Source organism: Microchirus variegatus (genome assembly GCF_963457635.1).
Source record: "Microchirus variegatus genome assembly, chromosome: 17".
Taxonomy (NCBI): Eukaryota; Metazoa; Chordata; class Actinopteri; order Pleuronectiformes; family Soleidae; genus Microchirus; species Microchirus variegatus.
The window spans coordinates 3,823,715-3,895,803 of NC_139818.1; the positions used below are offsets into that span (position 1 = coordinate 3,823,715).

Below are 72,089 nucleotides of genomic sequence, written 5' to 3' on the forward strand. Positions count from 1 at the left end.
GCTATAAGACACAATAGGAATATTTAAAAACTCTGCGCTACAGCCTCAGTCCAACACATGAGCACAGAGGAGAAAAAACACTCCTAATGCTCCAGTACTCCAGCAGCTAAAGTGTTAGCAGTTAGAGTTTATGATGTTTCCATTCAAAAAGAGTTGAAGTGGCTCATGTTATGTGCATTAGTAACTATAGCCATGAAATACAAACACAAACACTTCTCTGTGTTCTAGTTACAGATATAAAACTACACAGAACATATAGATAAGTATGTGAAATTACCTGTTCAGCAGAAAAGACGTCACGTCGGCGTCAAGCCTTCAGTATACTCGCCGTAGTGCGGGTTATACCCGCCGTAGCGCCCAGGGCGTGCGCCCAAAATGACGTCATATCCTGTGTTGCACCGGGTGCGTGACCTCAAAAAGATGTCGCGGCGCAAGGGCGCACGCCTCTGAATTTTTCTAACTTTGTCGGCTACGGCGCGCGCCAACTCTTCATTTTCAATGGAAGGCCAGTCGAGCAGGTCCGCTTGTACTCACATTTGTATGACTCTTCTGTCCGAGAGCACCAAGACAGTCACATGACCTTATTCATGGAAGGAGATTGTTACAACGTTACAAAAAGACGATGGTTTTTGCCGGACGTGAAAAAAAAGAGGGGGATCACTTTGTGAAGGGCAAAAGAGGAGCCTAGAAAAAGTGGTGACCCAGGGGGAAAAGCCCTCCCGGTGATTCTGGTGGATTACGGGATTTGTCCAAATACGTGAAACACAGAGAGACGGACAGTCATTTTGCGACAGAAGACGCCAGAAAACACGAGTGAACATCGATATTGCATTTCCCTAGTGGAGATCACTGATGAGGGACAGAGGATTACACACTGAAGCCTTGAGTATACTTGTGCGTGAGGTGTGGCTCCGCAGACAGAGTGCGACCATAGAAGTATGTATGGTGGCATTTATAGGGGGCGCGTCCAGCGCATTGGTTGTTGCAGTATTCGCCGTAATCCCACAGTTAATGGGCCTTAACTGCTGCTCCGGTCTGCAGCTTTTTTTCTCTACTTCTTCCGCCGCTCTTCGTTATCGCCACTGCTGGCCACACTTACATTACACACTTACATTAAACCAGGGGTTGGCAATTAAGTTTGGCCTCGGGCCAGATATTTTCCAAGCCATTACATGGCGGGCCACAAACAAAACAATGGCTAATTTAATGAATTAATAGGGGAGGAGGGGTGATAATGAAAAGGATAGGCGCTCTTGAAATGACAGAGCAGACGCATTGAGACATTCAAGCAGGCTGATGTAGGTTAAATATGTGGACTAATCATTGGGTGCGCTATTAATTATATTCCTGTTAAAAAACAAAAAAACATTTCCACTTGTTGCTGTTAGCTGTCAAAAAATGGCGGCATTAAAAAATCTCAAGAGAAAAGTTAACAGCGAAAACAGGATCTTTCATGATGAATATTATTAATGCAAAGCCCACATGCCCGATCTGTAACGAGGGTGTCTCTGCATGCAAAGAGTACAATATTAGACGGCACCATGAAACAAAGCATGCTAATTTCAAGGTTGCGTTCCCTCAGAAGACAGAGGCACGAAAGCGCAAAATCGAAGCCCTGAAAGGTGCTTATGCACACGGCAACAGGATCCTGATGCGAGGCCTTACATCCCAACAGAAGGTAACTAGTGCATCTCTAAAAGCGTCCTGGGTGCTCGCAAAGCACAACAAGCCATTCACTGACGCAGAGGTCTTGGTGACAGTTTTGGAGGAACTTGAAACCAACAAGTCGATGGATGATGTGATCGGGTCAGTGAAACAGATGTCCCTCTCTGCGAGGTCCGCTGCCCGCCGCATAAAAGCGCTGTCTGATGCGGTGCAGGGTGAAATTATTGACGGTGTCAGTCAAGCAAACTACTTTTTCTTAGCCATTTATGTGAGATATTTTGATGAGAAGGATTTCAAGGAAGAGCTGCTGTCTCTAATTCCATTAGAAGGGCACACCACTGGAGATGCTATATTTGCGAAACTGGAAAAGTTGTTTCAGTTCCAATCATTATCTTTTGAGAGGGTTAACCTAATCGTGACAGACGGGGCTCCTGCTATGGTGGGAAAGCACAGAGGTCTGGTTAGCAGGCTGAAAGAACTCGCCCCCCAAATGCACAGGCTGCACTGCCTTATCCACCAAAGTGTCCTCTGTGCCAGACTGAATGGCAGGCTAAAGAATGTTATGGAAAAAGTGATGAAAGTCATTAATTTTGTCAGAGGTACATCAAGCACCCAGCATAGGCTTTTCAGGCTACTTGTGGCTGAGTCAGCAGATGCCGCCCACGATGACTTGCTATCCTGCTGGAAGATGAAAAGTTCATGTCCAATGTAGCGTTTTTATCTGACATATTTGGCCACCTAAACCTGCTTAACCTTCAGCTACAAGGGAGAGACAAAACCATCGTGGACATGGGTGAAAAACTGGAGTCATTCACGAGGAAGCTTGAGGTGCTTGAGGCATAACTACCAGCAGGCTCCTACATTTCAGCACACTGAAGACAGCGGGAGAAGTGATGGAGCTGATGGTTGACTTCATCAAGAGGCTACGAGCCAACTTCACTTCTCGGTTTGATGAATACTCCATCCCAAAAGACATCATTGACTTTATATTTGACCCTGCAGTAAAACCAGCCGACAACTTCTCCTCCCTGGCGAAAGAAATGATCTCCTCTTTAGATCAGGCTGCACTGGAAATGGAAATGACTGACTTCCAAATAGAGTTTAGATTCTCTGCCTGAGCCCGACCAATATTTCCCACCACTATCCTCAGGCCAAGCCAGGTCGGGCCCTTGTTTTTTCTCCTTAGTCGTGTTCTCGTGGTATGTTATAGCACATTGTATTGTGGGAAGGTGTAAAAACCTGTGGCCGGAACGCATCATTTAAAAACCAGGAAGCGTATTGTCATTAGCAACATATGTGTTCATGGAAGCGGACCTCAGCTGCTCTGTTATTGTTGTAAACAGACTGTGGCAGCAGGTACAACAAGCTCCCGCTGGGAGGAGGACGAAAAAAATATGTCGGGTTTAAATCGGGCTCGGGCTCGTAATTACAGTTAAGTGTCGGGCCGGGTTGGGCTGGATTTTTTGGGCCCGATCCAAGCTCTACTTCCAAACCACCTCAGACGTGCGGAGTCTGTGAGGTCGAGTGGATTCAGGGTTTTTGCTGCGTACTTTTTTTGCTCTTATTTGCTCCGATTTGACAGTTCAATGCATTGTTATCAGTTTACATTTTTGGTGCCACCACAGTCATATACAGGCCTAAATAACACACACACTATGTTTGAAACACGTTTTACTTTTCACAGTTCTATGTACGTAAATGCCTATGTTTGATGTCTGGCCTGTTTGAAAGAAGTCGTGTTTTAATTTTCACAATAATATGAAGCCTATGTCCGCTGTTTGAATGACAACTTGTGTTTTAGGGACTAGTTTGGAATTTCAGCACCAGGCGCTGTCCACCGACTTCATTTGTTTTAGCATGTTCAGCGCTCACGCCGCACCTCACTGATGCGATTATTCACTCTCGTATCCAGATAAAACAAATAAGCATTAAGATGAAGGACACTTTTCTGTTGTGGAAAATGAAGTTTCCAAATAAAGAGCATTTTTGAGACTGGCAGTCCGATTTTTAAAAAGTGTATTTTATATTTGTATTTTCATTCTCTAGTTCAAACAATCTCCGCCTATTGCCGACCTATGCATTAAACTTTGATATCAAGTGGGGGCCACAAATGATCGCCCCCGGGCTGCGTGTCTGAGACTACTGCTGTACAGGAATCAGCGCCACTAGTGAGGCAGAAGTAGTAGACTCGAATAGAGCACACTCCTTTAACCAATCATGCTGTCTGACTGAGGTTAGGACCTCCTACCTCATTAACATATGGACACAGAATAAAATAAATAAATGTAGGTGAACAGAAATAAATACATAGATACATAAATAAATGCATAAAGAAAGGAATAAATAAATGCTTTACAGGTATTTATTTCTGTATAACAGAAAACAGAACAGAAACAGAAAATCCTCCATAATGAGGAGCAGAGCAGCACAAAGACTGATGGAGCCACAGATATCATGCTGTGTGTGTGTGTGTGTGTATGTGTGCAGGTGTGTACATAGCATTATTCCATCATGTGTACACAGAAGCTCAGTGTTATATGGAGGCCGACTGTGTTGTTGGCTATAGGACAAAAGAGAGGACACACACACACACACCCACACACCCACCCACACACACACACACACAGGGCAGTAAAAATTATGGTACAAAGGAAAAACACAGGCAGTGATGGAGGAGGAGAGAAGTTGCTCAGTGATTTGAATTCAGAGGGTGTGAGCAGCTCACTCGGCTGCAGTGATAAGCAGACATCACACACATGCACACGAATGCAAATATAGGACTCATCTGTCAATGTAAATACATCGCTGTGCATTCGTTTAATAACAAACACATGATGTAGACTGACCTTTTTCCTCTTCTTCTTGTGTTTTTAATCCAGCTCCAGTCTCAGCATCTGAGCCTGTGAAATCGCGCTAACGTTGGTTTCAGGTTGGAGTAAAAAACAACAACAACAGCAGCAGCGGCTTCAGACGCGATCACTCAGTTATTATCAGTTATTCATCCTCATGTTCATCATCTCCATCACATGCAGCGGGTGTGCAGGCGTGAAGCGAGTCCACAAACCGCACAACACCTTTGTTGATATGAGCGCGAGAGAGAGATGGAGGCGCAGTCAGCAGAGGAGGACGGCCAGCGTGTGTGTGTGTGTGTGTGTGTGAAATGAACCAGACTACATAGTGAGGAGGGGTGAATGTGCGCGCGCGTGTGTGTGTGTTTTTGTTCTGTGGGATAAAATCGAAACTAAAACATAAAAGAGGTCAAATAAATACACGATTCATCATTTTAACACAACAAAGCTAAATGGAACGCAGTCACAGAGTTACCTCTGTTTGTCTGTCTGTAATATGCACGTTTAGCATCATCTTAATTTGTTTCATTAATTTGTGTTATTTTGCCCGGCATCCGTTACATTGTCAGTACTGTACTACTGCTAATTCTACTACTGGTAATACGAATACTATCACTACTACTAGTACTAGTATTATTATTGTTATTATTATTATCCTTACTGTCTTTACTATTGTCATTTTTAATATTGTAATAATAATAATAATCATAATCATAATACTAATAACAATAACAGGGTCTCTGCAGGTTTCAACAAGTCAAATTTAAGACTATTTAAGACCATAATGAATTCAATTTAAGACCCATTTCAAATCCATACTGGCAAAAAAGTACAAAAGAAATGAAGGAAAATTGGAGCCACAACTCCTCAAGGCGCAAATCACAAAACTTGCAATTTGGCTTCACTGTGGGCTTTCATTAAGTTTTCTCTGCTGCGATGCTAAGCTAAACAAACACAACGCGGCGCGCGCACCATAGACATAGTAGACGCCGCATCGACCGCTACTGCCTATTGGCGCTGACGAGCCGTGGGGCCGCCATCTTGGACCGGTCGCCCGCTCCACTCTGTCTATCTGTTTGGCAGCTCAATGCGCACTTTATCAATCGTAACTCTGAATTTTTTTTTGCTGCAAACGTCATACATGTAGCTATGATACAGAACACATGGTTCGGCGTATTTTAATAGTCATAGTGGGATTAACAGTAATAGAAAATTCAGATGATATATGATGAAATATGTGATATGTAGGTATTTTGCATACACTATAAATATAAACACAGCAATAGAAATCATGGAGTAATCATATATAAATGTGTATATATATACACACACATATGTATATATACATACACACACACACATATATATATATATATACATACATATATATATACATACACACACGGTATATATCAGAGAAAATGAAAATATATAATTCATATACAGAGAGAGATACCAAATACCAGGCTCTGAGAAATGAACACTTTCCCAAAATAATACAAATACACCCTGAATTTGAACACACTACAGACACAAAGAAACTCTCATATTTACTTGGGGAGATCACAGTGTTTATAGTTTTTTCCACTATTATCTTGATTTTACAAATGATATCTTTCCCTTCCTTTTAAATTTTATGGAATCTCAATATTACTTAACAGGACAGATGCCTCTGGAGGCTGAATCGTTAACTGCAGCCCACACCAGAGACACTGGCTGGAACAGTAATAAACAACTGACAAAATCAGTTTTAGGTTCAATTAATCCTGTTCTGGGTAATGTTCAATCCTACTTGTGAAAAGTAATCCCTCGAGCCCTGTTTTCAAACGTCCGTCTATTAATGCAGGAATATGCTGCACAATGTTCTGGCATCGTATTGCTTCTGCTGCTCAACTAATAGTAGAACGACCTGTCCAAGATGGCTGCCGCATTTCTCACACCCCAGCAGCCAATGCGGCGTCTACTGTTATATGTCTATGGCGCGCACAGCACACTAGCTAGTGGTGCTCGATAAATTCTCACCAGGCAGCACAGGTGGTCTACTCTAGTTCCATGTTGTAGTTACGTTGTCACATCCTCAAAAATAAAAATATTTCAAAGAAAAGTTTTTTGCCTGTTTTAAATAACAGTAACGTTCATAGATTTTTAAGACCTTTCAAAATTGTATTTAAGACCTTTGGTGAGACATTTTAAGGCCTTAGACTTTTTTAGACTCTTTAAAACCCCGTGGATACCCTGAATAATTGTTCTTGCAAATAAAAGATGTTACATTTAGGGATGCACCGAAAATTCAGCGGCTAATAGACTTATCACAAACGATGTTGTGATGACGCATGCAAAAACTGAGGACAGCACGCGCCCGTCTTTAGCCGCTTAGTCTGTCCAAGATCAGTTTGGAACACCAATAAAACCATTTCAACAAGATGCGAGTACACTGTGGAACAGCACCTATTAAATGCTGTAAAGTCTCTTTGCGCAAAAGCGAAAATTGGCTGCATATACGGTGCAGATTATGAACTCCTCGCGACATTCACACCACTCATTCAGGAGGAGTACATACAGTCCCAGTCATAAAAATAAAATCAGATTTTTTAAAAAAAAGCAAGATGACGTGAGACATAGTATAAGAAAACTTGTGCAGCGGCAGCCTGGGCAGCTCGGCAGGTGCTCCTTGGATTCTCCAGTTCTCCTGCTGCTGCCAGGCTCCAGGGACCCCAACTGTATAGTTTTTGGCCTTTTCAGCCATTTGCAAATGCCCATTGAAAATGAATGAATGAAAATTTAGCTGGTAGTTTGCACTTGAAAATCTAAAACAACATTACATAGGACAATAAATAAATAAACCGCCCCTCCCTCCCTCCCCCTTTCCATAAAATATCTGAAAATGTAGAAAAATGTTGAACCTGGAAATAATGTTCTGAAATGTCTTGCTTGGTCCACAAACCTAAATTATTCAGTTGTAATGATTCTCTTGTTATATAGAACAAAGACCAGACAAAAATATAACTTCACTATAAGATAAAAAAGCTCATGATGGCCCAAAACTTCAGAGAAGTACTGTGAAATTACGTTATACAGAAAATGAAGCTACTTTCACTGACAAATGAATGCACTGAATGTGTCCGTCTTCCAGTTTGACCAGATTACACACATACTGAAAACTGACCTCGTCTTGACCCAGCAGGGAATATGGAAAAGTGATTCTAATTTTATATGTATGTTATACATTTGTAGAGATTTCACTTTAATAGGTTTAGCCATTTTGTTTCTTCAGCAGCACAACCATAGTATAACTGAATCCAACATCTGCAAGTACTTGAAAAAAAATAAAAATTGCAGACATCCTGTGATAATTTCGAACAATAAATTATTTGGAATTGTATAAATAAGGTTTAACAATTTCACACCTTTTAAGACTCAAAGTATCTTTCCAGACTAAATTAGTACATATCCTACAGTTTTACTTCAGTGCTGACTCAGAGGTCATCAACATAAAGTAAATACAGACATTCTGTGACGTGACAAGTGTAACGTTTATTAAAAGCAATGGAGCGCTATCCACTGGAACATAGCAGTAAGCACAAACATTAAAAAAAAAAAAAAAAAAAGCCTCATAGATAAAACATTATATAGACATCAAGTTAAAGTCATAAAATAAAAATGTAAAAAAATCATTTTCCCATCACACTCAGGATGTTTGCCTGAAAAGAAAAGAGGAAAATACTATAAGCAAAGTGATCAAGCAGGAGCATAACAGAGTAAGCAGCCATTTTAACAGATTTTTCAAGGCCTTTTCAGGACCAATTTCCTCAAATTCAAGGACTGAATGTGTTGACAGAGCTTAAGATGAGAGGGCAACTTGTAAGAACCACTTAACCCATGGTGTTACTTTTATTCTGCATCTGGACTAGTGATTGTCTTTGGGATTCTTGGTCAATGTCAGTCTTTGTAATTTTCTAATTGAAAGATTTTATTTTTATTATTATTATTTTATTCACCTGCACTCCTTTCAGTTTGTTAGCATCAGGTATAGTATAAGTTCAATTCAGACTTCAAGCCATTTATTAAAACTATACTTACCTTTCTTGCATTTTTACACTTTTCCTTTTGTAATTTTAAATTGCTCATACTAAGCGTGTGGCTCTCTAAAACGTGAGATAAACCCATCAGGTTTTGAAACTCATCATTATTTAATTCTCATATTATTATGATAAAAGTATGACCATTTAAATTAATCGGATTTCGGTACGTTTCAGTCTGTCAAAATGTACTGAAATACACAATGATGCGTGATTAGATCCACTCAGGAGCAGAGACATGAGCACTGCTCTGCTCATGTCTCTGCTCATGCCGCCTTCAGCGTCAATCAGCGCACTTCAGAACGAGACTGAAAAAAGGAAGTTTGAAGCAGCACTGTCTTCGTTTAAGTCCGCTGTGTGAGATCATTTAGGATTCAGCGTGGACTACAATGAGAATGAGAAAATGAATGTCAACAAACAAACCACTGTGTGCAAGCATCTGTTATGCAGCGCAGTGAAGTTGGATATTGGACAGACACTCTACAGCGCCACCTAGAGCAAGCCTCTCTTCGTCATCACACGTCTCTTTCACTTGGAGCAGCATGGTGTATTTGTAGTTTCTGTGAGTGGGTTAAAATGTTTAATTTTATTGGATAGCACTTAACTTGATTTATTTTTAATTTGTGTGGTTTCATGTTTGCCGTTTCATTTGATCTGATAGTGCACTATAAAGTTTGTGGTGTGATTATATCCGTGCTTTTAATTATTTTTACAATGTAATATTGCCTTTGCTAGTCTGAGCAGTTTTATATTAAGATATCGAAACCGTACCGATACCGTGGCCCAAAAATTTATTTTAGGTAGGGTTCAGTAACTCATTCTATCTTCCCGTACATTGGTTCGCTCAGAATAACTTCCGGAACCTCAGTTACGCTCGTCATTTTTGTATTCCTGGATAATTAAGAGATAATAGAGGTGTTTATTTTGGTCTAAAGAGAAGTTTTATACTAGTAGTGTTCATGTTCTTGATATTGCAATGCAACAATCGTTTAATAAATTCAAGACATTTTTTCTGGAAGTTTTCCAAAAGGTTTTTCAGTATGTTTTTAAAAACTGGTTTCAAACTGAACCGTGACTCAAAAATCGAAGCTTGAACCGAATTGTGGGTTTGGTGAACTCTTACACCCCTAATTTTAGGACAGGTTTTAGCTGGATGAACAATCATTTGTTTTCATGTTAACAAAACTGCTACAGACCAGGTGAAGTCAATATGTTTAGTAACATTTTCAGCCATTAAGTCATAAATCAAAAGATTTTTGTAACTAATGATGGATGAAAGAGTAGATGAAAAGTTGGGCCACCATTTGAGATATTACAGTTGCTTCTGTGGGTATCTGAACGACATATTACTTTTGCACCAGTCCAAAGAAACATTTAGGGCTCCACTTACCTTCATAAAGGTGGAAAACCGCTTCTCTGACATACCCTCTACTCTTACCAGATCTTCCAACTGCAAAACAACAAACCTCGAAGTCAGAAATATGACTAAGAGACGAGGTGTTATTGAGAGAGGTGAGTAACAAACATGATTCAGACCTTTGTGAAGTCACCATGGATCTCTCTCCAGCCCAGGATGAGCTTTGCTTTCTTGTCACCAATCTGCTGCAGACTTTTCAGCTCTTTGAGGGAGCCACTGTTGAGGAGCTGAAGGATCTTTTTTCTGGACTGTTCCAACACAGACATGTCCAGCTGAGACTCCCAGCTGCTCTCCATTATATTCTCCTTACCATCTGGACACTGAGAGACAAACAAAGCAGATAAATGTAAAAAGAAAACTATTTACATGCACTGGCCTAAAAAGGAGGTACATTTTGTAGCATTGGTTGAGTCAAACAAATTGAAAATAATGCGGCGTGTCAGACTGGATGTGATGCTTGCAGTACTGTGGTCACGTCTCAGTATACTGACCTCAATACGGTCTGAAAGCTTCTTTTTCTTGACACAGACTGACTGTTTCTTGACCACAGCAAGCTGCTGAAGAGGTTGAAGCTGGGACACTGATGGGGAAGGATATCACCAGTTAATAATCAATTAAAAATAAAAGAAAAATGTGCGTAAAAAGTGCATACATTTTCTTTTAGATTTAGTTTTAGCAAACAAATAAACATGTCGCATACAAAGAAAAATTATCCTGCTCACACTCCTATCTGCCAAGGTCAGTAAAAATTATTTATACTCATTTGATACATTTCTGGCTCATATACTGAAAACTGAGCTCTTGTATCACATTGCATCTTACCTCATGTGACTCAACATTAGAGAAATAAATGACACTTTGGAAAAAAGAGTCTCATCGTAACTGATATTACAGCATAAAATTGGTGAGTCATCTTATATAATCAGGATCAGGAATAATCAGGTTTCATGAATATTTGTACGCAAACTGATGCATTTTGAGTTATATCTGGCAGGCTTTTAGCCAGCAGAGCATCCGGGCGTTCTGGGGACTGAAAATAATAAGAAATTAGACACCCTACACTTTAGGGTAACCACCGAAACGATGTTGTGATGATGCGTGGGTGTACACATGCGCGTGCTGGCCATAGTTTTTGCGGCCAGCACACGCCTGTCTATACCCGCTTAGAGTCCGTCCAAGATCAGTTTGGAACACCAATAAAATGATTCCAACAAGATGTGAGGACATGGTGGAACAGCACCTATTAAATGCTGGAAAGTCTCTTTGCGCAAAAACGAAACTTGGCTCCAGCGCAGGCTATGAACTCCCCGCGACAGAACCCTCTAAAAAAATCCTAGCTAAAAGCCTGATATCTGATGTGTTTTCTAACTGACCTTGAAGAGGTTGGACCACAGCCTGCTGTTTGTTGGGTTTTGAAGCATTGGACTGTTTTCTTTGCAGAGGTGCCATGTTATTTTTGAAGTCAGGCTCTTGTTTTGTGCTGAACTTTTCTCCAGCCAGGCGACTCAGTAGAAGAGCTTTGTTCTCAAACTCCCTCTGCTTCTCTTTGAGCTCCTGCAAACACAAGAGTAATTCAAAGCAGCTGTCCGTGATGTCTTTGGTGCCAACTTCCCGTCTGTTGGTGCTGTTAGCATTCCGCCTTCGATCCTGTTGTCTTATAGATGTTTAGTTAGAGGTGGTATTTATTTTCAGAAGATGGCAATAATAAAGTATTGTGAATGCAAGCTGTCGTTTAACTCCATAGAAGAAGAGTACTAGTTTCTGATTGGATATAGTGAATATTAAAGCTTACCCCATTTTCTGTCAGACATGTGATTAATCAATACAGTAAAAACTTTCAGCATCAAGTTCAGATCTGAATCCATCTTCAGATCCCATCACAAAAACCACACTCAAAGTTGGTCTCTCTCTGGGAAACGTGTCTACATTATTTTACAAGACAAATCTTGAACACAAATCTGTCCTGGACACATTTAAGAACAAATCCTCAGCTGACATAATCTGACCTCCTGCAGTTCCAAAGTTGTTTTTTTAACTTCTCACACAACCATACATTGATTTGTAACCACTGCCACAATGTTAACACATGATTTCTTTTCAAGTCAAAGACACAGTAAGACAGCTTAAAAATAGACTTGACATCCATATGTATTAATTGTATGTATGCCTGCCACAAAAAGTGGTCACAGGAGACACTTTCTAAGGCCTTATACACAGAAACAGAACTTGTCAGTCATGGTTAACCAGCAGAATTGCTCATTGCAGCGTCTCTGCTTCTATCTGCAGGAAAATTAGTCACAGATGTCCAGTTCAACCACTAGACTCATTCTCAATATCCATTTTATTTAAGAAGAAAGTTAAATATTAATTCTCCATTTCAATCGGCATGGCTGTCTCAGCCAGTATTTTTCCTATTTTTATGTAGCTTAAATAGACGAAAACATACAAAGCTCAACATTATTACAATACTTAACTTAATTCTGTATTAAACTCTTTACTCAAAAATATGCATTCTTACTACGTTATCTTATTTCTCTGCTATTTATGCAAGAATAAATAAATCATCAAATTACTTAATTATGGATCATCAGCTTCCCCTAGGTTTATAGTTTTGGGGGGGATGGATGGACTGCAGACAGACACCGACAAGGGATGTAGCTCCGTGTGCGTGAGCTTTAGGGATGTGCTGCATGTGCCTGCTTGAGGGATGTATCTCTCAGGACAGATATAAATAACAGGTCTGAGTGACAAGCGTCAATGAGCAAACACTATATCAGTGAGAACGACAATGACCCTAAATTAATCAGCATTTGGTGAATAACAGCAACACATTCTCACAAAAAACACAAACAGCTTTAGAACCTGGTGTACTAACCACATTGAGTGGATGCCTGTGTGGCGACACTAGATTTATAAAGGAGGGAATGCGTTTTCACCTGGATCTCCTTACGAGACTGAGCCACATCTTTTAACATGCCGCTTCTGTCTTTATCTTGGCAGCTCATCATTAGCTTCTCCAGAGCCAATAGTCTGTCCATCACTGATGGTTCTGACAGACTGGAGGACACAGAAAGACAGAGATGCAATCAGAAATCACAAGACCAAACGGGCTAAAGGTACATGAGGAGACTTCACTCTTATACAATTAATAACTTGTCAAGAAACCGTACACGCCCACCTCCTGGAGCAGAGGCCATCAAGTAATGCGTTAGTTCCGTCTATTTTTAATATTTATAGATTGATTTTACCCCCATCAATGTTTGTGTCATCAATTTAATATCACTCCATACCAAATCAAAACGTTTATGTGGACATTCTGTGAAATATGGTCACAAATGCCATTATTTTGAGAATCATGATGGAATATAGTGATATAATTTTAATCACATATTGCCCACCCCTACAGAACAGTTGTCTTTCCCCCAGAATGTCTGACTATTTTCAATTGACCAAGCCCTCCTTACAAGACTAGATGCTCATAGGCTCCCCAGATCATCAGAGTTTGAGACCCCTGCTCTGTAGACTCCAGACACAGTTTTGACACATATTAAAAGTGCCGTTATATGGACACAGAGGCAATTGACATTGTTAATTTGGGCAATGTATTATCAGCTCCTACAGCTGATTATCAAAACCAAAACTAAAAATCAATTGGTCTGTCTGAGCTTTAACCTGTTCAAATGTGCAGGGGGTGAGGAATCACTAATTTCATTTCTTTTCTCCTTCTTCTTTTTCTTGTGTGGCTCACTGTCGGACACTCCTGCCTCATGATCGTCTCTGGCCCGCTTCACTGAAGGTCAGGGGAGAAAGGAAATTAATGGTTTAGTATTCAATGCAGTCAGGCAACAGAGTTTGTGAGCTTCTCAAGAGTGTAGAGCATATAGATGATGGTATGTCAAAGTCAGTGCTGTACTGCAGAGCAGTGAGTTAATGCCAAGTTAAAAACATCAGGAGAGTTTTTTGGAAAACATATTTACAGAAATGCAAGAGATTCAAATTTTTTAATTAATCTTGCCGAGAGGCAGCTGCTGGATTATTCAGTCTTCATCTCCTGGGCAGTGACACCAGTGGGATGCACGATTGGACTTTGTATTAAATTAATGCTATATTTAATAAATATGTTCCACTTTCCTTTGTTGAATCATTGTCACATCCTGATAGTCATCGGTAATTAATTAATCAATTAAACGGTTGAGATTTTTCTGACTTGTTGCAAAATTGCATACAATGTTTGTTTGTTTTTTTAAGTCAAGAACAACAGTTAAATATGCAGCATGACTACTTAAGATGCCATTACAGCATCACCTAACAATGAGGATTTAAAGACATGAATCAGTATTTAACATTTATATATTGGACTTTGTTGTTGAGCATAGTGAAATGTGACTATAATATTACATGTGCATGTGAATGACTGAATTAAAAACCTGTAGTGTAAAGATCAGACTATGCAGTTATGCACACCATTAACCATGTACTCTGAGACCATCTTCCTCACTCACCTGGCAGCACAGGCACAGCAACAGTTTCTCTGGTGAAAGGTTTGTTCACAATGAGCTTGGATTTTGCTGCAAAGTTGAGGGCAGTGAAAGTGTCAAAGTAAAATTTGTATTCTGGTGCGATGTTGGTGATCATGACGGAGTGTGCAGAGCCACCCAACGAGTCCTGCAATAGCCGTGTCAGTTTACTGTCTCTGTATGGAACACGGATGGCAGTGCCAGAGTTCAGAGAATCCACCACTTTGCTGAGGGTGAACAGCGACAGGTTGATAGCACCGCTTTCCTTCAGACGGATGCCCTGGTTGCCTGTGCGGCGGTTGTCCTCAGATCCAGCCAGGTCAACCAAGTACAGTTTGCCAGTCTGTTGTCTGTGGGATAAGGCTCGCTGAGTTCGTACAACCTACATCACAGATAAGATTAAGATTCCAGAAAGGGCAAAGAGAAAATTGTCAGATAAGCCAGTCCGAGTCTGGAATAAACACAACACTTTGCATATTGAGGGCTAAAACACAGGAAGAAACAAAGAATGTGGAAACAGGACAACATTATTAAAATGACAGATTTGTCTCTATCAGAATAGTCCCAGAAAGCCCAGAAGTTGCTAGTGGGAATGTTGCAACAGAGATTTGATATCAGCACCAGCTACCAAATCCTGGCCTACTGCTCAGAGGCCCGACCTGTTTAAGATGCTTTTTCATGTCCACAGGAGACCCATGCAGCACAATTCTCTCAAACAAAACAACTGCCTGAAATTGTTTTTACAGTGATAATGAAAAATCAAACCTTGATGAGGAGAATAGCATGGCTGCGACTGGAACGCTGATTTAGTTTGGTTGAAGCTGTTGTACGGTTGAGGCTGGCAGGAATAAAGTGTTTGTCAAAATCTGAGAAGGAGGAGATTGTTGTGTGAGTGAGGCCTGGTATGAGGATGTTCTTGTCCTTGTCCTCCCTGATTGGCAGATCCTGAGACCCCGGCGATAGAAGATCAAGTACCTGAGAGAAGGGCAGATGGATGACTGGCTGGAGGAGACGTAACATTTTTCAGGAGCATTTTACAACATGCAGTAAAAACAGCAATTATTATGATTTGCAGAAATTAAATGGCTGGAGAACCAACATAGATCAACAAAACCAGCTAATGATACCTTCTCATTGTAAATTTCCAGATAAGACATCCCAATGCTGTATTCCCATCCTTCAACCTCATCCCTCGCATTGACCAGTTTGAAGACTTCCCGAACTGCTCGGGGGATCACACCTGGCTGCGCTGAACTGCCCAACATGGTGTGCGTCTTACCTAACAGTTGACAAGGACAGAAATTAACCACATCATAACTTTGAACGTTTTATGTCACATGTATAAAACGTTTTCTTGTTTAACAAAAGCTTGCCATTGTAAAAACTCTTACTACTTTCAAATAACAGCAGTGATGTTGCTAGGTTTTCAATGTAATCCAAGGACCCAAGGGTGGTCTTTTAGATAATTTTTTAAAAATTATCCCATTTTGGTTTGTCATTTTGGTTGACCACAACTAATTAATATGCATCTTTCACATGCTAACAAATCACAATCAGATATTCAACATACGAAGACAATGAGGAAAACAAGAACTCAATAACAATTCTTAATAACAAATGTTTCAAACCCATACAGTTTAGATTACTCTGATTCACTCTCAATGTAGGTCTTAATGTTTGACATAAGCTAACAGAAAAACACAAAGTGCTATACTATGCAGGCATGCACCAATCTGCTTTTTTCACCTCCAAAACCAGTACTGATATCTTGAAGTTGGCTGATTGCCAATACGAACAGAAAAGCAGCACGGAATTTTGGTTACATGCATGTCTTATTTTGTGTGGAAAAGACTGGGATCATACTTTTGTGCAAGGCAACATCTGACTTGACATAAACATCTTTCGTCTTCCCTATTTTTTTTTTTTTAAATATGAACGGATAAAATGTACTGAATTACTTGTTTAAAGCTCCCATAGACCGGAAGTTCCAATTAACCCTGTTTTTTGGTGTGTATCTGCACCATTACCTCATTTATGAAGCCCTAAAATATAGAAACAAGCAGTTCCGCCACTGCTGGGAACGCTGGGTTTTATTGTATTCTCGGGCTCTGCAAGTGGCTAAGGAGCTAACGTTAGCGCATCATATCCGCGGTTTGGCAGCATTTCACACTGGATGCTCCCACCAGTAAGACTGCGACATGCAACATATGCAAAGAAGCAATTTCGAGGGGTGACACGAGTGTGCAAATTTTAACACCAGCAAATTAATCAAACATTTGAAGCCACATCACGCTTAAGAATATACGAAGGAAAGGAAGAACCAACTGCAGTGATGCCGACGTAGTTCCCTGTGCATTGCATTTAAAGAGACAAGCACTCAAAAGCGAGCGTTCTGAACAGGGCCGTGGTGCTTCATCCTTCAGGTATTTTGACAAAAGCATGTCACAGACATGTTCATTAGGACACCAGGGAACTAGGTTAACTTGAAGTAGGATATAATATGTCTACTTTAGCAGCAGCACTTAAGTTTTATGAAAGGAATTTATTTCTAGATTTATTTAGTTAAGTTGCACTACTGTTTTATACTGTTCAATTTAGAAGTAATTTAAAATATAAATGGCTTCTATTTGCTGTATTCATTCATGTTTTTAAAAGGGTTTAACCTGAGCCATAACTCACCACAATGATAATCATATTACAGTCATGCAGGTGGAGTATGACTTTTTTAAAGAAAAGAAAGAATATTATACGACATTGGTGTCGTTACTCTGTATCGGCCGATACCCACAGCACAAGTATAGGAATCGAGAGGGAAAAAAATGGTATCAGAACATCTCTAGTTTTTACCAAAATGTATCAGTGACCAGCCCGACCCCATCTTAAACGACGACGGTCGATTTGCAATAACATCTCAGTAGGAAAGGGCCCATGTCAACCGCATGATCCCACCCACCTCATCAACTTCGGCCCTGGAGGAAACTCCCCTGTGCTTCCTGACTACAGTCTGAGAGCCGAACAAAATGGGTTAAGAGTGCTTATAAGGTGCTGATAAGGAATTGCCTGCTGTGGGTTTAATACCTCCAAGAAAACAATTTAACTTCTATACTTTATATTTTGTTCATACATTTATAATACGTGTCATTTACAGTGTAATGTATATGTAATTTATATTGTTATTTTTTACGTTATTAACAGTATTTTATTGTTCTACAGGGCTTCCCTGAGTGTATTATAAGCCCGGCAGGCCGCCAGGCTTTACCGGCCCCCCGCCTGGCTTAGCGTTGCTTGTTTATTTATTTAAAATAGATTTTTTTTATACACCACGGCTTTTTCTATACCGGGGAACAAGAGCGCATGCTCCCCCATGTAATCAGCGCAGCGCACGCTTGTCCAGGTGTCGATTGAAACCCAAGTCCGACTATAAAGTGCATCATTATTACGGTTACATCGTTCTTGTCAATAAAGCTGTTATATTTAGGAATGCACCGATAATTCGGCAGACAAAACACAGCTACGACACGGTGGAACAGCACCTGTCAAACGCTGGAAAGTCTCTGCGCAAAAGCGAAACTTGGCTGCGTGCGGCACAGATTATGAACTCCCCGCGACATTCACTTCGCACCAGAGAACATTCTCTCTCTTTGAGCAGTTTACTAAAGAGATCAGCTCATCTGATGCATCTGTTATTCCCTTAATTGCAGCGTTAAAGCGTCTTCTCCATAAATACCTAGACCACGGAGTGAAAACAATGAAAAGTGCGCTCTGCTCTTCAGAGTCTGTCACCACGTTTCATTCAGATCACCTACACTTCATCGTGACTGTACTCCATCCTCGTCATAAAGATCATTATTTTTATGTGGGGATAAAACACGTAGAGATATGATCCAGTCTGCTTTAGATATGAAATGAGCGATTGGAGACGCAGAAGCGCAGATATTTATGTTGCTTTATGTTACTTTTAAATGTAGTCATTGCATGGCTTGTTTTAAGATTCACTGGCCGATTACTTAATTAATATTTAACTTGAGTGAAAAAAATTTATATTATTTATTTAATTTCAAGAGTGTCTTTTTGTAAGACTCTATAGGTGGTGTTTAAGTATTGTTAATAAATGTCTTACAATAACACATAATAGTCATAATTAAAAAACGTCCTGTGAACTTTAAATTTTTTTTTTTTTTTTTACAAAAACGCCGTGGGCTGCCAGTGGGCCCGAGAGGTACCACCGGGCTTAGCAGGTTTTCTGGGGGAAACCCTGGTTCTATTTAGTTAATTGTCTTATAATGTAGGTTCTTCACAATGTAATGTATATTTCTTTACCAACTTTATATAGGCAAGTAATGTACAGTATTTCATTGTTATTTGCATTTATATTTTCACATACTTTATCTTTCTGTTCCAACAACAACATAAAGAGAACTGGTTTGGGTTTGCGGTGACAGACGTGGAACAAGTGACTGCACGCTGCAAAGTTTGTTTAAAGCCCACAAACAAAAGGCAGTAGCACAAGTCGGGACAGCACCGCTGATTGCGAGTTGCGAGCTACCACTGTATGTGACCGAGTCTTTGCTCCAGAGACCTCTGACACAAGGATCAAGCCGAACAGTGCCGAACTGTAGATCATTTAAAAATATTTAACAGTCCCAAAAACTATTAAATATAAGGATGTTGCTGTATTTTAGTCCAGAGACTGTGACTCAGACACAGAATCTGTGTGACGGTCATGGAGGAAAATATTTTAATTAACTGACACTGAAACACTGCGTGTGTAAAACACCATGCATTTACACACAGTACATCATATGAATAATTATTTTGTCTTCAGTTGGTAAAAAAAATCGATTTTTTTTCTAGAAATAAATCGGAGATTTTATTTTTAGGCCATATCGCCCAGCCCTAGTTAAAGGCAACGCAATGAAAAATGTATGTGCACCTAAATTTTCTGCTGGTGCACCTGCTCTTCAAAAAGTTAGTCTGGAGCCCTGCCGTTGGGTGCGGACAGACGGGACATTTTTCCTCTGCACAGCCCCTGCACTGTTATCTTCTCCCTCTACTGTGCCGTGCGCTTCTCCGTCTCCAAACGGGCTCTCCATATCCAACGCAGCCTGAATCATTTCTCTATACGCATGAAATTATAAACTTTATGATGATCAAGTACAGTCGTGATTGAAGTGCAGGGGATCCGGGTAGAAGCTTAGTAAAACATAGTGACATGTTTTTTGACATGCATGAAAGCTTTCCATTGTTTTCACGCTGTGCTCTGTCTCAACCTTTGTGTAGAAAATGCTTGTGCTGCAATTAATGGAATAACTGCGGTATCAGGTGATTTTTGGCCCATTTGTTTCGGCTGCCGAATTTTCGGTGCATCCCTACTATACATTATCATATTATTAGGCCTACTACAACATTTTACATCTTCTTTAAATCATTAGATCAAATAAACACTTTGTGAACAGTTCTCCCTTTGTGGCTGATGAAAATACTATCTTATAAGTCCGTTGGTTTCATTTGTACAGCACTTGTTGCAGGTGGTGCTAATTGAACGCTTGAAGAGAAGACTGGATTACCTGCTCGCCTCCGATGGCCCTGACACACAGACTAGTGATGGGAATTAAGGCTCTTTGTGGAGAGCCGGTTCTTCTTTCTTTTTCAGCTCCCAAGTGGCTCCTCAGATTTTGTGTTGCTTAAATTAATTTATTACCAAATTATGCGTAAAAAGAATAACTAATGTAAAAAAAAAAAAAAACATACATATGTATATTATTTATTAGGGGTCGGGGAAAGAAATCGATTCACAACTTCAAAAATTTGTGTCATTTGTGCACAGTTTATTTTGTACTTCTGGGAGAACAGGGTATCTAGCCTAAGTTATTTTTTTGTACAGTAAGTAAATTTGTATTTGTTTCGAATTAATAAATGTTAACTTTTTTCTTACGTTTGTCTTTGTGTGATCACATTATATTATACAAACTGTATTGTTTTAATGCCATAATTTGCCTTAACACACTATGCATTGTATCAATTTTGGAATCGAGAATCGTTTGAATCGTGACCCCAACTTAACATGGCTCATACACATAAATAATTTTCAAATAAAGACCAATTTTAACTAGAATGCATTTCCAGGGGAACTGCAGAGTGTGCTTGCACAGGTGCATTTCACTAATGCGAGCAGCTTGTAACAGCTGTTTCTCGATTTACAGACACACAGAAAATATTTGTATACCATAATTATCTACAGTATTTGTAATGATTTAACCGTATTGAGATGTGAAATGTAACAACAGTGCCACCTAGTGTATAAATGCATTGACATTAAAAGTGTGAGATGAACCTCTTTTTCAGCCACAGACAGGTTTGACGTGTAATCTCAAATGTTGCCCAACAGGAGAGGATGTCTATGGATATATAAATAAGCCTGTTTTACCCAGTAAGCAACTTAACGTATGTATGGGTAAAGTTACAGTGTTAGTGAAAAGGCAGCTGCCTACCCAGATTGCATTGCTAGTCTAAACACTGCAAAGCAACACAATAATACTAAATCTTCCATAAATATATTAAGTTGTATGCTTTTACAGATGTAAACATTCGATTATTACTCTCCTATGAACTTTTGTACCATCATCACAATGAAGCAAGTTAGATTTGAACACCATGACTGTGAAATGTATTGAATTTGCTGGGTACAACCCCATGACATGATCCCAATGATGCATGGCAAGGCAGAGCTGCACTTGTGTCAGTAAATGTTTTGTGATCCGTTGCTTCCCTAATGGAAGGAGATTGTTACCACGTCACAAAAGGACGATGGTTTTTGCTGTAGGAAAAAAAAAAAAGGGTTATCGCTCTGTGAAGGGCAAAAGACGGGCCCATAGAAAGAGTGGTGACCCAGGGGGTAAAGCCCTCCTGGTGATTCAGGTGGATTATGAGATGTTGTCCCGATTCTTGAAACACAGATACGGACAGTCATTTTGAGACCAATGTAAGCGATATGCAGAAAGTTGTTGCAAACTGTTGCTAGGCAGTGGACGGTTGCCGGCAGTACAAATTGAATATTGTGGTTGTACGCCCTCTGCCACGACATGCCGAGTATAAACGCCTGTTATTGGTGACATCCGGGGATATGATAGGCTTTTTCCGCACACTGGGTCCGCCCGTCTGTTAGCGGACTGGCTGTTCGTGTAGCAAGAACGAACTCCATGAAGACGGCTCCACTTCGATAGAAATTCGCTTCAAAACAAACAACAAGCTGAAGTTCTGTCTCGCCCAGACGTGCGCACGGTTTACAGTAAAAAAACACGAGACGACACACTCCGGTGAGTGTGTCGAGACTGCCACGGTTGGCAGAAGTACCAGGCCCGAGCAGTAAGTCTGCCGCGGCGGCACCGCTAACTTTTCTCTAAAAACCAAACTCCAAAAGTCACAGTAGGAACTATATAGGATTTAAAAAAGGCACGGACAGTAAAGAAATAGACTGTCCACTGTGCAGGCGCTGCCACCAAGCTATAGGAGCCAAAGGAGGGAACACCTCTAGCCTCATAAAACACATGCAGTGTCATCACACAGATTTATATGTGGAATACCTGGTTAGTATGCCCCGTTTATTTTCTCATTGGCTAATAATAGGCGATAGGAGGAATGAAGAGTTAAAGGACGTCCAAGTATAAAGCACATAGAAAATGCATAAAAAGATAGTTTTCACAGGGACACGTTCCTGTTTATTGTATTTTGTCCTCTATGGTTTATTATGTTGGAGAAGAAGCATTATTGTCAAAGTGATTATTTTTAAGGACGGTGGATTTGTTATCCTAAGTTGATTATTTATATTAGATAAGCATAAATGAATGTGCAAAGGAAACTGAACACTCTGGATACTTTGTCTGGTATTGTACCGCGGTTACTCATTTTGGTATTGTGACAACTCTTCCCTTAGCTACAAACTGAGAAAGAGCACTAAACATTGGTACTACATGAATGGACGATTAGATAATATTTAGTTTTAGTTTAGAGCACTTCGGGTGGTCAATCAGATTAGAAAAACACTTGCAGATCACATAAAGGCTTTTCAAGAGCTTCAACATACCTGCTCCTGTTGGCCCATAAGCAAAAACACTGGCATTTTGTCCATTCAATATGTGAGGCAGAACGGGCTTCACCGATGAGAGGAAAACCTCTTGTTGCGTCGTTTGTTCTCCATGAAATACGTCAAAACTGAAACACACAGCACCACACCGATGTTGTACAGAATACGGACAAGATTTAATTTAGACATTAATTGGGGGAAACTTACTGATATTTCACTGTTTCTGTGGCATTCCTCCAGTTGATTATCTCCAGGTTTTGCGAGTCCAGGCCTCTCACACATAGACCCTCGTTTTTCTCATCAAGCTTGCCCATATAGGGTCGCAGACGAACCGCAACCCGAACTCTGGATGTCTTCTTGTTGCCTCCGTCTGCTGTCGCCACACGCTGGGCCATGTTTGAGCTCAAAAACAAAAGGCCTGGACAGAAACAAGCAGTCAGCTGCCACGTACACGGTGATAAACACTGGACTATGACTTTGGAAATTTAAAGTTCATGGTTGAAGATTCACGAATTTAGTATAATCACAAATTCGCGACCGCACTGTGCATATCTATCGGCTAACAAGTTAACCCGGTGAGATTCAGGTTATGTTAAGTCAGTGGTGGTCTCACGCTAAAATTAGCCTGAATAAAGTCTGTTTATGCTTCACCGAATTCATGCCAAATCTACGTAAATACTTACCAGTATTACGTGTGGGATTCTAGTCGACAAACACCTTTCTTATTCTCCAAGTCTTACTTTTTGCGACATTGTGGACGCTGTGTTTTAACAATGGCGGCAAACCCCTAAACAATCGAAGCCAACGGAACACTTTTCAAAATAAGCGCTGCCCCCGGAAGTGGACATCGGCCAATCAAGAGTCGCCCAAACACCGGCGCCAATTTGACGTTTAGAGTCCCGACATAGAAAAATTAATTCTTACGTAAAAATAGCTTTCAACGATGTGGTATGCAAAGTCATATGTTTGCCATTTGAAAATTTCCATTTACGTGGATAGTAAAGCGAAACGCAAAAAACAATTTGCGATTGCTCGATGCACAGGAAGTTACGTCACAGCAGATCTTTACAACAGCAATGTTGACGACAGGTCCAGTTCGCACGCATTACTGATGGAGTATCCACATGATGTTTAGTTAGTGGAAAACACAGCGCTTCAAATCCGACCGTCACGCAGTTGTTGCAAATCCAAAATGGCGCTATGTTTATGTTCATACTTGGTCGTTTTTTATCCTTAGCAAGTGAAATGGAAAGTGCCGGCGACCTAAATCCCTGGAAAAAGTAACTTAACTTTAACAATTGTGGCCAACGACAAAACAGGTCGGTGATATGTTGTCTTATGTTGTATGTTAGCTCATTATAATTGCTGTTAGAAAAAGCTAGCTTGTGCCTGAGAGCCATCGATTCCACCTTATTTCTTTTAATTTACTCCCGAAGCTTGATATGAGGCTACAGGGGAAAAAAGTATGTATCAAATGTGACGTAGCAGCTCACTCATCTGATCTTGGGGTACGTGGTTAATGTGTGGCAAGTCGTTTAATCATTCAGTCTGGGTATGTATAACACAAACGCCTTTCAGTTAAACGTTTCAGACATTCACATTGTACATTTAAATTGACATTTAAAAATGACCAAATGACGCGACTTTTATTTGTTCCATTCATGTGTATAGAGTGTTTAATTACATATATTTTTAACTGCATATGATGCTATTATACGTATCCACAATGCGAAATGCATTCTGACTAGATAGTTGAGTTACAGTCATAACAAACCTCATTAAAAAATAATAATAATAATAATTTGCTTAGTAATAAGTTGTGGATATCCATCCATCCATTTTCTACTGCTTTATCCTCCACAGGAGGGCAAAATTAATTTTGACTTAATTGAGATGACATACAGACATCTGTAATACATACCCACAATACTTATTTAATATTTGAACAGCTTCACATACTGTTAAAAACAGGATATGACCCCCTTGCCTGATGTGTACTGAAATGTGTGTTTATATTCATCAGCAGATTCAAAGTTGAGCAGCAGCAGCAGTGGGCATGATGCAGGAGGAGGCCACAGAGTCTTCACTCAGAGAGGACCTAGAAGCTCTGGGAGTGACAGACAAATCTTCAGCTAGCAAAGAGGAGGAGGAGGCTAGCAACACAGAGAGGAAGGATACTGAGCTGACAGCTGTCACAGAAGAAGAGCAGGAACAGGGTCAGGAGGAGAATACTGGAGCCAAGGAGGAACAAGGTAACAAAAACAAAACGGACGAAAGAAAAGGATCTAACTTTACAAGAGGTCTTACTTTCCTGAGGTGGTGATATCACAGAATGCCAAATTTGAAAGTCCTATCATTCTAGAATAACATAATATAACACTTTAAAATCTTACAATACAATAAAACTGCAGAAAGAAGTCCACTGTGTTTGTGGAATGTCTTTATTAATTGTGATAGTAATTGAGCTGTGAGTAGCTGGTGTGTGGTGAGTGAGATGCACTCTCATGACTGTTGTTTTACTGAAGTATCTCTGCGACAGGATTTTATACTTTGGCTCCAGTCCAACTTCTGAACTGGGGGGAATCTCGGGGAATCTCAAATTTGACCCCCTAAATGTACATGAATTGGCAGAAATTTGATAATATGATTGCGAAATTGCGAAAAACCAATGCAAAATGGCTCAGTATCGCCCCCTCAGGTCAAAGCCTATGGAACCAAATTGTTTTGTGCCGAATTTCACGAAATTTTATGGGAAGATCGGACGGCCCAAGACGAACAAAAAATCCTCTTGGAACTTGTCGAACAAGCTTGTCTGAGGGCGTTTATCATAGCAACACAGGGTTTCCCCCAGAAAACCTGCGAAGCTCTGTGGTGGGGCCTCTCGGGCAGCCCACCGGTGGCCCACGGTGTTTTTGTAAAAAAAAAATAAAAAAATTTAAATGGGTTATTGTTATTTATGTGTTATTGTAAGACATTTATTAGCAATACTTAAACACAAACTATAGAGTCTTACAAAAAGACACTCTTGAAATTAAAATAAAAAATATAATTTTTTTTTTTTCATTTAAGTGAAATACTAAGTAATCGGCCAGTGAATCTTAAAACAAGCCATGATGCAATGGTTACATTTAAAAATAAAATAAATCAACATAAATAAAAAAGTGGTTGTGCCCTCTCATCTGCCTCATCAAACAAACAGCCCTTTTATTTCTGCGGACCGCACCTGCGCTGTTCTCTTCTCCCTCTCCTGCGCTGTTCTCTTCTACTGTGCTCTGCGGTTCTCCGTATCCAAAGCAGACTGGATAATTTCTCTATGTGTTTTATCCCCACATATAAATAATGATCTTTATGACGACGATCGAGTACCGTCGCTATGAAGTGCAGGGGATCTGAGTAGATCTGAGTAAAACGTGGTGACGGACTCTTAAAAGCAGAGCGCACTTTTCATTGTTTTCACTCCGTGTTCTCAATCTTTGTGTAGAAGATGCTTTAGTGCTGCAATTAAGGGAATAACAGATGCATCAGTTGAGCTGATGTCTTTAGTTAACTGCTCAAAGAGAGAGAACGCTCTCTGGTGTGAAGTAAATGTCGCAGGGAGTTCATAATCTGCACCGTATGCAGCCAAGTTTCGCTTTTGCGCAACAAGACTTTCCAGCATTTAATAGGTGCTGTTCCACAGTGTACTCGCTGTGTTTCGGCCGCTGAATTATCGCTGCATCCCTAAATATAACACCTTTATTGACAAGAACAATGTAACCGTAACAATGACGCATTTGATGGTGTGAATTGGTTTCAATCACACCTGGGCGCTGCACCCTTGTTCCCTGGTGTAGAAAAATCCATGGTGTATAAAAAAAATCTATTTCAAATAAATAAATGAGCAACACTAAGCCTGGTGGCCACCGGGGGCGCTATAGCAGCGGAACATCAGCGGCACGGTCGCTGTTGCTGATGGCTTCCGTTCTAATCAATGTGAGCATTTCCACCGGGCGCACGGAACGTCTCAGCAGTGTCCCAGAAGCGGCTCGCCGCACCGCAACGCTATCGATAGGTTGCAGTTCTATTTTTGCCGTTGCTGAGTCACGCCAAGCTCAATAGAGCAGATCGCACCAGACAGCAAGTCAGATACTTTGATTCTGTGTTACTTCCGCCCCCCTTTCCAAATGAAACACAATACGCAGGTCATATAGCCTATAGCAACTTCACATCAACATTACGTCATAACCGACGTAATTTGAAATGGGTCTTAAATTGTATTCATTATGGTCTTAAAAAAGTCTTAAAAAGTCTTAAATTTGACTTGTTGAAACCTGCAGAGACCCTGTATCACTTCATCATACATTGGTCGATCAGTAGTAACTTCATTTGACCAGGAAGTGAATCCCATTGAATGAATATATCTGTACATAACCATTAATTTAACTGAATTTGTTCATGCTTTAGGTAATGTAAAATGACATAATCACATGTGGCATATTGGTGTCAATATGAAGTGAATGAGATATTTTTTTAAAGAAATTACTGGGATCTCTGAGATCATGATATTTCTGATAAATGTACAGTTGTTTATGTTTTAACTGATAAACAAGGGCAAGACATAAACAAGACATTTGTGAATTTCTGCCGCATTTGTTTTATTTTGACAGTGCAGAACAATGTGTAAACTCTTTTTTGCAGTCTTATAATATTTATAACAGTGTTCTGTTTTGTTTTTTTCTGTCACCCAGGTTCTGTGTCAGTACCTTATACAACCACACTGCAAAACATCTGAAATGTCCTTTTAGGAGATACCAGTCATGTACTTTTATATAAGGCATTGAGTTTGGTGCTGAGTCCTTAAAAAGATGTTTAGCAGCTTAAGAAGTGTCTAGTGCTGGTTTCTACAGCAACACCAGAACATACCACCGCAGCTGCTGTTCAGAGCAGTGGTGAAACGGAGCGGTTACGCCACGATTATAGGATTTTTCAGACCACTTGCTGAGCCCAGAAATACAATACAACCAAGCTTTCCTCAGCATTGGCTGAATTGTTTGTTTTGAAATTTTAGGGCTTCATAAATGAGGTAATGCCGCAGATACACATCAAAAAACAGCGTTAATTGGAACTTCTGGTCTATGGGAGCTTTAAACAGAGGACAATGTTAAACACTGACTTGGTTTATGTATAATATCACAGTATGATTTATCTAAAAGTATATTCAGGTTGTCATACATGCCACCAGTTTTACATAAGCTCCACAGCTGTCATTAAACAAATGTTTTCTTTGGGTTTTTTTCAGAAGCAGACATGGACACAGTGGAAGTAGAGACAGACAAAGACAAAGCACAGACAGAGCGGAGTGTGATTGGTGAGGAGGGGAAAAAGGCTGCTGACGCGGACGATGAATGGGAGATTGCATACAGTGACGAGGAAATGGAGAACCCCAAAAAGTGGATGCCTCCTCCTTCTGAGATCAAAAGACTTTACGAACTCCTTGCTAAAGGAGATATGCTGGAATTGAACTTTGAACCTCTTCCTAGAAGACCACCTACACCTGAACACACACAGTCACCTGAGAGAGATGATGAGGAAGAGGCAGCAAAGGAAAGGGATAGGGAGGAGAGAGAGTGCAAGTCAGTTTTCCCACCGCACTCACTCTTTTCAGCTCTGCTGGTTTTGGATTTGAAGGCTCCTGACTATTTTTCTAATTTTCTATTTTCTTTCAGACCTCCAACTCCAACGGAGTTTGACTTTGACGAGGAGCAGATGCAAGCCACGCCGAAAAATGCCTTTATTAACAGACGCAGAACACCAGGTGTGAACTCACTCACTAGCAGTCTGTCGTCTGCTCTGTTAACTCTCTCCCCCCGACTCTTAAATGATAGAAAGTTATTTCCTGAAAGACAGTCACATGAAGCACTGACATACTGTATAGTCAGCGCTGATCGCACTGTGTGCAGCCCATGCACTGGGAACCAGCATCAGACATGGAAACTTTGCTGCCAGCAAGAACACAAGTCAAAACTGATTTTAGACACCTAATAAAATCTATGTTGTAACTTAAGAATATGTTTGCCATGTTATCTCACATTAGGGAGCCTTTTCCAATTGTCAATTCATACATTTTCTGAATTGTTCACTCACCAATCAGCATCATTGAGAACATCAGAATCTTTAGGTCACAGGGACACAGGAACTGCTGGTCTACCGCTGCTTCCTTACAGTAAGTTTGTGTCACTGAAGTGAATCTGAAATAAGAATTGCAAACATTAAAGTCACTTTATAACACATTTGAAGTTACTAATGGAGGCAGCAGTGAATCAACAACTTCTGTGTCCTTGTGAGCTGAAAGCACAGTTTTTATCTATGGACTTTGGTGCAGGAGAGTGAGTGAATTACAAACTTCAGTTTCAAGGCTGTTTAACAGTGAGATGATGTTATGACTATATCTATATGGATCCTTAAAGGGATACTTCACCGATTTGCATGTGGCTTTCTATCGCTAGATTATGTGTTGTATTTTAAAAATTATGCTTCCCTCCCTCAGTTTTTAACTGAGTTGTTAAAAAAATCTGTTTTCCATTTTCAGAATGTGCCCTACTGTGATGCGAAACGCCTCATTTGATTCACAGTAGGGCACATTTGGATAAGGGAAAACTGATTTTTTTAAAAGCCAGGGAAAAACTGAGTGAGGGAAGTACATTTTCTAAAAAATACTACTGCTATTCTAGCAATACAAAGCCACATTCAAATCGGTGAAGTATCCCTTTAAGTTGTGTCTCCTATCCCTTTTAAAGAATGGGTTTCTTCATCCACTGTGTGTTTTCCTGTCTTTTGTATTGACTTAAATGTTGTTCCCTTTCTCCAAGGATCTTCAGCTCGTTCCTCTGTGAAACGAGAAGCTCGGCTGGACAAGGTGCTGTCAGACATGCAGCGCCACCGGAAGATTGAGCAGCACATCCTGCGTACGGGCCGCGATCTCTTCAAGAGTGAGAAGAAGGTGGAGGAGGCTCTGTCTCCTCACAGCCAGAGGGAGCGAGAGAAGGAGAGGGAACGAGACAGCAACCCCAACACCATCTTCTCCCCGAGACAGAGGAGATACTAAAGTATTCACTGAAACCAGGACAAGAACTGTCTAAAAGCTTGAAATGTTTTTTTTTTAAGTAAAATGAAATTTCTTTTGTGCGTGTGATTTTTATAATGGAAATAAACATCATAACCTTAGAATCTTAGAAATTCATTTCAAGAATTAAAAAACAACTCCCATAATAACTTAAAACATGATTCAGTGAAAACACTGGCTTTTTCTTTAAATTTTTATCGTCTGTGCACATTCAATATATAGGATTTTTGTAGGTTATGATATTTAATGTTTTTCTCTTTACGATACCCAATTCAGTGATTTTGACTTGTATCAGACAAATACTGAGTATTGTATCGGCTAATCCCTAGTTGTAATACCTGAAAATAACGTGTTATCATCACATTTCTGCAAATATACTCTAATATAAGAAAATGTCAAAGTGGAGAACATTATTGTTAATACAGGAATAGTTGTTCTTTTTTATATGTGCCTGTGCCAATTCAATATATTGTTCTATATCAACACAGACACTTTTATTTTGAAATATCTATCTTTTTTCCAAAAATACTTCTACTGACCAGACTAAATGCTCGGTGTATGGGCTGAAATATGTGCCACCAGAAACTGAATTTTAATCAATTATATTTGAATTGGAATTGCTAAACTTGAATGATTCTATTGGAAAAAATTAATGTGACTCATATAATTTGAAATTATATTGTTTAATTTGACTTATTGCATTGAAAAACTGAATCTGAATAGTATAATTTGAAATTGAATTCAAAATTCAACATTCCATATACCTTCGCATTCAGTTCTCATAATTCAAATTCAGTTTTCAAAATTCAATTTCAAGTTACTGTGACAGACATCTGAGTAGTTCAAGGATGAATACAATCATTCAAGTTTAGCAATTCATATTCAAATATAAATGATTCAAATTCAGTTTTTCGTGGCACATATTTCAGCCCACATCGGTGGGCCCATGCTCATTTGAGTTTAGACCCCTGGTTTAAAATTTGAAATTATGAGCTGCTTACTGGCTGTGGAAATTGTTTGGCCCGGCTTGTGACAGTGAGCAAAAATCCCAGAACTAAACGGGGGACCTGGTGAATGACCTGTAGAGAGCTGGGACCAAAGTAACAAAGGTTACCATCAGTAACACACTACAACGACAGGGAATCAAATCCTGCAGTGCCAGACGTGTCCTCCTGCTTAAGCCAGTAAATGTCCAGGCCCGTCTGAAGTTTGCCAGAGAGCATATGGAGGATCCATAAGAGGATTGGGAGAATGTCATATGGTCAGATGAAACCAAAATACAACTCTTTGGTACAAACTCAACTCGTCGTGTTTGGAGGATGAAGAATGCTGAGTTGCATCCCACCATATCTACTGTGAAGCATGGGGGTGGAAACATCATGCTTTGGAGCTGTTTTTCTGCCAAGGGGACAGGACGACTGATCCGTGTTAAGGAAAGAATGAATGGGGCCATGTATCGTGAGATTTTGAGCACAAAAACTCCTTCCATCAGTGAGAGCATTGAAGATGAAACGTGGATGGGTCTTCCAGCGTGACAATGATCCCAAACACACTGTCCGGGCAATGAAGGAGTGGCTCCGTAAGAAGCATGTGGAAGTCCTGGAGTGGCCTACCCAGTCTCCAGACCTCAACCCCATAGAAAATCTGTGGAGGGAGTTTAAAGTCCGTGTTGCCAGGCAACAGCCCAAAAACATCACTGCTCCAGAGGAGATCTGCATGGAGGAATGGGCCAAAATACCAGCTACAGTGTGTGCAAACCTGCTGAAGACCTACATCAAACGTTTGACCTCTGTCATTGCCAACAAAGGTTATATTACAAAGCATTGAGATGAACTTTTGTTATTGACCAAATACTTATTTTCCACCATTATTTATTAATAAATTATTTAAAAATCCTATTTAAAATCCTAATTTTAAGTGGGAGAACTTGCACAATCGGTGGCTGACTAAATACTTTTTTGCCCCCACTGTATATATATATATATATATATATATATATATATATATATATACTCCTGATATATACTCCTGATATATACTCCTGATCAAAATTTCAAGACCAGTTAAGAAATTGAAAGAACTTACATTTTGCACTGTTGGATCTTAAAGGCGGCATCTGTAACAATGTGGCTAAAAACGGTTACTACACTCAAAATCAAAACACTGCAGCGAGCCGTACCAGCTCAGCGGCGGTTCAGATGACACAAACCGGCGTGTGGTTTGTGTTGGTCGAGTAGTGTGTAGCGGTGTCCTGTGCTCCGTGCCAGACAAACAGTCCCAAATCCGAGAGCACGGACCTCCAAAACCGAGGGAACAGTTCAAAACAGAACTCCACAGTTCAAAATATAAGAAGAAGTAGACAATTTTGCATCCGTTTTCAAATTCCTCTCAGCTTTAAACTCTCTCCACCGTTCAAAAGCATGTCCTATATAGACCCTCGCTTTGCCGCAAACGTTGTCTTGGCGTTTTTGACATTCATACCGAGGTCTTTTAGGTTTCGTTTTCTCCCCCATTGTAGCTCAGACGTACCTGGCAACCAGTGTTTGTTCGGCAGCTGAGACTCTACTGACTGCAATGATTGGTAGACAGTAGATGCCAAAACATAAATTTAAATCATAAACATAACTTAACTTTGTTTTGTTGGTGAGTTCAGTTTGTTATATGAACATTATTCCTGAGTCTCTGTGACATAATAGGAGAATTTTATGGCCAGTTGCTTCAGATGTATTACATAATGTACCTTTAAGAATCTTCTAAGCAGTGTTTCAAAATGTAAAAAGAAGAAATGGGAGTGAGACAAAAAAAATTTAAATAAGCAATTTATTGCAAACAACCATTAAACTAAAATAGGCTGTTCATCAACTGATCAAAAGTTTAAGATCACAGCCTTTAAAAGCCTAAATCTTCACAAAAATGTGGACTTGGTACCTATTTCTGTCAGGTCCCCACACTGTCATGACCTCCTGATGGCAAAGACAAAAAAGCTTTCTCTCTTTGAACGCGGTCGGATTGTTGAGCTGCATCAGCAAGGCCTCTCGCAGAGTGCCATTGCTGCTGAGGTTGGACACAGTAAGACAGTCATTTCTTCTTCTAAAAAGATCCTGAGGGTTATGGAACAAAAAAGTCAAGTGGTAAAAAAAAAAAAAGTTACGGGCCCTGAGCCGGAGGATCCAATTTTGATACGTGAAGATGTTGCAGGGGGCATCCCTCATGACTGAAGGCCATCGTCTGTGTGGTAATGACTGGGTTTTTCAATAGGACAACGCTGCAGTTCATAATGCCCGCCTGACAAAGGACTTCCAGACAAATAACATGAACCATCCTGCGTGTTCCCCTGATCTAAATCCAATTGAGAACATTTGGGCAGAGGCGCAGTTTGTGAACAGGCAAGCCAGGCAACTGCTTGGGGCCACGAGCCGAAAGGGGCCCCCCGACAATCGGAGCCTGAGGGCTGTTTTTACTGAAATGTGCAGTGACCAGCTGCCTCCCCGTCCCCTTTGAACAACAATGGTTGATTTGCAATGACATCTCAGTAGGAAACCTCCCTAAAGGGGCCCCACCTCACTTTAACCTCTGTGAAGTTATCGTTCTGCAAGTTGGAAAATGAAGAGGATTATTTACAGTGTAATGCAGCTTTTTTTAACTTAATTTAAGTGTTTTTTTTCAGTTATTTACAGTATTTTGTTCTATATATTTATCTTGTTTTATAAGGTGGGTTCTTTACAGTGTAATGTCTTTTTTTTACTCAGTTTATATAGTTTTCTAAAAGCTATTTACAGTATTTTATTGTTCTTTACATTTCATATTTTCACATACTTTTTAATTACAAGGTTTTCCCATGTTATTTCATTCATTTCGGAAAAAAATAATACATACATTTTTCGTTGATTATTTATAACATAATGGTGATGAACACTGGTTGGAAGGGCCGCCTGGGAATTTTTGCTTAGGGCCCCTACAGACTCTAGAACCGCCTCTGCATTTGGGGTTGGATGGCAAGGTAGGTTTACAAAAATGGACACCAGTTCCAGACAGTGGATGCCCTCCGTGAAGCCATCTTCACCACTTGGAGCAACATTCCCACTAGCCTCCTGGAAACACTAGCATCAAGCATGCTGAAACAAATTTTTGAGGTGATTAACAATCATCTTGCTGCAGATGGTGTCACTGTGCATCGTTCAACTATTCAGCGCAACAAAACAATGACCCTAAACACTGCTCAAAATCTACTAAGGCATTCATGCAGAGGAACAAATACAACGTTCTGGAATGACCATCTCAGTCCCCAGACCTGAATATTACTGAATATTTGTGGTGTGATTTAAAGCGGGCTGTCCATGCTCGGAAACCATCAAACCTGACTGAACTGGAGATGTTTTGTAAAGAAGAATAGTCCAAAATACCTTCCTCCAGAATCCAGACTCTAATTGGAAGCTATAGGAAGCGTTTAGAGGCTGTTATTTCTGCTATGTGGCGATGTTGCAGGGGGCATCCCTCATGTCTGAAGGCCATCGTCTGTGCGGTAATGACTGGGTTTTTCAATAGGACAACCCCGCAGTTCACAATGCCTGCCTAACAAAGGACTTCCAGAGAAATAACATCACTCTTTTGAACCACCCTGCGTTCCCCTAAATCCAATTGAGAACATTTGGGGTTGGATGGCAAGGGAGGTTTACAGAAATGGACACCAGTTCCAGACAGTGGATGCCCTCCGTGAAGCCATCTTCACCACTTGGAGCAACATTCCCACTAGCACTCCCACAAATTTTTGAGGTGATTAACAAGAATGGCGCAGCTACTCATTAGTGAGTCCTTTTTTGAAAATTATATTTCTATTTTAGGTTTTTTTTAGTTTTTTTTTAGATGTGGTCTTAAACTTTTGATCAGCTGATGAACAGCCTATTTCAGTTTAATGGTTGTTTGTAGTGTTGCGTCGGTCACGAACGATTCGTTCGAAAGAACTGATCTTTTGAGTGAACAAACTGACTGGGATATAATAATATGCTAAAGCATTGGTTTATTCTTCGCAAAGAGAGAGTCAACAGAAGACAACAGCTCAGAGGCAAGTCAAAGATGGCTCCGAGGATGATAAGAAAATGCTGCAGTTATAGTGTTGTGACTCTGAGAGGTGTGTATGCAGCTGCTTGACCTTGGCACCCAGGTTTGTGTGGATATGAACTATATTAGTAGATGTCAGGTTGAACTGTAAATATGGCAAATGGGAAAACAGGATAAATATGTTGAGATGTTATTTTCCATGACAACTGGGCTAACATATCTTGTGTTCTTTTGAGCACGTCAATTGCCTCCTTTGCACTGGGAAATGATTTCAACCCATCGTCTACATAGAAGTGACGTTCTACAAAGCGTCGAGCTTCTGCACCAAACTCTTGCTCTCCCTCCATTGCAGTCCTCTAACTCATGCATTGCCACGGCTGGTGAAGGACAGTTGCCACTTCGGTCTTCTTTTCATTAAATTTTAAAAAGTTCAGTGACATCCATGTTTCCAAATTTCAAAGAATTTTTGAAATAAAAGGCAGCTTGGAGATAGGTCGAGCCAGCATACCACGATCAAGGCCAGGTTTCTTAAGCAGGGGTTGTACCACAGCATGTTTAAAACTTTCGGGGACAACACCATAAGACAGACTGCTGTTAATAATGGCCAGAACTGACTGCACTATATAAGGGAATACCTCTTTAAAAAAGTGAGACGGGACAGTGTCACAGGGAGAGCCTGATGGCTTCATCTGGCCAACCACTTTTTCTAAGGCAATCAGAGCACATTCATTTAGGGGGTGTGGTTTTCGGTGAATGGGGCACTACTTGTCTGGGGTTTCTTGAGGTTTCTCATCTGTGTCTGGGGATGAGTTGCTAGTATTTTGTTGACTGAGACTGTGGTCTTAGGTTTCCACAACTTTGCCTGAAGGCGCTCAGCTCTTTTATATGTGTTATAAGAAGCTTGGAGAGCATTGGGGGGGACGGCGTGGGGCGTGGGCCTGGACTGGGCTGCCCCTGGGCGATGGGTGGGGTCGGGGGGCTGGGGAGCGCCGCCGTGGGCGACATCGTGGTGGTCTGGGTAGGGGCCCCACCTCATCTGGGGGGGCTGTGCCTATCGGTGGCCCACCCCCAGGTCGGGTGGGGGTGGATCTGCCCCTCCGCTCTGGTGATGCTCGTGGGGCGCTGTGGTATGTCCCTGGCCTGGACGGACCCCCCCCCCCTCCTTGGGCAGGGACGGGGCACATGGCTCTGCCAGACAGGAAGCTGGCACCCTGCGGGAGGGTTGCTCTTGCCCACCTCAATACCCCTCCAGGATGCATACACCTCCCCACATACATTTAGGGCACTGGGGGGAGGTATGGCAGGGCTGATGGGAGTTGGAACCACCACATGGTGGGGCCACTCTCCACAGCCCCTGACGATCTGCTGCTCTCCTGCTAATTTTATCGCATCATAGACAGCAGGGTCTGGTGGGTGAGGGAGCACGTTGATGGCGTCCGTGCCATGCCTTCCCCCTCCATTTTAATTTCACACTAGTTTACAATATGCCTCATATTCCATACCCCATGGGCCTCTACCTGCCCCTCCTGGGGATGGGGGACGTGCGGTCTGTTCCTGGTGGGTGGCGGGGGTGGTTGCGGTGGGCTCTGCCCCGCTTTCCCGGTGGGTGGTCTGGGGGGGCTCTGCCCCTGCCGATGGTGGGCCAGCCCCGCCCCGGGGTGCTAGTGGGCTCTGGGTGCGGGAGGCCTGGGCCTTTTCGATCTACCTGGGTGTGGGGTGGCTGGGCCTCTGTCCGTAGCTTTGCCGCCGTCTGCCCTCATGGGCTGACCCTGTGCGGGGGGGCTTCCGCCCCGCATCCCTCCGGCTGGTTTCCTGCGGGGTGGATGTGTGGCTACGCTGAACTGAAACTGAACTGTTATAGCTGTTGTAAACCTGGATACCCTCTCTTGATACGGTCGTTAACGATTACTGGAAACCATACCTGTTATACTAATGAATGTCAATCAAATGTTGTTATGTTCTGTGAAGTATGTTCAGTATTAATTTAATTGTTTAAAGTTGTTTATGTTCTGTCTTGTGAAGCATGTTGTGTCTATTTTGTAGTACCTTAATTGTTTAGTGCTGTTTATGTTCTGTGAAGTATGTTCTGTCTGCATTGTACTATACTTGTACTTTAATGCCACACACCTAGACACTGTCACTGTTAATGTTGTCTGCGCATCTCTCTCTCTCTTCCTCTCCCCCCCCCCAAACTCCCCACCTTTTCCCTACCCTCGTCTGTCCACCCCCCGTCCCCCTGTCCGGTCCGGTTGCCACGATCATAAAACAAATAAATTAGAATAAAAACACTGCAGGCCAAGTATCAGAGACTTGCCCTGCGCACAGCAAATTTGCTTAACACCACAGGGCATGCAGTTAACCATACTACATGTCCCAGGTACTGGGCAGGACAGGTTAAAAAAAAAAAAAAGAAGCTTGGAGAGCAAAGCTGGGGTCTGTTCTCATTTCAGCATGATTCCGCACAAAGTCAGCAAAAACCCCAAATGGTGGGTATGGAACTATATATTCCCTCTTGTACCTTGAACCACAGGTTACCCATTGCTCTTGGAGGTTGTATGGGAGCTTCTCTACAATTGGGTTCACTCCTCTAGCTGTATCAAAGAAGCTTAAGCCAGGTAGGTAACCATCACACTTAGCTGCTTCAACTCCAAGAAGTAAATCCGCTAATTCTTGTAGGCGCTGGTATTCTTTGTTCTGGATTCTTGGGAAGTTCTCTAGTCTCATAAAAAGAGATGGTTCTATGGCCTTGGGAGAACCATAGCTCCTATCCAGCCAGTGCCACACCATCTTCAGACCGTTAGCTGGGTTGACATTCACTGCTCTGATTCTCTTAGCGTGTTGCAGTGCCTCCCCACTAAGCCACTTGGTGAGCAGATCTAGCTCTTCACTGGGTTTGAGCTTTAACCCCACAATAGCATCACAGAAACTAGCCTTCAAAGACAGATACTTTTCTGGACGACATCTAAACATCTTTAGCCCCGATAGGATTAGGTCTTGTCAAGCCACACAGTTGACAAGATCAGACACATCAGTAGATGTGGTTGTTGGCCTTTGTGAACGATCACTTTTGTTGCTGTTGTGTGGTAGAAAGGGGTTGTGGTCATTAGCATTGAATTGAGTGGTGCTTATAGGCTGGTGCCCGTGTTGGGGTGGAATTTGAGGGGGTAGAGAGGGGCTATGTTGAGCATGGTTGGTAATAGTAACAACATAGGTAGTTTGCACTGCATTATTGTCCATATATTGACTAATTGTGTCTTGCTGTTGCAGCTGCTAATGCAGCCTCAGCCTCACCTTCCTCTTTCAAAGCATTTAATGTGGAATTCACACAGGGTTTTTCTACTGACATCTCTATTTGTCGTTTTGCATATTTAGCTTTTCACGTGCAGCTTCAGCTTTTGTCCTGGCGTCTATTACTGCAACGCTGAAATTGGATCTACTAGAAGGTGTACTGCCACTAGATTTCCGAGAGTGTCCAGTTGTGATGATGATGATGTTTTGCTTTCTGACCTGACATCCAAGTCACTTTGGTTGCTGGGTTTTGATGTAACTGACATGCTTCTCTCAGCGTTGATGTGGTTTTCCAGGCAGCGTAGATGCTCTTGTGGTGAAGTAATATTTTTACTTGGCTGCCCTCACTGTGTGTTCGTCTACAACAGGGGTCTCATACTCAATTTGCCTGGGGGCCGCATGAGTTAGAGTCTGGGTGAGGCTGGGCCGCATCAAGTAAGTACATAAAAAAAGTCCGGTACATGCAGAGCTTTTGGAAATTTGAGGTAAAAATTGGGCATTCTGAGATCATTATGGTGACTCATGAAGTAAGGGCAAGTAACCTGTTCATCTAATTTCATTGTTATGGATGGGACTGTGTGTACTGATATCACTTAAGTCAAGGCATTGCAATTATAGAGGGTGCCCCTCATCTGGTGCGGGCCTTTTTTTTCTCCGCCCCGCCCCTGCTGACTCTGCTCCTCTCTCTCCTGCATTGTGTGCAGCTCCAAGCGCACTCTGCATATCCAACGCAGAATGGATCATTTCTCTATGCGCAATTATATCGCCACATCCATATATGACACACAAATGATGATCTTTATGACGAGGATCAAGTACAGACGCGATGAAGACAGGGGATCCGAGTAGATCTTAGTAAAACGTGTTGACAGATTCTCGAGCGCACTTTTCATTGTTTTCACTCCGGTCTCAATCTAGAAGATGATTTAGCGCTGTAATTAAGGGAATAACAGATGCATCAGATGAGCTGATGTCTTTATTTAACTGCTCAAAGAGAGAGAAGAGAGTTCTGTCGTGTGGAGTTCATAATCTGCTGTCATTACAACATCATTTTGGTCGTTATCGGGGAAAACGGGAGGTAAAAATAGGGCGTCTTTAGGGCGTCCTGCCTAAAAGTAGGACGTCTAATTTCTTATTATTTTCAGAACAGGGCGTTCCCAGGACTCCCGCACGCCCTGCTGGCTAAAAATCTGCTTGGCTCCTGTCTTCGTCATATAACCGCAATCCCACAGTCACAGTCTTATCCTCGAACTTCCCACTAATGGTCCATTGTCCATTTTATCCTGGTTGCAGCGAGTGTTGACTGATATCTTCTCCCTGGCACCTGCAGGTGGAGAGACTGCAGCTCTACGGGTGCGACAGGCCAGCGCAGCCGCTGAGGTGTGTGTGTGTGTGCGTGCGTGTGCGTGCGTGTAACTGCTGTTTTGAATCAGCATGGAACTCTCTTCACCATGTGCAGCGTTCCTCAAAATGGCTGCTTCAAACTTAATAACTTTATACTTTATTGTCAATTGACCACATTTAACTTTACCACGAGATGGCGATAACCGCAATAAATGAAACTCTAAGTCACAATAAATTAAACTGAAGTCTAAGGAGGGGCAGAATAGATGTTTTAGATAATGTTTTCTTCTGTAAGCAATTGATTCAGTTTAGTAGAAAAATTCTATCCTCTCAAGAACTAAAGAAGCCTCAGCTGAATTACTGAAGATACAAAGACCTAGATGACTGACATATTGTCATGTTTACATGCACTATATGGACAAAAGGGACGTCTCACCATTCCACCAACAACTGTAATGTAATTTCAAATATATGCACAGTACTTGCAGCTGTAACAGGTACCACACTTCTTGGAGGACTTTCTTCAAGATTTTTGTGTTTCTATGGTGAATTTGTGTCCATTCATTCATCCATTCTGTTGGGTCTTCTACAGGTTCAATTACACCTCGTGCTTGCATTCCCTGGAGCTCTTTTTCCACTTTCCCTCACATTGCCACAGGGATGCGCCGTGGGGGGTTGACTACAGGTGACACATGTCTATTCTCATTGAGTAGGTCACAGTAGGTTCTTAATAGGCCTCAAACACTTTCTCTGACAGAGTTTGTTGCTGGGCAGTGTCACAATGTTTAAATGGCAATGTAAGCAAATACAAGCCACGCAGAAAAAGTATAAATGTTACTATAAAAAAAAAAAATCTTGGATAATCTTATATTTCTAATCTAAATATTATTCTATTTCTTGTTCCATTTGTATTTTATATATATAACATAGACAGTGGTATGCAGAAGTTTATATGACTTACAGAAAGTGTGCAAGAATTATTTAAACAAATTTAGGCATGTGAATAATTTTTAGGCACCCTTGTCATTTTATTGATTTCAATACCTTTAGCACTAATTATTGGAATTCAAAATTGGTTTGGTAACCTCAGTGACCCTTGACCTCCATACACAGGTGAATCCAATCATGAGAAAGGGTATTTAAGGAGGTCAATTGTAAATGTTTCTCCTCTTTTCATCTTCTCTGAAGAGTGGCAACATGAGAGCCTCAAAACAACTCTCAAATGACCTGAAACAATGATTGTTCAACATCATGGTTTAGGTGAAGGATACAGAAAGCTATCTCAGTTGGCTCCTCTGGCTCCCTGTACAGTTTAGAATTCAATTTAAAATCCTCCTCCTCACGTACAAAGCACTTAATGGTCAGGCCCCTTCATACCTGAAAGACCTTTTACCTTATCACAGATCACTTAGGTCCCTAAATTCAGGCTTACTTGTAGTTCTCAGAGTCTGTAAGAGCAGAATGGGAGGCAGAGCCTTCAGTTACCAGGCTCCTCTCCTGTGAAACTAGCTCCCAATGACACTTAGGAGAGGTGGACACTCTGTGTATTTAAATCTTTCCTTTTTGATTGAGCTTATAGTTAGAACTGGCTCAGGGAAACCCTGTAACATCTCTTAGATATGCTGCTATAGACCTAGCCTGCTGGGGGAATTGCTGTGGTGCACACACACTCACTCTTTCACACGTGTGGTGTGAATATGACTTCATTATACAGTGGTATGCAAAAGCATGGGCACCCCTGTACATTTTCATGATTTTCCTTTATAAATCATTGGTTGTTTGGTTAAGAAATTTCAGTTAAATATATCAATAATATCAATAATATATAGAATGATTTAAACAAAATTAGGCAGTGCATAAGTTCAGGCACCACAAAAGAAACATTAAATGCAAAATTTTTGTGCATCCTCCTTTTGCAGAAATAACAGCCTCTAAACGCTTCCTATGTCAATCAATCAATCAATCAATCTTTATTTATATAGCCCACAGTTTACAAAACATAGTTTGTCTCACGGGACTTCACAGGGTTGGTAACATCCTCTGTCCTTAGACCTTCGACCAGGGTAAGGAAAAACTACCAGGGACTACTATAACTTCCAATTAGAGTCTGGATTCTGGCAGAAGGTATTTTGGACCATTTTTCTTTACAAAACATCTCCAGTTCAGTCAGGTTTGATGGTTTCCGAGCATGGACAGTCCGCTTTAAATCACACCACAAATGTTCAATAATAAGGTCTGGGGACTGAGATGGTCATTCCAGAACGTTGTATTTGTTCCTCTGCATGAATGCCTTTGTAGATTTTGAGCAGTGCTTAGGGTCGTTGTCTTGTTGAAAGATCCAGCCCCGACACAACTTCAACTTTATCGCTGATTCCTGGACATTGTTCTCCAGAATCTGCTGATATTGAGTGGAATCCATGCGACCCTCAACTTCAACAAGATTCCCAGTCCCTGCACTGGCCACACAGCCCCACAGCATGATGGAACCACCACATTTTACTGTAGGTAGCAAGCGTTTTTCTTGAAATGCTGTGTTCTTTTTCCACCATGCACCACGCCCCTTGTTTTGCCCAAATAACTCTGCATCACTCTTCCATACAGCATCTCCTTGTGTAAAGTGTGCCGACTAGTTGAACGATGCACAGTGACACCATCTGCAGCAAGATGCTGTTGTAGGTCTTTGGAGCTGGTCTGTGGGTTGACTGTGACTGTTCTCTCTGTGTCCTCATCTTGCAGGTTGCAGGATCCCGATCCAGTTTTGAGGATATTATTTTTATCATACATATCATCATGCTATAATTAAGTCGATTGCAGTATAATCTCTGCTGCTGCTTATATAAATGACTGTAGTTATATAAATATGTCATCACTGACTCTCTGACTGTCCTTCTGTCTCTACCTCACCTCCCTCTTGTGCTTTCTGTCCCCCACCTCTCCTCTGTCCCACAATTTTCCTTTCACCCCAACCTGTCGAGGCAGATGGCTGCACATCTTTGAGTCTGGTTCTGTCAGAAAGTCCTGTCTGTAAAAATGATTTCTCTCCACTGATGCTGAGTTCTTGCTCATTGTGTGAATTGGTGGGTTTCTCTGCTCTGCATGATGTTGTCTGTGTACAGTGCCTTGAGATAATGTATGTTATGATTTGGCTTTATACAAATAAAACTGAATTGAAGAACACACAGGAGACAGACTCAGGACAGATAGTATATTTTTAGCTAAGTTGGAGTAACAATAGCCTTCATACAAGGCTCAGAAGCACAGAGTATAGTATGTATGCATAATTATGCATTCAAAAACCACAAACCAAATAAATAAATAAATAAATAAATACTTACAAATAAATAACAAGCATTTTCTTGTGGAATAATATACAGTACGTCGGTTGAAATGTTTTAGTATTTGTCAAGAAGTGGTTATGGTGTATTAAGTCATGGAACAAACGGGGGGATTTGTCTGTGTCCAACATGCCCACAGTTTAGTTTTGGCACACGTTGCCCTGTCGTTTCTGAGCTTAATGCATTCTCAATTTTTTTGACCCATTTCCAGAACAGTGTAGCTGCTTTAAACTAACAGAGCATCATTCGAAACAAAAACAAAAAAACAAGCCAGTTTGTTCAGTGATGGTTCATGGAACCAGCGGCTCAGTGATCAGAGCAATTCATAAGAATTCAGTGGTTTTGTTTTTTTCAAAAAATCATAAGAAAAAAAAAAAAAAACAGCATCAAGGTGGAAGAAAAAGACAAATGTGCTGAAGGTGGAGCACAAGGAAATGATTCTGGTTCCCTTCAAACTGGGGCTTTTATGAAAACATTCAGCCAATTAAATGAGATTTACATCCACGCTTAAAGGGGCAGTTCAGGTTTTTTTTTTTGAGGTACAGACACGCCTGTGACACAGGAGGTGTTTCTCATGGTCAAGGAAGGATCCTTGAATATCTGAATATCAAGGATGTGCTGGACACAATTTTACGAAGGACGGTCTTTCTACCAGAGAATTTATGAGGATTCAGTGAGTATCCGCAATCAATGCAGCATTTCACACACTTGCTAGCCTGTTCCATTTATGTGTTCCAACAAATTGTATGACTGTAGGACTGAAGACTTGGAAGAATCCTCTCTCCTAAAGCAGGTAGATCCTCAATTTTGAGAAACACCAAGAGTTTGGCTTCCATAGGAAACAGGGCTGCCAATGAGGGAAAAACTGACACTTAATAAAGCTGAAGCAACACTCACAAACACTGAACTATCCCTTTGAGTAAAAAAAAAGAAGAAAGTTTTGCTTTCAGATGGCAGCTACTGTGGAAGAAAACAGCAGTGATAGCAGGAAGTGGAATGAAGTCATATCTACACTGAAACAGGAAGCAGTGGCGTGTGAGGTTAGGGCTCGTCTGCATTCACCGAGCCCTAACTCTGATATTGTTGAATAACAAAAACCTGAGGGGGAGGGGCTAATACTGACATTGGACAATTGGTAAACCTGTCACGTGATTGTGCCCGAGGGGAAAATATCCTCCGAGGATACAAATAAATCAAAACAAAAATAAAAGTAAACAAGTGTGAAAGGGGATAAGGCAGCAGAATACAGTCTCATGACATGATCTCCCTTCTACAGATGGGTCAGTCTGCAGGTTGGTTACATTTGTGTTAGAGTAACAGTGATTACATAGAGGATACAGATAATTAAACACTAACAAGTCAAAATACTGCGTAGCCAGGAGAATCTTTTTTTTTTTTTTGCTTTTTTTTTAAGGTCTTCTTCAAGACTAAAGTGAAAGAGACCATCTGTCTACAGCAAATGTACTAACATACAATATAATACATTCCTAGTTTCATTTCCAGCTCTTCTGCACAGGCAGAGATGTCGGAATTTGATCTACATGAGGGGAAATAGCCACTAATGCTCACCATACTTACATACATCCAGGCAGATTCCTCTCAGGTCAGTGCATGTTCCTGTCTGTCACAGTGCCTGATGACATCATTAAAATACTCCTTTTACTGTCTCACAAATGAGCTGAAGTACAAGTTGGCCGGCAGCCAAATCATCCAGCTGTTAAGTCTGGGCCACACTGGACGCTAGTGTGAGCAGTGAGTGACAAAAATTTAACGACCATAGATAGAAGTAGGAACTTAAGGTTCTGTTTCTTATTAGAACCTCTTACCAAACATTTATATTAATAAAAGGCTGTGTCATTATTTCTTTCATTTATCTCATACGAGGGCAGTTCCAGAATTTGAGGACAGTTGACACATAATTTGTTGACAGTTTTGTTGACAGTTGACAGTTTTTGTTAAATGCATCTTCTTTGGGCTTTTTCCTTATACTGGCCTCAATAACTGGTCAAAATAAGTTATTTTGACTCGTTATAAAGCAGAAATATCGGTCGCAAGATTCCAATTAGTTAAACTCATACATTATGCAGTGATGAATTACAAGTGTAAGATGGAGGTTGATATTGGCCTAAGCACACTTGAAGGTAAAATCAGGAGACTTGGCTTGGACTATTACAACTGGATTAGCGATTACATTCATTTAAAATTTCACTTGCTTTAATTATTTATACCCAAAAATATAAACGCACAAACTTGAAATGGTGAACAAAAATAGAATGTCATGACATATTGACAACAATCTCAGATTGAGTATTTCAACTCATGAGAGTCATGGAGCATGGCAGAGTGGTGGTCAACATGTGTGACCAGTACACAGACACTCCTTATGGTGTGGTCAATAAAAGGGCACACCAAAATGTGGACTTTTGTCACTTGTCAATATGCCACAGATGTCACAAATCATGAGGGAGCGTGCCATTGGCATGCTGAGTGCTGGGTTGAGCGTTACAGCGGTGGCAACACAACTGAATGTGCATCAGTCCGCTGTCAGCCTTCTGTGGAGTCGTTTCAGAGAGACTGGAACGACAGAGAACCGAGCACATGCTCGCCAGCCACGTGTTACCGCGCCCGCTCAGGACCGGTACATGCGGCTCCAGCACCTCCGTGATCGGTTCCGCCCAGCGACCAGAACTGCAGGTGAGACTGTCCCGCAGATAGTCAGGAACCGCCTGCGGGAGGTGAATCTCCGAGCACGTCGACCACACCAGGGTCTCAACCTCACAGCAGCCCAGCAGAAATGGAGCCTAATGCTCTCAAATTAAAGCCACTTTATTGATAAAGTTGTACTGTTATTTTTGGATAGTTACTCTGTTTTGTCACATAACAATAACTACAAGTTTTTCTTTGTGCGTTTATATTTTTGTTGAGTGTATTTAAAAATAGAAGATTTTGTTTAGAGAAGCAGGAAAAAATTTTTTTAGGTGAGCATTATTTTGGTTTGTGGATAAAATATTACATTTAAGCACAGCATTGTTTCGAGGTTTGGGAGACAATGGTCAAGATTTTCTCATTGATTCATCAAGAAAATAATCCTTACTTGCAGACCAACTGCAGTCTAGCAAATATTTCACAGTAAAAGCCTTGTTTTTAAAAGAAATATAAATATATGGATTCAGAGAGCATAAACACTATAGAGCTTTTAAATTAAAACAGCTACAGAAAGCGTTTGTGACGTTTTCCAACAGATAAAATAATATAGTAAGGGTCTCAGCTTTACTATATAAAGTGCCTTTGAGATTATGTATGTTGTGATTAGGTGCTACACAAATTAAATTTGATTCATATAGTCATTAACACCGAGGTCAAAGGTCAATTTTTGATATGAACCAGGCGCAAGCAGCGAAAATAACCAAGGGATCTGAGAGATGCAGCGTGGCAGATGATCTGATTAAATGAAAAGTGGTTCCATAACTCACACTGGCTCCAGTGTGGCCCCCCTGGGCCTCAGTGTGGCCGCCGGCCCCCAAACACTTCAGCACTATTTGAGGCCGTCGTCTGTAGCTTTCTTCATATTGCTACATTTTTCAAGTCTCACTTTTCTCTTTCACAGCTTTCTTTCCTTTAACAAACTTCATTGGTACATTCGCCCTCCCTCCCTCCCCTCCCCTCCGCTCAGTGAGTGGCCAGCTCGGGCTCTGTAGACCGGGTGCTGTAGCCGTTGGCGGGCTGCGGCAGTGCGCTCCCGTCCGTCTGGCGCTCCTTTGGCGAGGCCGTAGTTGGGCGTGGTCTCTGGGAGCGGGAGGAGCCCAAGAATAGTCGCAGAGCTCCTCTGCAAATTAGGGAGAACCAATAGAGCTGTGGGGCCATGAGCAGGGCGGCACCCAGGTTACAGTGCCACGGCACAGAGAAGGGAACCATGTGGAATGGGATAGAGGCATACCTGGATACAAGCAGAAGAAACAGATGAGGATGGTCAAATTGTAAACACAATGCGCTTGGAGTCCATACATTACAGATTCAGGGACTGTCCACATGAACATGACTCTAGTTTCTTTTAAGTTCTGTTTTTTCCCCACATGGAAAGAACATTTTCGGAGTACTGAAATACTATTTTTTGTAAATGGGTGCCAGAGAAGTAAAATCTCTAACACCAGTCAACAAACAATATACTACTTTGGGAAAACAACAATTTCATAGTCCCACCTCTCTTGCATGTGCAATCTTTGTCGTCGTCTAGCTCTAAAGTTTGGTTTACACGCTTTATGATAACTTTTATTTGATTTCCTTAGTCGCCCTGGTTTTCTTCATTCTGTCTCAATTTCTGTGGTTGTATAGATTGTAACGTCTACTTATTCGAATAAAACTGTAATCACAAAAAATAGCTTGTACACAACTTGCATGCTCAACATCGTTTACATTCCTGTAACAGCATCACAGCACCTTTCCTCTCCTTTCTTCTCCTGCCTGCAGCAGTGGAGCAGAGCAGTCAACAGGAGGGTGACAAGAAAACTAATGTACGAATATGGATCAGTATACACAATGAAAAATTATGATTATAACAGGAGACCCAGCAGAGTTGCTGTGCTTTAGGAGTGGGAGCAGTCATACAGTCTGTGTGGACATGTTCACGCTCATCTGCAAAGGATCCACGCTGAAGTATGAGCCAGGTCTTATATTGAGATCATGTGACTGACCCCAGCTAAGCGGGAAAGCAGACCCTGAGAGAGGAGATGAGAAGAAAGACATACCTTCCATAAGCGTAGTAGAGGTAAGGGAAGAGGAGGACTCGACAGATGAAAAAAGTGATCAGCATTAGAGCCCCATTCACTTTGTGCAGGAGAGTGTGTTGCTGTTTGTACTGAGAGAGAAAAGAAAACAGAGGGATCGAGAGGGGGAGAAAGCAAGCAGTACAGTTTGGTGAAAGCTTGAAGATGTTAATCTTATCACCATCAGGTACGCGATGTTCCAAGACAATATCTTGTGTTGTGTCACAATATTGATATAATATCCATATATTGCATATATAAGAGCCCATTATGTCATGCTGCTAATTGGACACTATCTTGAACAGTCAATCTGTTTCATTGAGATATCACTCAGGACACACTTGAACATCCAAGAAATATATGACATCCCAACAATAAACACACTATTGTTCTTTTCCTTTTTTTTCTCCTCCTATGGTGTAGCAGAGCCATAGCCTTTAATTCAGAGGTCTCAAACTCAATTTGCATGGGGGCCGCATGAGTTAGTCTGGGTGAGGCCGGGCCGCATCAAGTAAGTACTCCAAAAAAAAGTCCGGAACATGCAGAGCTTTTAAAAATTTGAGGTAAAAATGGGGCATTCTGAGGCTTTTTGAAAGACCATTATGGTGACTAATGAAGTAAGCGCGAGTAACTCGAAATGGAAAAAAACTAAATGAATTATTATGCCAATTCTGTAGCATTGTTTTTTAAATCTAATTTTGTTGTTATGGCTGGGACTGTGTGTACCGACATCACTAAAGTCAAGGCATTGCAATTATAGAGGGTGCCCCTGATCTGGTGCGGGCCTTTTTTTTCCTTGTGTGTGTGTGTGTGTCTAACTGCTGTTTTGAATCAGCAGCTGCTACAGTCTGCAGCTTTTTTCTCTCCCTCTTGCGGCACTCGTCCTTATCGCCACTGCGGGCCACACTTTCATTAAACTTTGATATCAAGTGGGGGGCCACAAAATATCGTCCCATGGGCCACGTGTCTGAGACTACTGCTTTAACCTCTTCTTCCCTGACCCACTTTTTAGAGTCCCTGCTTGAAAATGACATGCCCAAACTAAATAGAGTACATCTCTGCAGTTACAAGGTCTATGTGGATTATCTTGGTATCAAAATAAAGATAACCCTTGTGAGATTCCACCAGAGGTGTAAGTTTCACTGTAGATGCCACTGTGTTAGAGTAAATGTACATGGAACACAGCATAAATTAAGGATTTTTTTCTCTAGCCTAAAAAAATATTGCATTTTAAAGTCACCCTTAAATACGAAGTAGGAGCTTAAAAACTCATGGAGGTCATGTAACAACGTGGTCATGAGCTGTGCAAAGTCTGATGCTACTAAAGTGAAGCAGAGTAAAATGACAGAGGTTTTAGTAAAGAGATGTCTGGGCGTTCTCTTGTCTTGCACAGTTTGGCACCATCTGTGCCATTTGAGATTTCTTAGCTACCAAATTATTAAAAGTCGTTTAATTTTATTTACAAGACACTTTTGGTCTAAAAAGAACTTGTTTTGAAAAAAAAGAAAAAAGCAAGATAACTCGCTGTAAATCGATGCTCCCTGTGCAGAGCGTAATAACTGTGACTATGCAGCATGTTCAGTTACGCAGCTCCAAAAACTGTGGTACCATTTCAAGATGAGACCAAGGGTGAATTCCAATTCCTTGCTTAACCCTCAATCTCAAAAATGCGCGCTCCCACTAGTGCAAGTGCTGTCCCGATTCTCAGAAAAATTGAGTTGAGGGGCGAGTTTAAGGGCTGTATCGCCCTCAATATTGAGATTGTCCAAGGGCTACCCAGAATGCATTGCGTGTTTTCACATGAGAAAGATGGCATTATCTTAGTTTAGGCCCATATTATGGATTACTGACGTCATTGTTGCGTAACATTTATTTTAATTTTACGATTGTTTGTCAATAGCCGGCCGGTGCTCACACACGATCGTTCGCTATCGTTAACCCTTCAATAAGCCGTGGTGTGTGGTAACTGTCAGCTGAATATGTCCGTGGTTGTGGTATTTGTATGAGTATCATCTTGTGACTAACTGACAACCTAATAACCGACTCAAATAAAATAATAAATAAATAATCGTGATGTAAATGTGTTCTTTTTTTGGAGTTGACAGACTGGACGCAGCTTTCACGTTATGCTGCCCCCCATGGTCTGAAGACGTATCTGCATTTAAGGGGTGTCCCATTTCTAAGTGACAAAATAACCCTCAACACTTGGTTTTGAGGGCCAGTTAAGATTAAAGCCCAATTTATACTACTGCGTAAAGTGCTCTGCGTAGGTTACGCAGAGACTCTGCGTCGACGCAGAGCCTGTCGAAGAGCCTCTGCGTCGTCTCCGACTGCACAAAATATTTTTCAAGTGTCCGTCACTCCGTCAAGGGACAACGGAGACGGCAAGAGCTGCGATTGGTCCTGAGGACAGGCCGAGCTAAGCTGCTCTGTGCCGGCTCACAGTGAGCACAGAACGTCCACAGACGCAGAGCTGATCCCTGCCGATCATTCTGCTGCCAAACTATAAATACGTCATATCTTAACACACAGCACATGTTTAGATGCTAAATGGCCAATTTCTCGCCTCAAATTACCTTAAAACTGCATTCCGTCACACAGAAAAGTGAGAAACGGCTACTGTTTCAACAACAACAGTCTTTCTCTCTCTTTCTTTCTCGGACGCCATTGCTCACTGTAGCCTGAAGCACAACAACCTTGCGCAGCGACCCCTACTGATCGGGCGGGAAATTGCAGTGCGTGTCCATCACCACGACGCAGAAGTATAAAGGCTCGAGGCGTCTCTGTGGTGACGCAGACGGATAACGCATACGCAGTCGGAGAAGTATAATGTGGCCTTAAGGGTTGAGCTTGAGGGTTAAGATAGGAATTGGAATTGGCCCCAAGTTAGCAGGAGGCGATGGACATGAAAAAGTTGCATGCTGAGAATGACAGGAAATACAGTCTCCATTGAATGAGGGAAGAAAGGTGCAGAGTGCAGAGGAACTTCAGTGGCACACATGCCAAACCCTATTTTCCCTGAAGCTGAAAAGGAAAACTCACCTGGATAAGTATTTTTCCTAAGCAGACAGACGGAGTGCTGAGTTCAGCCATGAACATTATACCCTGGAAATAATCCCCCCTTCCTTGTCGCCAGAACTAAAGTGAAAGAGAAAAAGAATTTATGATTTGTACAGACTGCACAAAAAAATGTTTTTACTAGATTGGAAATAATAAATACACAAATGTTTTTTTTACAAGAGGTTACAAAACCTGATTTAATCAGTACAGTAATAAAGATATGAGATAAAACAGATGCACACACAGCTGCCTAAAAGTAGGGCGTCTAATTTCTTATTAATTTCAGTATACGGACGCCCTGCTGGCTATACTGGCTAAAAGCCTGGTCCAGTGTGCTGCTGGAAGGGGCTTATCAACGGTGCAATTATGTCTACATGCGCACAGAGTTGCCAAGGTGATGAAAATAAATGATTTTGATGGTGGAGCACGGACCACGATGTGGCAGAAACTGCCATGCGACTAATACTCCAGTGCGACATATAGTCCGGAAAATCTGATAATTAATGTAAATAAACCTATTCTTAGGTTTATATACATAAATTACCAGATTTTCCGGCGCTTTAACCGCATAGCATTTTCTGACTTTGTAAAGCACTCACTTTCCTGCACCAAAGTCCATTGAGAAAATCAGCAATTTTACATCAAGGGACACAGGAGTTGCTGCCACTGCTGCCTCTGTCAGTAAGTTAAAGAAAATGTTTAATTAGCAGCTTTGGTGTTTCAAATCTTTCCTTCGGATTTACCCAAGTGGCACAAACCTACCAAACAAGGCAGCAGTAGACCAGAAGCCAATATGGCCTTGGGAGTTAAAAATGTTGACTTTCTCTATGGACTAAGTGAGCAGATAAAATGCTTTTTTCTTGTGCTGGCAGCCGTGTTTTGCCTGAAAGCGGGTGTCCATGTACCACCTTTATTGTGATGAGTCTTTGTGATGATCACTTTCATATTGGGTCACCAGATTATAATATATTAACGTGGTCTTCTGTCAACATGAAATTAAAAAAAAAAATGTTAAGCTGCGGCTGTCATATTCTTTTTGATGCCTTCATCAAATCTCAGCTCAACAGAAGGAGCCGTGCTTGATAGTTACCACAGAGACTGGGAAGCAGACGGTGACCATGACAACATGGTGCAGCACCATGAGGAACTCGCGCCGCAAGTAGCTGGTCAGCGCAGAGCTCATATGCTGGGGTGCTGCCGAGGCCTCCTCGTGTCCTTTGACCCGCAGCTTGTACCAATAGCACATGAACATGGCATAAATGTCGTAGACAAAGTAGGGGACAGCAAACATGATGTAAGAGCTGGTCAGCCAATGTCTGTGTGGAGAAGAAAAGAGGTTGGCTTTAAAAAAAAAACTGAATTGGACGAGGGACAGATTCTCTCCAACAGCTTTTCTAACACCATGTTAGGCTGTACAGTTGGTAGCTCAAACAACCAGTGCAGTGACTATTCCTAATACAGAGAAGCTTATCCCATCTGTCCACTCCTTAATTCAAAAATGTCCAGTTAGATCTTAAATGTCACCATCAAAAAAAAGTGCATGGAACCATTTTTAAGTAAACAAACGACAGAGATAGCATGAGTGTCATTCATTTTATTACTGGATCAGACATCTACAGAAGCCTAATGCATTCACTTCACTAGAGTCTCAAACAACAAAACTATGTACAAGTGGATTAATGTGGACATGTTTAAACAGAGCCCTCTAGTTTATATGTATCTTGTTAGTTCAGAAAGACAGAGCACATTTTTTGTTTCTTCTAAAAGCATACCTAGAACTGAAATTTCAATTAACACAGTTATTTTGGTGTGTATCTGCGCCATTACCTCATTTATGAAGCCCTGAAGGTTTTCGAAACAAACAGTTCAGCCACTGCTGAGAACGCTGTGTTTTATTGTAATCTCGGGCTCAGCGAGATTTCTGAAAAAACCCGGTCAGGTTACGTAAACAGCGGTTCTCCTGAACAGCGGATCCTCCTAGTCCGGCCACATCCAGTTGCGTGCATTGTACTGCAGAAGAAGAATGTCTGTTGTGGAGGTGTTTCATGAGCGACAATGTCTTCTGACTCTGGGTCAAAAGGGACTGCAGCAGGGAGTTGTGACGAAGCTATTTTTAAACACCGTTAAAACAATGTTTTGATAATGAGTAGCAGTGCATCCACCATTCCAGAGGGGGGAGCTGCGCTTCTGAGAACAGGTGTGCTGATAACGTCACTTCCAGGTATTGGCCAATCACAAGACAATTGGGAAAGCCGTCACTGGCAGGCCAATCACAACACAGTCTGGCTGTTTCTCCATATCCATACTTGTGTGTACTTGTCCATACATGCGTACTTGTCAAAACACGAGTACGGTTCTCATACCCGGAAGTGTCCTCGCTCCGCCCATTTTACCAAGTATGCATCGGGTGGTGACTTGAGTGTACTTGGGAGAGCCATATATCCCAGAATGCATTTCGGCAGAACAGATAAAATACAAATATAAACCTGGAATAAATATTTTTCTGTGTCCCGGAATGCAATTTTAAAATCATTTGAGGCGAGAAAAAAGTCATTTAGAAAGCAAACATGTGGTTTGTGCAATGAAATATGACGTATTTATAGTATAACTGCCACGTTGTCGGAGGTGATCATATAGTGTATATATATTAGGGATGCAATGGTACAGTTTCTCCACGGTTCGGTATGTATCACGGTTTTGGGGCCACGGTATCGGTACGTTTCGATATCTTAATATAAAACTACTCAGACTAGCAAAGGCAACATTACATTGTACAAATAATTAAAAGTACAGATATAATCAAACCACAAACTTTATTTAAAGGTCACATAGAGTGGTCATGTTGCACCTATATGTTAGTTATGGAGGTCTACTTACATATATTAACTTGTTTTTATGGTCAAAAACCTCCTAGTTGCTGTGAACTAGCCGATAGAAATCCTCTTTTCTGACTGTGTATTTCTGCTGCGAGATTTCGGAGTGAACTTTCACCCCTAGAAGACAGAGTCTTGTGATTGGCCAGTACTATCCAGCACATCCGTTCTCAGAAGCGCAGCGCCCCCCTCTGGAACGGTGGATGCACTGCTCCTCATTATCAAAACATTGTTTTAACAGTGTTTAAAAATAGCTTCTTCACAACTCCCCGTCGCAGTCCCTTTTATGACTTTAAACCGGATTCAGACCCAGAGTCAGAAGACACTGTTGCTCGTGAAACACCTCCACAACGGACGTTATTCTTCTTCTGCGGTTCAATGTACGTAACCGGATGTGCCCGGACTACCGCCCGGAGCAGGACGATCGGTTGTTCAGGAGAACCGCTGCTTACGTAACTATTACGGGATTTTCAGTGATCTCGTTGAGCCCCGAGATTACAATAAAACAAAACGTTCTCAGCAATGGCTGAACTGTTTGTTTAGAACCGTCAGGGCGTCATAAACAAGGTAATGACGCAGATACACCCTAAAAAAATAGAGATAATAGAAACTTCCGGTCTAGTTCCGCTTTAAACAATAGTGCAATCAGATCAAATGAAACAGCAAACATGAAACCACACAAATTAAAAATAAATAAAGTTTAGTGCTATCCAATAAAAATAAACAACATTTTTACCCACTCACAGAAACTACTACAAATACATCATGCTGCTCCAAGTGAAAGAGACGGGTGATGACGATGTAAATGAGAGGCTTGCTCTGGGTGGCGCTGTAGAGGGAGGGTCTGTCCAATATCCAACTTCAAACCAACTTCACTGCGCTGCATTACAGATGCTTGCACACTGTGGTTCGTTTGTTGACATTCATTTTCTCATTCTCATCGTAGTCTACGCTGAATCCTAAATGATATCACACAGTTGACTTATATGAAGACGGTGCCGCTTCAAACTTCCTTTTTTCAGAGTCTCGTTCACTTGCACTGATTGACACTGAAAGCGCACCGCTGAGTGTTCTGCTCCTGAGAGGATCTAATCACGCAGCATTGCGTATTTTAATACATTTTGATGGACTGAAACGTACCGAAATACCATGGTTTGCCGTTGCGCATTGAACCGAACAGGGTGTACCCAACTGTTTGGTAAAATACAGAATACCGTTGCATCCCTAATATATATATATAATACATATATTACTATAGTAATATATATTAATCTAGTCTACACTGCTCTAATTTATCTATTTTCCACATGGTACTGTATATTTTTATAGAAATTAATTGATACATTTTAAAATATTTAAGTTAAATATAGTTAAATATGTAAAATGTGAAAATAACAATTATATATATGCATTTATTAAAAGTATATTATATGATCATTCATCAACACTAGGTGGCAGTAATTAGCTTAAGTGCTTGGCGCCACCCACCATTCAAACAAGTAGAACAAGGAAGTACACTGCTGTTCCAATTGAAGAGCTTGTACTCGTGTACTCCTGTACATGGCAAGTATGTACTCCAGTCGTACTTCTCAAGTATGTACTTCCCAAGTATGCAGGTACGTTCTGGCATACTTGGGCATTGAGAAAGGGCCTCTGTCTTCTGGGTGTGAGATTTCAGTCTGAAACAGCACGACTGGCGAGAACTTCAATCGGCTCGTTTCCAGCAATTAGGAGGTTTTTGACTATAAAAAAAGTTAAAGCTCACAGAGTGGTCCTGTTGCACATATATGTTGGTTATGGAGGTCTACTTACATATATTAACTTGTCTTTTATGGTCAAAACCTCCTAGTTGCTGTAAACGAGCCGATAGAAATCTCTCTTTTCTGACTCTCTCGTCAGTCGCGCTGTTTCAGACTGAAATCTCACGCCCAGAAGACAGACTGTGTTGTGATTGGCCAGCCAGCGTAGAGCCTTCCCAACCATCTTGTGATTGGCCGATACCCGGAAGTGACAGCGCAGCTCCCCCCTCTGGAACGGCGGATGCATTGCTCCTCATTATCAACAATAAACAATGTTTAAAAATAGCTTCTTCACGACTCCCCGCCGCAGTCCCTTTGATGACTTTGACCCGGAGTCAGACCCAGAGTCAGAAGACACTGTCTCTAGTGAAACACCTCCACAACGGACGTTATCCTTCTTCTGTGGTTCAATGTGCGCAACCGGATGTACCCGGACTAGTGCTCGGAGCAGGAGGATCTGCTGTTCAGCAGAAATGCTGTTTACGTAACCAAAAAGGAGATCTCGCTGAGCCCGAGATTACAATAAACACAGCGTTCTCAGCAGTGGCTGAACTGTTTGTTTCGAAACTTCAGGGCTTCGTAAACAAGGTAATGACGCAGATGCACACTAAAAACAGCGTTAATCGGAACTTCCAGTCTAGGTCTGCTTTAATATATGCAAGTAGACCTCCATAACTCACATACATGTGCAAAAGGTCCACTCTACGGGAGCTTTAAAGGGAAAGATCATCTCAGTATTTAAGGATTTCTCAAGTAAAGACAACATACAGTACTTCCATAGAGATCAGAGGAAAAATCCAATACAATCTATAAACCCTAAACAGCACAAACAGTATAAATGCCTCCCTAAGCAGCAAGTAGAATGTAAGTAATGCAGTGTTGCTATTGTGCACTGATCGTGTCAGTGCTGTGGACTTATTTAAAGATGAAAGAATTAAAGCTCAACAGCAAAGTGTAATTTTGTTTGGGGAAAAACTGAAATAACAAGTAGCAGCACTTTACTGCGTCCTAGTGTAGAATCATCTGTTTTTATTCCTTATAGGAGCAGCATATTTGTTAACATAGTTGGAGTATTGTTTTTTTCTTATGTTTGTAAAATGTCTGCCTATGGCTGGATCGTCCCCACACTGGAGGCTTTTTCATTCCATCATACCACATGATTTGATTTTCAGCCCCATTTTCTCTCTCTAGATCCATTACAAGACAGAACAGGCTAGTCTGATATGACTAAATATGTTCTGATCAGCATGACTTTACTTACTGGTCCTCAATGATGTCCTCGCAGGAGGAAGCAATGATGTAGCCAGCTGAGGAAGCCATGACTGCCTGAACCGACGACACCAACCTGTTTGCAGAGCACAGTCAAACAAATGAGGTTTTCCATTTTCCAATATAAAAACAAAAGGTTCAAGACTATTGACTTAACCAATCTGAAGCTATAACTGCTGCCATAAAATATTATTTATGGCTCTCACCAAAAGAAACTGTATTTAAACTGACAGGTAGGTTTTGTGTGATTATTCAATTAATAGTAAAAAAGTCAACCAGTCAATGTGACTATTAATGAGTATATGAAGAAGAGACATTCAGGGTTCCCACAAAACTTTTCCACAACTTCCATGTCTCAATTTAAGGTTGGCTCCTATCGTGACTATGGTCATTTTCACAACTTATAGTGCGCTAGATTGGGGACTCCGCTCAATTGGGAGTCGTAACATTCAGCCGCTCCAAGTTTATAAATGCATAAATGCATATGACGCATTTGTGCGGACATTCGCCTTTCTCTAATCAGAACAATCTAATGTCGCTCTGTAATGATCAATCAGTCCGGGATTTGTTCCCAAAGCATGCTGGGAAGTGTAGTTCTTCATTAGAAGTGGTTTTGTTCCGGTGGAAATAGCTTGTTTTGATAAACAGCAAAGGTAAGACGACATTTCTGCTTGTATTTCTTGAAAGTCGGTTGTTTTGCTCTTATTTTGGGGCTGGATCCGTGAATCTGGGTCGTAGAGTGTTAAAAAGGGTACCATTGGAATATGTAGATTCTCCGCTGTCCAGCCGACATGTGTTGCGTCGAGACAGGGTTGTTCTGTTGCTCCCGTTTACGTCAATATGTAAACACTTTTACACACAGAGCTACGCAGACCATGGATGTATAATATGAACTGGATAGAGCACCACCCCCTCTGCCTTGAAGACAACTTTTGCATGGTGGCCACTGTGGGTACTGCAACAAATAAATCCCATGGGGCCCAAAAAGCAATTTTCCCATTGACCGCAATAGTAAAAGAGATGCCTGTAAAAGTGTCCACAGGACACCTCGAGACATGGACACAGGCTTTTTTAAATCTTTATATTTTTAATTTATGGAGTTTCATGTTTGAAAAACATTCCTAAAGGCCATAAAAAGCCCAGACAAATCTTATTTCTCAGAGTGACGTCACAGCTGTGTACAAGCACAGCAAAGCGCGGTCATGTGGCGTCTCGGGAACGGGGCTGCTGTCAGTGAACCGTACGACATGAAAACTTTATGAGAAATGTGAATAAATGAAGACAATGAGGGGGTTTCGTTTACATTTTTTAAATATTATGACAAAGCAGGTTTTAGTTGTTTATTCATCGCTCATTAACATTTATTTTCAAACGTATTATCGATGTATTAATGAGCTGCTGTGTGGATTCATTGAGGAGAGTAGACTGACATGCTGCACTTTATCACCGTGTTCAGTCCCGGACATCGTGACACTGATGACGGTGTGGACTGTGGAGCTGTGACCGTGTGATGCACTAAGACCTGCGGTCACTTCACCACTGATTCCTGGGGAGGCTGTTTGTCTTATCGTCACTATCGGTTCATGAAATTACTGTTAAATGTGATGAACACGCAAATTAGAGTTGAATATAAACATGTTGAGTGAAAGAATCGGGAGTTATAAAACTACTTTAACACATTGTTATTGTTCCTAAAAATAATTATATAAGGGGAATCAGACAAAAACAACATGATTCCTGTAACACACATGAAGTAATAGCCACGGTCCTAACCCAAATAAACAATTTTTATTAATTGTTTTAATCTTTAACTCCGTCATAGTACTTTTCAGCTTACTATATTCACTTCCCTATCGTTGGTTTTGCATTTATTTACAAATCCATGGTTTAAAGCCGAAGTTAACGTGATGTCGGTATTCATGAAATCCGCTAGCGCACATCATTAGCGTACTCCCATCATGCCTTTCGCTGTTCATGTACGCGCCGAGCAAGTCGATAACGCGGACGGCTCGTTCACATAGCCGCAAATTATTATGGTAGTGACACTACTGCGCATGCTCTATGGGCCCCATAACCCAGAAATAAACGTGGAAGTCAAAAACTTTTTTGGCATATGCGCTGGGTGAGCAGCTTCATAGGAATGAACGAAAGCAAAGGGGCGGGTGCTCTATCCAGTTCATATAATACATCCATGACGCAGACACACTCACTCACTTCTTCAGTGCCTCTTATATTGTCAACAAGTACGTACGCACTAGTTGCTTAGTGCCATCTACTGGTAGCAAACGGTAACACATTTCAGCTCATACATAACAGTTATCTTTTCAGATTTTTTGTTAAAGGTTATACTTGTATCAGTTCCAGAGATACCTGAGAACAATCCATTGTCTCTGCTTCAAAGCAATGTGTCTCAGCACATTCAAGCTCTCTCTGACCTCTGTTTCAAAATAAAAGTCACAGCCAGCTTTAATGCTTTAAGTGCAATAACTTGAGAACTACTATGTATTCGATAGTATAATTTTCTTCTGCATCGTATCGTATCACACTGTATCGCATTGTGTTAAAATTAAATCCTAATGTATCGTAATAGGTGGGAGAATCGTATCGTATCGCTGGTAAATTTCATGAATCGTTAATGTATCGAATAGTTGGCAGTGTATCCAGATGCGTATCGTATCGCTTCAATGATGAAGATTCCCAACCCTATGGTGCACGCATTGAGGAGGACAAGTGTTAGCTGTGAAATAGCTAGGGGCAGGTTGGTAAGGTAACTATGGAGCTTAGGCCACTGTCAGTGTTGCTCAAAGGCTGGTTTGCAGGATGAGTGTGACCAGTCACCTGTAACGTTAGCCTACATGGTGACAACAGCAGTTCTCTCGAGTGGCTGTGCGTACGTGCAAGCATGTGTGCGTGCATGCAGTGCGAACGAGCTTGCGCTAATGTTTAGGGCGGGGGTGGGGGACACAACACAAGCGCTACACAAATGAAGCAGCATCTCACCCAGTCAAGATCCTGCACTCTGATGGACACCTAACGAGCGCAGGTTCAAAAACCTTAGCCGTCTGGGAACACATCCGTGCCAGCGGATACTGTGCTTTTCTTTCCTTTTTTTGCCCCTCATTTTTATTATCGCTGCTTTGATGGTCAATAATGGACATTACAGCCATGTTTTTTAGCCTAAAATTAAGTAGTACAGAGTAGAATATTTCCACCCCTGCATTGCTGCTGTTGCCATTTATTTTTTTTTTATTAAAAAAAAATTTGACAAAAATTCGACACGTGGACCTCGACAATAGACTCCCAAAACTTATTTTTTTGTACAGTAAGTTTTTATTTGTTTTGAATTAATAAAATTTTACTTTTGTCTTAAGTTTGCCTTTGTGTGATCACATCATTGGAATCAGTTTATTTAAAAATCACATTATCTTATACAAGCTGTATTGTTTTGATGCCATACTTTGCCTTAACACACTATGCATTGTATCAATCGAGAATCGTATAAATCGAGAATCGGTTAAATCGAGAATCCATTTTGAATCGAATCGTAACCCCAAGAATCGGAATCAAATCGTGACACACCCAAAGATTCACATCCCTATTATACAGAGAAACAGAGTCATGTGGAACTGACAGGCTTAATCAGCATTATAAGAGCTCATTTGACAATGGCTTTAATGAAACAAGTATTTGTGTTTGTATTCAAAAGTTGCAGTGTCAAAGTCTCAGTGTGTGTTGCGTAACTACACCACAATCCTACAAAATGGAAGTTTAATAAAAGAGAATAACGAAGAGTAAGGTTTCCTTACCTGGCAGACACGATGACTGCATCTCCTTCGCTCCATCTCAGTGCTGGGATTGACTTGAGGCATTGCTTGGACAGTAAGAACAGACCAGGAAAGAAGACAGATCCAGCAGCTAGGATGGTCAGCATGGTCCCTGGAGATGTGTCTGAGAGGTGCAAAGTTCAGCGGGCAATCTGGTCCTAGAGATCTGTCGCTCTTTCCCCCTCTCTGCAAATTACAACACGACAAGGTGTGGTTTATATTGATCTCACTGGTGGACACTCCCATTTGGTTTGTTTACCGAGATAGCACACAAAACATACTATCAGAGGGCAACATATGTGATAATATATGCTGACATGAGGTAAGACAGTCGGAACAGAATGCGAGACATTCAAAATACTGTTACTCACTCTCACATCTTCTTCCAATTTATCCTCGACATGAGTTACACAGGGGGCACTGGAGCCAAGCCCAGCTGACAAAGGCCAAACTTATAATGACCTATATACAGAGTTCCTACACATTTCCATTTCAAAATTCCATACTTCTCCAGACTTCTCAGGGGATTTTTCAGTCAATATTGAACATCTGAATACCAATTGTTAGATGCTTATTATGTAAATAAATGGTTTTAACCCTAGAACACTATCACTCAAATTCAAAACACCGTCACTAACGCCGGGTGATTTTTACATGACAAATTTGTGTTCTTTTATTTTAAACGGTGTCATGTCTAACAAAATAAAAGAAAAGCATCATGAGGGAACCATATAAAAACGCTCCAAAATCACTGGAAAATTTGGAATTTGGGAAGAAAAAATTTCTTTAAAAAAAAATGAAAATGAATGAAAACTTGTTTTTCATGAAAATCACAAATGTATTTGCTAGGGTTAAAATCCTTCACTCATTTTTCATGAAGCCAGCCCTCGCAAAACTTCAGCCAGAAAACTGCACCCATGACACTGCCGCGACCAACAACAGGTAGCTGGCTCGACGACACGTATGGAAAAAAAGAAAGAAAAAAGAATTGCAGTCGCATGGTGAACAGTAACCATGGTAACTCTACACTATTCTATAGTCAGCTTCATTAGTTTCATATCATCTACAGCAGGGGTCACTAACTTGGTGCCCACGGGCTCATTTCACTTCACCTCACTTGCATGTATCCATATGATCACTCGGTAAACTATAATTGATATTGTTTTTAAAAACTGATTATCGTTAGGAGTAAGCACTGGAATTAATATGTATGCAATTGAAAGCATAATATTAATTATTTAAATGGTAAAAAACATGGTGCATAAAATGTTAATATAGTAGCCCTCCATATTATTCTCTACCCTTCAAGTAGCTCTCGGTCTCAAAAAGGTTGGTGACCCCTGATCTACAGGTAGGCTATGTTGCATTAGTAACTTGGTTTGATTTGTTTATATTAATATATTTAATTTTAGAAAGTGAGATAATAGTCTGGAAACAACAAACATTTTTCCATGTTTTCCCTTTTTCCATACTAATCCAGACCTGGAAATTACTCAAATTAAATTCCATACATACTTCATGCTGCGTAGGAACCCTGTATATAACACATAAATCATTCTTGAGCAGCTTTTCTAGCCTTCACGGCACTAATGGTTAACAAAAAGAGGAAATAGGGAAACTTACTTTACCATTCTTCCCACTTGGTAATTTTTCAATCATCATTGGTAGGGTATAATAATAATAATAATAATAATAAATGAATTGCTTATTTCAGCAAGTATGCACAGTTTCGTTCCCATAAGCTTTTATACTTTTAACTTTTTTATCCAAAAATTTGACAGTTTCGTTATTTGATTATACGTTTCATGTATTTTATATTTAACTTGTACATTGATGTTAATTAAACTGTGTTTTTCAATAATAATATAATATATGCTGATGTTAAGCAACTTGTGTGTCGCATTATTAAAATAAAATCAGGCAAACAGCAGTTTGCTGATTTCTGAAAATCAGCATCGGCCAAAGTAGAACAGTAGAATCAGTCAGCCTATAATTTTACTTCACGATTCTCCTCTTAAATGTACATATTAAGTACTGTTAAGTAGTAAATATTCCTGTTAATTTTATTTTGACTTGACACCAAATAATGATAAATTGTGAATTAGCACTTTAAGTTAAATGTGAATTCATAAGACCACTACTAAGAATGCATGATGTTCTCGACATTTGCATTAGGAAATTCTCCTATCTGGATCTTTGTGGATTTTAATTGCCTTTTCTTCTTATTTACATACTGGCTGCAGGCTATGTTGATCCTGTACAACTGATGTGACAGTCATTCTTCAGGAAAACCATGAGGTCCATCCATTTGCGCTTACACCGAACAAGCTGACTCATTAAAAGTTGGAAGTCCATTAGCAAAATACGCATTGCGTTTTTATAGTCCTGAACGTCGAAATTATCGACACAGGCGTGAGCTTTTGCTTCTTGTGGTTAGGGGTTTACTCATTTGACCCGTCACAGAGGAAACAAACCAGTTTACTGTCTTTGAAGGCGACTGAACGCCTAAGCAGACAACGGCTGGCTTAACTAATGTGGCACTAGCAGTATTAGCATCTATGTTAGCATTAGCAACGCCGACTATTTTGCACCACAATAAGTTTTTAAGAGATTTTTTTAAGCTACTTGACAACCATACAAAAGACAAGTTAGCTGTAATGTAAGCTCACAATCAAACGTGCCAGTTAAGCTAACGGCAGGCAGCCACAGGTAAGGCTGTCAGTTGGTAGTCAAATTGTTATAACTCGCTAAGTCAGCAGTCAAATGTGGATGTTTAACGTGAAGAAATAATGCTGCTAACGCTGCATGTCATCCTTACCCAGAACCAACAGTCTGCGGTGCTCATTTACTGCTAACAATGACGCTTAGCTAACGTTAGCGGCTCAGTTCACTCACTGCTGCCACTTCAGTTACTAACAGCCTTGTTACAAACCACAATAAAAAATACGGTAACTAGCAAGATGAATATAGTAACAGGCCCCAGAGAATACACACATGTTCCACCGTCTACCCTATGCATCCAGTTCATACTAGAAATGTAGTGCAGGTATGCTAAACTGTTTTGCTAGATTGTTATTTGTTTGTAGCAGTTAGCAGTGGCACACTGATCCCGGTGCACGCCATCCACAGCTAACTGGCTAACACACTCAAGAGTTGTAAAACGCATGTTTAGAAGAAATCGAAGCATTTACGCAGAGACTGTGCAGAGTCCGGTCAGCGGCCAGTCGAAGCTCGAATCCTGCAGAAAGCGTCCAACGTTAGAGGTGTCCCCGGGCTCAGCGTCTCGATGATCCGCATGTTTATGTGGCGACTTCAATGTCTGAAGGGTAGCGGCAGCGAGCTAACGCTAGCTTGCAGCAACTTAGATCGAAATCTGTGCGAGGGCAGCTCTCTGGGTGCATTGGTGATTAATTTGCGGTGTAGCCAGCTCACGCAAATAACTGCTCTAAGTGAGGTGAAGCGACGGCACAGCAGAGCCAGTGCGGTCCAGTCCAGGTGTGAGGGCGACGTTAGCTGCAGCCGCTATGTCATCGCTGCTACAGAGCAGATGTTACGTTGACTCAACACTGAGGTCTGCGCCAGTTAGCTGAGCTGAGCTCCCACAGCAGCTCCAGGCTGCAGCCTCTGTCATGACGACACACATGTGTGTGACACTCACTGCTGTGAACTGGCTTTCCGTTGTTTTCAATTAGTATTCTCCAGGAGGAATTTATAATTAAAACCAGCTGCTGTCACACTTACTAATGATTTCGTATACACTTAAATTATTAATATAATAATAATAATAATTATAACAAGCTGGCATTAAAATATATTAAAGGTTATTTAAGCATTCCATAATAATATTTTGTAATTTCCTGGTATAACATATTTAATAATTGATGACAAAAATTATTAAAAGATTGTGTTAGTTATTCTTTGATAAATACATTTAAAGGGACACTATGTAGTATTTATGGGTTTATATAACCCAAAATCCACTTTTTTTATACATAGAATGTGCTCCTGCATTGTCTAGTTGATGTATAATAGTTTTTGTTTCATTTTCATAGTGTTTCAAAAAGTCATGTAAAATAACATGGTCGCGGGCCGCGGTTGCATAGCCACTGTTAGCAGCAAGACGCCATGTTTCTACCGGAGCCTTTAAGGACAAACGCAAGAGAACAAAACAAGCGTCTCTTTACTTGTAGCGGAAGTCCCGCCTCCACTCTCTCCGCTTCGCCTGCTACGGCCGCGGTAGCTCACCCTCTCCCTCGCCTCACGAACCTCATCTGCTGACACGGAGAAAGACGACGAGGACGACATTTGACCGGCTGCGGATACCGTAGCGCTCAGGGAAGGGAGGGGGTGAGCAGAGCAGCAGGTCTTTGTTGCAAATTTCAGCCTCTCCTCTAGATGGCACTATAAACTACTTACTTCACCTTTAATAAGGTTGAAGCTGTTGAAAACGGATGTCTGTAATTTCCTACAGTAAAATGAATGAATAAAAAATATATGTTATTATTCTTATTCCCCACACCTTTCTACAACTGCAGATTCCAGAAAACACGGGATGGGATGTTGATATCCTTGTGCAAGCACATGCAAATAACTGGTGGACTTGCCGGTGAATGGTGAATGGTGGATGGTGGATTCCTAGGAAAGAATTTAATTTTTGGGACACTTCATCAGTAGTGTTCCTCTGGGTCATGGGGTGTTTTCGGCCTTTACACACTATGCACCCTCACCAGAGGCAGCCAGCTACAGGCTGATCCGGCCTGAGCTTGCGTCCCAAGCCCAATTGACCATAAGAGTCACCTTGTTGTCAAGTGGCGGACATCTCAGGGGACTATGCATGGCAGGGATGTCCTGTTCCCTGAGTCACACCTAAGCTGACCACATACCTCCTGACACGCTACTTGGGGGCCCAACTCGGGTCGTTCCTTTTCAGCCAGAGCAACTGGCTGCTTCCTTCTGCTTCTGCTGATGCAGCTTTGATAGCTGTGTGCTGGCTCTGGCCCCTAACTCCCAAGTCCCTCAGCAGTTTTGTAGTCGATGTTCCCACAAGCCCTCTCCACCCAATCACTGGGCGGACTTCCGTGTTTCAGCCATGTTGTGCTTCAGCGGCTAACTCAACATATGTAACTGAACTCAACTACACTTTGTTGTAGCTGGCTGGTTCAACCCCTCGACTCTGCGTTGTGTTAATTAATGACCAGGAGGCTTGCGTTGCAGTTCATAACACCATTTATTCTGGACAGGAACAGAATATGTACTGGTCATGTACGGGCTCGACAGGCAGCTCACATGCAGCACACTTCAACGCACCTCCCGTAAACTGGCAGCATTTCTAACATGCACTATAATACATATAAAAATACATAATATGATTAATGTACCTGGACAGGAACAGAATATGTACTGGTCACGTACGGGCTCGACAGGCAGCTCACATGCAGCACACTACAACAACACAGCAAGGTAACATTAGCACATAGGCTAACTCGTAACTGGGAAATTGCGTTTACACCATTAAATTAACATTCCAGCACCTACAAATGCCACGACTCACTTATAGTTTGCACATTAACCTCCTGTAAACTGGCAGCATTTCTCACATGCACTGAGCATTAACCAACTGCTACTGAAGGAGGGCGCTGTTGAGCCACTAAACTCCCAAAACTACATTTCTAATACACGGCAAGTGGAATCTCATTTATAATCGGTTACACATACCGCAGATGTTTCCGCGCATATGCCTTCTCCATGGAATCCTCCCAGGGTACGGTGAGTTAAATTATGTAGACCTTCTTCAAGGAAGGGGACCAGAGCACCAGGTCAGGCCTCAAGCTGGTGGTGACAATCTCTGAGGGGAAGACCAGCAGTTTGCCAATAATTATCTGCCAGCATCTTTCAGTCGTGTGCTAAGCCCTGCTGGCTTTGCTGGCAGTTAGATATTGGTGATGGTCGGGCGTTGATGCTGGTTCGTTTCGCCTCCAGTGTGTAAGCAAGGCTCTTCAAGACTTGTGTTGTGGCGCCAAGTGTTCCATCCCTGGGTAAGGCTGGTTTTACATCCTGTGAGTATGTGCTGAAGGGAGGCTGGCCTGGAGCAAAGGACACAAGCAGGATCTTCGCCAAACCACTGGTGGAGTTTAGTTGGTGTTGGAAGGACATTGTATGTGGCTCTGATAACAAAGCTCAAACTCCTTGCTTCCATGGCCCATACATGCCAGACTGCCTTGGCCCACCGTGCCGTCTCCTCCTGCCGCCGCACTTCCTCCAGCACCATTTTCCTCCGTGCTGGAGCAGTGGCATTTCTCCAGGCTGGGTGGCTAGTTGTCAGTCCAAGGCCTCCTCTTCCTTGCAGAACATTCCCCACGATGTCCGCATGCCTGAGGGCTGCTGTTGCGTCCTCCACTGCTCTTGCTGGTCTCCACTTGCACCCCGTAACCAGGGTCGGTGCATTTTCTCTCATCATCAGATCATTGGATTATTTCAAGGTCATCTGTAGTCGTGTTTTGGCACACTTGAACTCCTCCGTAAGGCTGGTGAGGGGCAGCTTGAGGACACCGTCTCCATAGAAACCCTATGTTGGAAAGGCAGCGTGGAACTCCAAGTCACTTCTTGACGTGGGCTGACTCTTCTTTCCAGCTTCTCTACTGTTGAGATGGGCACCTCATAGACTGCCAAGGGCCACAACACCCGGGGTAGTAGACCAAACTGGAAGCACCAGGTCTTGAACTTCCCAGGTAATTGGGTGTTTTCAATCGCCTGTAGGCCTGCATTGATGTCATTGCACAGTTGTTTCACCTGGTCTTTGTCTTTCAGGCTTGCATCATAACACCTTCCAAGGCTTTTGACTGGCTGCTCAGATACAGTGGCGATTGGGTCATCACCGATGAAGAACTGTAAATCAGTAAGCACTCCCTTCACCAGTGAGATGCTGCGTGACTTAGATGGTTTGATCTTCATACGGGCCCAACTGATGTTCTCCTCAAGTTTTCTGAGTAGCCTCCTGGTGCATGGGACGGTGGTAGTCAGGGTGGTGATATCGTCCATGTAGGCTCTGAGGGGAGCCTACATCTAGCTTCGACTATAGGCTATGTTAAAAAGGTAGGTTTTCAGTCTCACCTCAAAGGCGGAGACCGAGTCAGACTGTCTGACTGATAGCAGAAGTTGGTTCCACAGAAGAGGAGCCTGGTAGCTAAATGTTCTACCACCGATTCTACTTTTATTTATTTTAGGAATAACCAGTAGACCTGAGTTCAGGGAGCGCAGCGGTCTATTCGGTTGAAGTGATTAAGTCACAAATATAAGAAGGTGCCTGATTATTCAGGGCCTTGTATGTAAGTAGAAGTACTTTAAAATCTATTCTACTTTTCACTGGGAGCCAGTGAAGAGAAGCCAAGACGGGAGTTATATGATCACGTCGTCTGGTTCCAGTGAGTATCCGTGCTGCTGCATTCTGCGAGAGTTGACTTACTAGGACATCCAGACAGTAAGGAGTTACAGTAGTCCAGCCTAGAGGTTATAAAGGCGTGGATTAGTTTCTGCGAGTCTTGTTGCTAGGGATGCACCGATTGCCATTTTTGGGGCCGATTCCGATTTCCGATTTTTCAAGAAGTTTGACCTGCCGATACCGATTTTAGCCGATTCCGATTTCAATTTTTTAAACCACTTTTCAGCATACAGAAAGATATATATTTTTTGCATATTTTCTTTTTAATAAAACATTTTAACATCCAATATCCAACTAAAAATACAAAAACGAATCACTACCTGTATGTGTAGTTTATTTAAGTTTAAACATATTTCACAACATAGTACCTACACACAAATAAGTAAATAACCTCTCTCTCTCTCCTGCCCTGTGCCAACAATGCCTCGCGCTCTCTGCGCGCACAGGTTTAAATGACAAACAAACAAATTGTCACGATCCCACCTGCATCTTCCTCACATTTTTATTACTTAGTTTATTATTTGTGTTTGTGTACTGCTGCGTGTTCCTTCCGCCTTCTCTCTCTGCAGGGGGCGTGGTTGACCTACATTCCCTCAAGACGCCGGTGATTGACTACACCTGCGCGGCTCCGCCTGATCTGCAATCAGGAGGACTCATAACGGAGCCATGCCTCATCACCGGCGTCAGATCGTTGTTCACATTCAGTTGGTAAACGTCATGCAGTTCTTCTGTCGCTTAACTTACCCTCTGTCTGGATACTCACTCGTCTCTCCTCGCTCCAGGTCGCCACGTCTCCTGCACCTCCGAGAAGTCACTGGTCGTTGTTCTGGTTTTCCCTACTCTACCGTCTCCGTCTGCTTCCGGGTCCTCTTGTGTACAAACCATAACACAAATGCTGATCAAAAGTTTTGTGCAAGTGATTTAAGGTCCTGGTCTTGTCTTAAATATGACAGGCTTCGTTCAGTGATTGAAACAAATATATAAACATGAATGAAACGTTTACATGCAGAGCGCGTAGCGCCGCGGCCGCGCGGATGTTGTGTGATCAAATACACCGGTATGGCCGTATATTAAAAATTAATATCATAAAGGGAAAAAAAACGGTATTCGGTGTGAACCGGTATACTGTCCAGCCCTACACTCTACTACATGTGCGTGTAGCCGCGTGCATGTGTGTTGCTGATGCTGCGCGATGCGGGTACATTTTGGTCGGCTTATTAAAATCGGAATATTCTGACTGATCGGCCGGTCACGTGAAAATCGGCCGATTCCGATCACTGGCCGATTAATCGTGCATCCCTACTTGTCGCGATATAATATTTCTTAATATAGCGAAGGTGGTAGGACCAGTATAGAAGCCAGTCCTTTTTCCGAGGCCATAAGAATATAGTCTTTTACTCTTAATAGTGAAGTCTCTGTGCTATGGTGGGTTCTAAACCCAGATTGGACACATACTCATTTCTGTGCAGGTACTCGGCCATGCTCTCAGGTGCTCCTCCAGGTCGTTCTTTGTTGTTTTCCACTTTTCTCCTTGATGAAGAGAGTCTTTAGGAACTTGATGTTATGTTTTCCTTAAGGAAAATGACTAAGAGCTAGAATGGAGGACTCGGAAGCAGACAAGACACAGGAGGTTAAACATGTTTATTAGCCTAGGTGTACAGAAAGCTAATATCGGAAGTAAGTGTGTTCTGGGCGAGTGAGATACGAACTGCAGCTGAGCCCGAGAGGATCAGCCGCTTCACAGTGGCAAAGTTCGTGCTGGTGTTCCAGAGGAACGAACTCACTCGAGCTGGTGATGAGTGTTCAGAGTCTCAGAGAATGCGGGAGAATGCTGGAGAGAGGCAGCGCCTCGGCTGGAGTCGACGAAGGGCGACGGGAGTTCCAGAGGACGAGACTGACACTGGAGAGTAGCGGCAGCTCCGCTGGAGACGAGGAGACGAGACGAGACATGGTGACCGGCTGAAGCGAAACAACGAAATGACGCTGGTGAGAGGGGCGACTCCACCTTAAGAACCCTCCTGATCGCTGATCAGAAGCAGGTGGGGTGGAGCCGCGCAGGTGGAAACAATCACCAGCGTCATCTTGGAAGTAGGTCAACCACGCCCCCTGCAGAGAGAGAGAGAAGACACGGAGAGCAGCAGGGAAAGTACAGGAATGTAGCAGAATGTGAGTGAGAGTGTGGATCGTGACACTTGAAGGGAACTTTGTAGACTGATGTTTGTTCCACCGTTAGTTCTGTGCTTGAGTTTGGCCTTTACACACTATACACCCTCACAAGAGGCGACCAGCTACAGCACACTATGTACTGTGTATTCATTATTCATTGTTGACTGCTTTATTCTGTTGTATTATATATATATTATTCAATTTCTTATTCTCTGTGCAGCTGGGTGTATGATTTTTTTTTACACTTTTAATTGTTGAAGTGGCCTGCCACTAACAACAAGGAGTGGCTAAAGCTGAATGAGTATGTCGACAAGTGCCTGGAATCAATCGCTAGGGGCAGTGTCGACCAGAAACTCCAGATTTGCATCATCATACTGAGCATGGAAGCAGAGTGGTTTGGCGTCATAGAAAGACAAGGAGCAAGCAATCCAGCGAAGCTCAACCGTCGACAAGCCAAGATAAGTCAGCTGTGACAAGAGCTAAAATCCCTGAGTCACCAGTTCAAGACGAAGGAAGATGAAAGGACTGGCCTGTCAGAACTCACAAACATCATAAGGAAGACACTTATTTCATTGAGGAGGGAAGAACAGCATTGAAGGAAGCGAATTGAAAGGGCTCAGAAACGCAACGCTTTCAATAGCAATCCCTTCGGCTTTACCAAGAGACTACTGGACCAGAAGCGAAGCGGCTACCTCACTTGCTCAGTAGAGCCATCATCCCACACCATCATCCCACACCATCATCTCCACACCATCTACAGTAACATCCTGATGGACCCCAAGCTCGGACCATGTAGGGAACTGGTGGCACTGCCAGAACCAGGGACCCAATTCAACAGCGCTGAACCCACCTTAAAGGAGGTGGAAGAAGCAGTCAGGGCGAGCAAGATCTTTTTCAAGATCGTGGCCCAACATCTAACAAACTTCCTCTTGAAGAACACCTACATCGACACCTCAGTCCAGAAGGGAGGAGTCCCAGGAGTGACTCAGCTGATCCGGGAGGCAAGAGAGAACAAAGGAGATCCTGGCAGCTCTCTGGCTTGACTTGGCTAACGCCTATGGATCTGTTCCACACAAGCTTGTCAAAACCACACAAGTAAGACATCATGTTCCTGACACAATCTACAACCTCAGCTGTGAAAATGAATTTCCCCACGGGGACAATAAAGTAACTAACTAACTAACATCATAGAGGCCTCAGAGAGGGCCTTACAGTGGCTGTAGATCTGTAGGGGTATCCGTGGAACATCACGCCACTTGTACACAAGCTGGAGACTGATCAGCCCTCGGATGGGTTGCCCGGGCGAGGGTGGATGGTGTATGAAGATTAAAGACCCGAAACACCCTTTGCCCCCAGGTACTTCACTGATGACGTGTCCAAGTAGCATCAGAAGGTGTATTCAAACTCTAATGTTTAATTCTAATGGGATCTTTGTTGACATCCATCTTTATATCTTTATATATCTTTAAATCATATCATATATATTCCACTTGTCTTTACGAATGTCTATTACACTGAAGACTGTGCTGCTGCAACACAGCAAAGTGTGCCATCGTGGGACTATAAAGAATGATGTTATTCCATGAGTTATTATTCTCATTGAATTTAAGCTGCAATAGACCTTTCTCCTCTATTTTTCATACAATACAGTGGCAGATGCTGCACATCTGAGTTTGTTCCTGTGGAAATGTCTTCAAGTTATAACAATATGAGACCTTACAGTATCATGGAGAGAGACTCTCTCTATGATACTGTAAGGTATCTGCCTTACTATGAAAAGTGATGTGTTGCTATACAAATATTACAAAAATATATATACAAAAATATTTGTCATTTTCAGGTTAAAACTGATTGCAGTGTAATGTATTGCCATCCTTCCATTTTCTACCGCTTTATCCTCCACAGGAGGGTCACTGGGGGTGCTGTGCCTATCTCAGCTGACATAGGGCGATAGGCGGGGTACACCCTGGACAGCTCGCCAGTCCATTCAGCATGTTTTTGGACTGTGGGAGGAAGCCGGAGAACCCGGAACAACAGCAATACAATTTTCTAAATATTGATTGAAGAAATGATCAATATAAATTGTGAAACTAGCCTACACTGTCGGGGGCCGACAGCAAGGGGTATATCCGCAAACTTGTCCAATCCTCAACTTTCCAA

The 72,089-nt window shown here is 41.7% G+C and overlaps 3 protein-coding genes across 6 annotated transcripts; 1 reads left to right on the forward strand and 2 right to left on the reverse strand.

The window, feature by feature from the left end:
* Nucleotides 1–8,185: 8,185 nt before the first annotated feature.
* On the reverse strand, nucleotides 8,186–23,005 carry kif22 (kinesin family member 22; the record flags this gene model as incomplete). Its single annotated transcript, XM_083904358.1, has 12 exons — nucleotides 8,186–8,215; nucleotides 9,984–10,043; nucleotides 10,130–10,330; nucleotides 10,502–10,590; nucleotides 11,384–11,564; nucleotides 12,947–13,067; nucleotides 13,683–13,800; nucleotides 14,513–14,909; nucleotides 15,293–15,502; nucleotides 15,655–15,806; nucleotides 22,611–22,738; nucleotides 22,818–23,005. 12 exons carry the CDS (start codon nucleotides 23,003–23,005, stop codon nucleotides 8,186–8,188), a joined length of 1,875 nt encoding a protein of 624 aa, XP_083760484.1.
* A 785-nt stretch (nucleotides 23,006–23,790) lies between these two features.
* Nucleotides 23,791–29,772, forward strand: pagr1 (PAXIP1 associated glutamate-rich protein 1). 4 transcript variants are annotated; one of them, XM_083904207.1, is made up of 6 exons: nucleotides 23,797–23,929; nucleotides 24,047–24,162; nucleotides 24,634–24,862; nucleotides 27,889–28,222; nucleotides 28,316–28,404; nucleotides 29,459–29,772. In XM_083904207.1, the coding sequence occupies exons 3-6, from the start codon at nucleotides 24,667–24,669 to the stop codon at nucleotides 29,692–29,694; spliced, it is 855 nt and encodes a 284-aa protein (XP_083760333.1). In that variant the 5' UTR covers nucleotides 23,797–23,929; nucleotides 24,047–24,162; nucleotides 24,634–24,666; the 3' UTR covers nucleotides 29,695–29,772. The 4 variants fall into 4 exon arrangements, with proteins under 4 accessions (XP_083760331.1, XP_083760333.1, XP_083760332.1 ...); XM_083904205.1 differs by lacking the exon at nucleotides 24,047–24,162 and having other exon boundaries at nucleotides 23,791–23,929; XM_083904206.1 differs by having other exon boundaries at nucleotides 23,797–24,162.
* Nucleotides 29,773–46,406: 16,634 nt separating this feature from the next.
* On the reverse strand, nucleotides 46,407–60,432 carry tlcd3bb (TLC domain containing 3Bb; the record flags this gene model as incomplete). The annotated part of the gene is made up of 6 exons (XM_083903972.1): nucleotides 46,407–46,674; nucleotides 47,483–47,592; nucleotides 50,543–50,638; nucleotides 51,651–51,876; nucleotides 56,494–56,577; nucleotides 60,308–60,432. The coding sequence occupies 6 exons, from the start codon at nucleotides 60,430–60,432 to the stop codon at nucleotides 46,407–46,409; spliced, it is 909 nt and encodes a 302-aa protein (XP_083760098.1).
* Between the last annotated feature and the right edge of the window lie 11,657 nt (nucleotides 60,433–72,089).

What these genes read in the sequence shown, in the direction of transcription:
- pagr1 (XM_083904205.1), top strand. Translation starts at nt 24,667, where the DNA reads ATGATGCAGGAGGAGGCCACAGAGTCTTCACTCAGAGAGGACCTAGAA. An exon ending in TGGAGCCAAGGAGGAACAAG is followed by an intron (nt 24,863 to 27,888) that starts GTAACAAAAACA and finishes GGTTTTTTTCAG; the next exon opens with AAGCAGACATGGACACAGTG. An exon ending in TAACAGACGCAGAACACCAG is followed by an intron (nt 28,405 to 29,458) that starts GTGTGAACTCAC and finishes CCTTTCTCCAAG; the next exon opens with GATCTTCAGCTCGTTCCTCT.